Raw genomic sequence first — 72,089 nt, 5'->3', positions numbered from 1 at the left:
TCCTATTTGATGCCTTATGCTTTGTGCATACATTCCACACTCCTATTTGATGCCTTATGTTTGATGCATACATTCCATGTGCCAATTTGATGCCTTATGCTTGGTGCATATATTCCATGCTATTTGATGCTTGGTGCATATATTCCACAATCCTATTTAATGCTTCATGCTTGGTGCTTATATCCCATACTCCTATTTGATGCATATATTCCATGTTCCTATTTGATGCATTATGCTTTGTGCATACATTCTACACTCCTTTCTTATGCATCATACTTGGAGCATACATTCCATGCTATTTGATGCCTCATATATGGTACATATATTCCACACTTTTTTTTTAATACCTCATGCTTAATGCATGCATTCCATACTCCTATCTGATGCCTTATACTTCATACACCTATTTGACATTTCATGAACAGTAAGCAAAAGCTTGATACATGTTACCAAGCCATACTCATTCCCAAGTGATGGTTGGCTGTACTTAAATTAACCCAAATTAAAATTTAAATAAAATTGTAACATTCAGTCCTAGAAAACAGTATAACTTACTACTTCTGCTTTCAGCTCAGTCTAACGAACTCTCCCAGGGCTCAGCACAAAACACACATTATAATATGTTCCAAGGATAAAGATTTCATTAGTGTTTTCCTTCGTGCTAAGAGAACATGCTAAAACCTGTCTTGAATTAGAATTTGTTAAATTATAATTTCATGGAATAAGATTAACGTATCATCACTATCAATGGTGAACGTGCCATAACGGTCACAACCATCAGTGCAGTTATCACTATTAACACTGGCACAAATACAATGCCCCAGGATTGCGAAATCAATCTACAAACAGAAATAGCCTATTACACTTTTTACAGGATTGTTATGCTGCTAGTTTTGTCTTTACAATTTGGGTTACTTGCTAATTTAAAATTTTAATTTCTAAAGGAAAGAATCATATAGAATATCATGTTTAATTAATAATTAAGTAAATTAGAACTGACCTGCAGATAATCTTTATACAGGATGCAGGCATAGTTATGTGGTAAGAAGTTTACTTCCAAACCACATGATTCATGGTTCAGTCCCTCCGTGCTGCAATTTGGGAGAGGATTTGGCAGACAGAAACTGAAAGCCCTTCATATAGGTATATGTATGTATATATGTATGTGTGTGTGTATATATATATATATATATGTGTGTGTGTATGTATGTATATATATGTACATATGTATATATGTATAGTTAATCCAAACAAGAAAGCACAAAAAAACACAACAACACGAGGTCGTGGAACAAATATAGTATTATTAGACGCTCAGGAAAGAAGGAGGGTTTAACGTTTCGAGCAGAACTCTTTGTCGGAAACATAGGAGAAGGGAAGACAGAGGAAAAAAATTCGCCAACGGTACACACGCGGTCACATTTTGAATGTATATATGTATCATTATCATTGTCGTATAACGTCTGCTTTTTATACTGGCATGGGTTGGACGCTTTGACTGAGGGCCGGCAAGCCAGAAGGCTGTACCAAGCTCCAATCTGATCTAACAATGTTTCTACAGCTTGATGCCCTTTGTAACGCCAACCACTCCAAGAGTACAGTGCGTACTTTTTACGTGTCACCAGCACAGGAGCCAGTCCAGCGGTACTGGCATCGATGATGTTTGAATGGTGCTTTTTACATGCCACTGGCACAGGACCAGTCAGGCAGGACTGGCATCAACCACGCTCGAGTGGTGCTTTTTACATGCCACTGGCATGGGTGCCAATCAGGCAGTACTGTTATCAGCCATGACAATGACTTCACTTGCCCACAAAAGGTCTTCGCAAGCGCAGTTTATTGCCCAATGATTGACAGGTATTCTTAAATGGGCTGGTTATGCTGCACTGGCATAGCCCATGGTTACAGTCCCACTTGGCTTGCCAGATCTTCTCAAGCACAGCATATCTCCAAAGGTCATAGCACGGCTATGATTTGAACTCAGAACACAGAGAGCTTGAAAGACGACCACAAGGCATTTTATCCAACACTTAATGTCTCTGCCAATTCACCACCTTAAAAGTTGAGCCTTGTAGGATTTGAACCTAGATTGTAAAAATATGTAATTAAATACAGCAAAGTATTTTGTCCATTATTTTGCCAGTCCACCACCTTAAATCACACAACCCTGTCTTAAGAAGAAAAAATTAAAGAGAACACATGAAATAATATAGTCTATGGGTTAATGAGGACTGACCTGTGGTTATACAACACCACCAACAACAATAACAAAAACATAGTTACTATTATCATTATAAACACGTTCACCACTGCAATCGTCATCATCATCATCATCATCGTAGTGAGAATCTGAGATGCTACAGTATTAATACAAAGACGAAATTGAGCATGTTTATGCTTGTTATGCATTTCTTAAGCATACATACACAATGTTCCTTCAATTGCTTTAGACTTTATAATTATAAATCACTGACTATTTTCTGTGTGAGTGTGTGTGTATGTGTGTGTATTCAAACATAACTTGACTGCTCCTAATTATATTCCGCAAGAGATAAGCCATGTAGATTATAATATATTTGAGTGTGAAGAGAGCTGTGTGCATGTGTCTGTGTGTGCACTTCCATGAACAGAAACACACACAAATATATGCATATATAGGTATACATATAAACGGATATGTGGGTGGTTTTTCTATCTGTTTATCTAAGCGTAGAAATGCACACACACACACACACACATACATACATAGATACATTCATTCATTCTTGGCTTGGCAAGTTTTATTAGATTCTTTTATTATTTTTGTTTTTCTTTACTAACCGAAGAAAAGTTTCACCAAGCTATGATATATGCTCAAGCACATTTCTATACAAGGATTAGCTCACCAGAGAATTTTAACAAAAATGAAATAAAATAATTTCAGGTCAAATTTAACCTTAACTGCTACATTGTGTGTGTTTGTGTATGTGTAGGTGTGTGTGTGTGTGTGTGTGTGTACGTGTAGGCCAAGTGAAATCATAGTCATGCCCAGTGCCAATGACACATAACAGATACACGTGCCAGTGATATGTAAGAGACACCCAGTACATTCTTGGAGTGGTTGGCATTAGGACAAGCATCCAGCTATAGAAACTGGAACAGCTCTCCGGCTTACCAGTTACAGTCAGACCATCTAACCCATGCCAGCATGAAAAATGAATGCTAAATGATGATGATATATATACTGAAGTAAACACATAAATGTGAAACAAGGTAGGAAAAAGAGTACTCAAATACCAGTGGTAGAGTAATATGCTTTATTTAAAGCAGCAGAAAATTCAACAAAACCTGTTACTCTGAGTTTCACGTTCCCGTTCGTCGGACAGTTTTTGCTAGAAAAAACTGTCTGACGAAGGGAACGTGAAACCATCAGAGTAACAGGTTTTGTTGAATTTTCTGCTGCTGCTTAAAAAAGTATATATATATTTATATATATATATATATATATATATGTAAATGTAATAGTGACAATTATTCGGAAGCCATGATAAAACTCCGAGTTTCGGATGTCGGGGTGGAAATCCACACTGCCATCTCTTCAGTTATCTGGCCATCAGAAAAATGGCTGGATAACTGAAGAGATGGCGGTGTGGATTTCCACCCCAACATCCAAAACTCGGATTTTATCATGGCTTCTGAATAATTGTCGCATATTACATTTACAGATAAATTCCACTATTTACATAATATCGAGGTCTCTTTCATTCTTTTATTGTCTTACCGTTTCTATCAATAAATATATATATGAATATATATGTATATATATGACCCTTTGGTCATGACTGACCATGGGATTGCACCTAGAAAGTCTGGGCAAGGTTGTTTTTTTTATGGAAGACCAGCAGTCGCCCATGCACACCGACCTCCCCTCTTCACGCCACCAGTATTATCCAAGGGAAGACAAAAGCCAATACAGCTTGGCACCTGTGACGTCGCAACTCATTTCTACAGCTGAGTGAACTGGAGCAACGTGAAATAAAGTGTCTTGCTCAAGAACACAACATGCAGCCCGGTCCGGGATTTGAACTCACAACCTCACGATCATAAGCTTGATGCTCAAACCACTGAGCCATGCACCTTCACATATATATATGGGTGTGTGTGTGTGTGTATGTGTATGATTTATATATATATATATATATATATATCTATATATATATTATATATATGTAATATAATATAATATATTATAATATAGGTGGCCATTAGCAATTAAAACCTAAAAGCAAATTAATAGAGAGTTAGTTTAGATGAGATGCAGTTTGGGTTTGTGCCAGGGAAAAGTACTACTGATGCTATATTCCTGGTAAGGCAGCTGCAGGAGAAATACCTAGCCAAAGATAAGCTCCTGTACATGGCTTTTGTTGACATGGAGAAAGCTTTGACAGGGTCCCCCGATCCCTTATCTGGTGGGCAATGAGGAAACTAGGGATAGATGAATGGTTAGTGAGAGCTGTGCGGGCCATGTATAGGGACGCTGCTAGTAGGGTGAGGGTTGGAAATGAGTACAGTGAAGAATTCCGGGTAGAGGTAGCGGTCCACCAAGGCTCAGTACTCAGCCCCCTCCTTTTATCATAGTCCTCCAGGCAATAACGGAGGAATTCAAGACGGATGCCCTGGAGCTCCTCTATGCTGATGACCTTGCTCTAATTGCTGAGTCGCTATCAGAACTGGAGGAGAAGTTTCAGGTGTGGAAACAAGGATTAGAATCGAAGGGCCTCAGAGTCAATCTAGCTAAAACCAAAGTCGTAATCAGTAGGAAGGTAGACAAATCACAAACGCCTTCAGGTAGATGGCCCTGCTCGATCTGTAGAAAAGGTGTAGGTAGAACTCTATAGATGCACCAAGTGTAAGCTATGGACACATAAGAGATGCAGCAATGTCAAAGAAGGCTAACTAGGAAGATGGTTTTTGTATGTGGCAGATGCTCAGGAACAATAAACACTGAAAATGCTCTGAGACCAACTTCCGTCACTTTCCAGGGAGAAAAACTAGAATAGTTGATAGTTTCCGTTACCTAGGTGACCAAGTCAGCAGCGGGGGGCGGGTGTGCTGAAAGTGTAACTGCTAGAGTAAGAATAGCTTGGCAAAGTTCAGAGAGACTCTACCTCTGCTGGTGACAAAAGGCCTCTCGCACAGAGTGAAAGGCAGACTGTATGATGCGTGTGTACGAACAGCCATGCTACATGCATGGCAGTGAAACATGGGCCGTGACTGCTGAGGATATGCGTAAGCTCGCAAGAATGAAGCCATAGCTGCTCCGATGGATGTGTAATGTCGGTATTCACACTCGGCAGAGTGTAAGTACCTTGAGAGAAAAGCTGGACCTAAGAAGCATCAGTTGTGGTGTGCAAGAGAGACGTTTGCGCTGGTATGGTCATGTGGCAAAATGGATGAAGATAGTTGTGTGAAAAAGTGCCACACCCTAGCGGTTGAGGGAACCTGTGGAAGAGGCAGACCCAGGAAAACCTGGGACGAGGTGGTGAAGCACGACCTTCGAACTTTAGGTCTCACTGAGGAAATGACTAGAGACCGAGACCTCTGGAAGTGTGCTGTGCGCGAGAAGACCCGGCAGGACAAGTGAGTCCATAACCCGTGGCCTTCTACATGGGATGGAGCCAGCCTACATATGCATACCTTCCCTTCTTGGGACACAAAACTCTACTTGTGAAGACGTGTTGAGGCAAGTGAGGATCAGAATCGAAATCGATCAATGGAAATTGAGGTGTGTTACCAGTGCCGGTGGCATGTCGAAACTCTACTTGTGAAGACCCGTTGAGGCAAGTGAGGATCAGAATCGAAATCGATCAATGGAAATCGATCAATGGAAATTGCAGATGTGTTACCAGTGCCGGTGGCATGTAAGAGAACCTTCCGTTTCGCGACCGTTGCCAGCACCGCCCCGTTTCGTGTCCGTTGCCAGCCTCGCCTGGCCCTCGTGTCGGTGGCACATAAAAAGCACCATCCGTTCGTGGCCGTTTGCCAGCTCTGTCTGGCACCAGTGCAGGTGGCACGTAAAAAGCACCCACTACACTCACGGAGTGGTTGGCGTTAGGAAGGGCATCCAGCCGTAGAAACACTGCCAGATTTGACTGGGCCTGATGAAGCCTTCACAGACCCCAGTAGAACCGTCCAACCCATGCTAGCATGGAAAGCGGACGCTAAACGATGATGATGATGATGATGATGAAGGGTACAAAAATAGTACCAGCATTGCTAGAAATAAGAGTCAAAAGTGACTTGATAGCCACACAAAGCACTAACCTCATGAGATTGACAAAAAGCAAGGGAGCAAGCAAAAGCATCTTTCTATGGTGAGATATGGTGTGGCTATTGAATTACTTTTGACTATTATTTCTAGCAATGTTGTTACTATTTCTCTTTCTCTTTTCTCTTTTATACATATATTTATACATATATATTATTACATAAATATACTATTTATACATATATATATATATATATATATTCTGTTTGTTTTCCATGCTAATATAGGTTACACAAATATGGTTTTGAGATATTAGACTTTTACAGCCAGATGCCCTTCCTGTTGCTAACCCTTATCTCTTCCAGATAGATGGAAGAGCATTGTAGAAAATGAAGGAGAGTATATTTTAGATTTAAAAAGAACTTTGTTTATCTTAATAAAAGAAATATTAAAAAAACCCACATTATTTATGGGATGACCCAATATTATAACATTGATGTGGTACTTAATGTATACCTACTTTTGCACATACACCCCACCCCTGTATATATATATGTGTGTATGTATGTGTACCTTTTCTTTAGACACAAAACTCTGCTTGTGAAGACCTGTTGAGGCAAGTGAAATCAAAATTGAACCAAATTCGATGACTGGCACCCGTGCCAGTGGTGTGGTAACAGCGCCATCCAAGCGGGATCACTGCCCGAGCAGCCGACTGGCTTCCATGCCGGTGGCACGTAAAAAGCACCATTTGAGAGTGATTGTTACCTGCGTTGCCTTACTGGCACTTGTGCCGGTGGCATGTGAAAAAACATTCGAGCAAGGTCGTTGCCAGTGCCATTGGACTGGCTCCTGTGCAGGTGGCACATAAAAAGCACCATTTGAGCGTGGCTGTTGCCAGTACCGCCAGACTGGCCCTCATGCCGGTGGCACGTAAAAGCACCAACTACACTCTCGGAGTGGTTGGCGTTAGGAAGGGCATCCAGCTGTAGAAATTCTGCCAGATCAGATTGGAGCCTGGTGCAGCCATCTGGTTCGCCAGTCCTCAGTCAAATCGTCCAACCCATGCTGGCATGGAAAGCAGACGTATGATGATGATGATATATATATATATATATATATATATAAACCTTTGGCAATATGCTGTGCTTGAGAAGAAACCTATCAAGCCAAGTGAAATCATAGTCATGGCAGATGCTGGTATCATATAACTGGCATCCATGCTGGAGACACATAAAAAGCACCTTTTGAGCTGTCATCCTCCATGCGTATCACAGACTCGTTTCTGCAATCTTCTCCCTTGCACACAACATCTGATTCTTCTTCTATCCAGATTTTCTAACAAGCCATTTGTACAGATATTTATTGCCCATTGACATAGCACATCCACACTCACTTAATTCCTTTCTGGTCTTAGTAAATATGTGTGTACCTGTGTATGTGTGCATGCACATGTGTGTGTATATATAAATATATTTGAAACAATGAATAATGATGATGTTTCTGATAATTATTTTCCACCTTAATGATTAGATGTTTACGATTCATGCCATAATGATACAATTTGTAGACATCTGATCGTTAAATAATTATCAGAAAAGTAATTTTTATGCAAATGTATGCAACTATGCCACACCAAAGCTTTTCTATTTCTACTATATATATATATATATATATATATATATGGCAAGTGAAATCGAAACCAAACTCGGTGACTGGCATCCGTTGCTAGTGGAGCGCCAAGAGTACCATACGAGTGAGATTGTTGCCAGAGCAACAAGCTGGCCTTCATACCAATGGCACATTAAAAACACCATTCAAGTGTGATCGTTACCTACATCGCCTTACTAGCACTTGTCTTGGTGGCACATAAAAAAAGACATTCGAGCGAGGTCAATGCCAGTGCCGCTGGACTGACTCCTGTGCAGGTGGCACATAAAAAGCACCATTTGAGCGTGGCCGTTGCCAGTACCGCCAAACTGGCCCTCATGCCAGTGGCACATAAAAGCACCCACTACACTCTCGGAGTGGTTGGTGTTAGGAAGGTCATCCAGCAGTAGAAACTCTGCCAGATCAGATTGGAGCCTGGTGCAGTCATCTGGTTCGCCAGTCCTTAGTTAAATCATCCAACCCATGCTAGCATGGAAAGCAGACGTTAAATGATGATGATGATATATATACATATATATATATATATATATATATATCTTATTATAATATATATATAAACCTTTGGCAATATGCTGTGCTTGAGAAGAGACCTATCAAGCCAAGTGAAATCATAGTCATGGCAGATGCTGGTGTCATATAACTGGCATCCATGCTGGAGACACATAAAAAGCACCTTTTGAGCTGTCATCCTCCATGCACATCACAGACTCGTTTCTGCAATCTTCTCCCTTGCACACAACATCTGATTCTTCTTCTATCCAGATTTTCTAACAAGCCATTTGTACAGATATTTATTGCCCATTGACATAGCACATCCACACTCACTTAATTCCTTTCTGGTCTTAGTAAATATGTGTGTACATGTGTATGTGTGCATGCACATGTGTGTGTATATATAAATATATTTGAAAAAATGAATAATGATGATGTTTCTGATAATTATTTTCCAACTTAACCCTTTCGTTACCAACCTGGCTGAAATCAGCTCTGGCTCTGTAGTACAAATGTCTTGTTTTACTATTTTACTTGTTTCAGTCATTTGACTGCGGCCATGCTGAAGGACTGCCTTTTAGTCGAGCAAATCGACCCCAGAACTTATTTTTTGTAAGCCTAGTATTTATTCTATCGGTCTCTTTTGCCAAACCACTAAGTTACGGGTACGTAAACACACCAGCATCCGTTGTCAAGCGATGTTAGGGAGACAAACATAGACACACAAACACATATATATACATATATATATATACGACAGGCTTCTTTCAGTTTCCATCTACCAAATCCACTCACAAGGCTTTGGTCGACCTGAGGCTATAGTAGAAGACACTTTCCCAAGGTGCCATGCAGTGGGACTGAACCCGGAACCGTGTGGTGGGTAAGCAAGCTACTTACCACACAGCCCATAAGTTTTGAATTAAAATCTTCCACCAAATCTTAGTCACAATTTATGTTCCTAACACTGGCCGTATGATAACTAAGTTATTTTACTAAATTCTTTATTATATTTAAAGTAATTGAAAGAAACACAGAGCATCTCAAAATAAATACAGTAACAAAAGGGTTAATGATCAGATGTTTAAAATTCATGTCATAATGATACAATTTGTAGACATCTGATCATTAAATGATTATCAGAAAAGTAATTTTTATTCAAATGTATGCAACTCTGCCATACCAAGGATTTTCTATTTCTAGTATATATATATATATATATAGTTAATCCAAATAAGAAAACACAAAAAAACAAAGAAACACAACAACGCGAGGACATGGAACAAATAAAGTATTATTGGACGCACAGGAAAGAAGGGAATATATATATATATGTTAGAAGTATTGAGGGTGATGTACAGATTTAATACATATGAAAGAAAAAAGTGTTCAGAATGATTGATGGTTGTAAAAATATATATTTATTTACATATCGCATATTATTTCTTTATATTAGCGCTTTCAACTACTACTGATGAAACTACAGGAGTAGTTGAAAGCACTAATATGAAGAAATAATATGTGATATGTAAATAAATATATATTTTTACAACCATCCAGCATTCTGAACACCTTTTTTCTTTCATATATATATCTATATAGGAGAAATAAGGATAACAGATTGCTTTGTAATTATTATTCCAGCTCTCTATGCTCAGCATTCAAATCCTGTCGAGGTCAATTTAGCTTTTCATCCTTTCAGTGTCAATAAATAAGATAAAAATCTTTGCTTGGAACTGGTTTGTTTTCTTTCACTCACTCTTTCTGTCTGTCTGACTATCTTCTTTAAGAAATCAGCAGTGGTCAAACCTGGAGAGGAATGGTCTCTGCTCAGTCAGAAAAATGACCAATACATGTTTGTATGTCATATGACAGCACCCCTCCATCAAGGAGTCGAAGGTAGGGCAAACTATTGAGTGTGTGTGTGTGTGTGTGTGTGTGTGTGTGTATCAAAATTACTGTGGTCTACACACAACTGATGTATCCTTGTTTGTGTTTTTCCATATCCTATTCATTTGACACATTCCCCCTCTATTTTGATTGTGACACCCACAGACTTTTGGTTTACATTAATCTACATGTATTTTTATCTCTTTGCAAACACCTCTCTTTCTCCCTTCTTTGTCCCCATTTCTTTCTCTCACTCCATTATTTTGCCCCCTCCCCTCTCTCTCTCTCATTTTCTATTTCTTTCTCCCTGTTCTTCAACTTCATTCTCTCTCCCATCTCTGTCTAGCTTTCTTCTTTCTCAGAATACCATTCAAACTTAACATCATCTTCATTATTTACATTCGACGGATATTTGTCCCATCTTGTTTGTTGTTAACACATTTCGGCTGATATACCCTCCAGCCTTCTTCAGGTGTCTTGGGGAAATTTCAAACCTGGGTTCTCATTCCTAAGGTATTTTCTGATATTATTATCATTATTATTATTATTGTTGTTGTTGTTATTGTTCAGGTCACTGCTTGGAATCGAACTCGGAATCTTGGGGTTAGTAGCCAGCGCTCTTAACCACTACACCATATACCCATCAAAAGTAAATAATGTACATAATTCCTCATCTCTGAAATATAGAACTGTATTCACATCATCTTATCGCTCATGTATGCTCCTGTGCATTCTGATCTAAGCTCCATTATAAAGCCATTTCAGTTTTTGCTATCACTCTCCCCATTTCTCTTTATTGAAGGCCTAATAACTATTTCCTGTTTGTTTCCTCCAGTTATACCATGTCTTTTTGATATCTTTTATAACTTTGTTCAACTTTCTGCTTGTCACAACTTACTGTTTTCCATTTCATTAAGTCAACAGATCCTAAACTTTTGCTGAGCAGAATTTTTTGTACATCTTCGTATACACATCGTTATCTTGTTCTGTGATACTGTAACACTGTGCATGCATAGTCCAACATTGCATTGTCCCATTCCTTTGTTAGCATCCTGTTTTTCCTGCCCCTTTTCTTTACAGCATCTTTCTATAAAATCTACAACACACTGGAGCTAACAATACTGTTTCCAATGTACTGAAACTGTAGTGACTTCCGGACAAGAACTGATGAAGGGGAATCTATCCATATTTGTGCTTTGTCATCTCCCTTTCATTTGGCTTATTCTCAATGATTAATTTTCCTTAAACATGTGTGTGTGTGTGTGTGTGTGTATATAATCATATGTCTATGATATTAGCTCCATTTGTTCGACAATTATAAGTATTACTTACAGTTAGAAAATACCCACTTTTTTTTTGTTTCATTATATTGTATCGCTGTTAGAATACGTTTTCTGCAATGACTCTTGAAACTTGGTAATGACTTGCAGTTTTTATATCAAATATAACACATTTATGTGTTTTATTTTGCTTAGATGTATCTCATGGCTTCGTTCTTGTGTATTTTAGAATAATAAGCAAGACCTGGTTTGCTCTTGCATACCTTATCACATTCCATACATATGACAGACTCAACTCGCATACATTGATTATAGTGAAGTCCCATACTAAGCGACATGTACATCACAATTATATATCTATGTGTGTTTGTGTACACAAACACACACATATCTATATACATACATATATTCATTCATATATGTATGGTATTGATATCTAAAAAAATTTTTGCATGAGTTACAAGTCATTTAGGACAATAAACCAGAACATAGTTCAGTTTTCAATATTTCAAAACATCTCTAAAAGGAAATATGTTCTCTTTACATATGTGTGTAATTATATGCATTATATACACTCACACACAAACACCCACTCATACACACACACACACATACACATTTGTGTGCATACACAAATGCACACAAACTCATTTGTGTGCATACGCAAATGCACACAAACTCAAACACCCACCCACACACAAATACACACACACACAAACACATGCACACATAAACACCCACCCACACATACGTACACACATACAAACATACACAGGCACACACATATATGCGTGTATCATCATCATTGTTTTAATGCCCACTTTTTCATGCTTGCATGAGACAAATGGAATTTGTTGTGACAGACTTTCTATGGCCAGATGCCCTTCCTGTTATCACCAACCATCATCTATTTTCAAGGAAGATAATATTTCTCCATGGCCAAACACATTTTCATGAAAAATTGATAAATAGAAAAAAAAGGGCACCATTCGTATGGCAGTGACATTCTTTTACAATCATCGAGCAACGTCAAGACAAGAAAACATTGACATATATGTATGTATGTATTTAATGTATGTATACATATATATATATATGTATATATATCATCATCATCACCATTTAACATCCACTTTCCATGCTGGTATGGGTTGGACAAAGCTATAGTAGAAGACACTTGCCCAAGGTGCCACGCAGTAAGACTGAACCTGGAATCATGTGGTTGGGAAGCAAGCTTTTGCCACACAGCCACTCCTGTATGTAAATGCATATATATATATACTAGCACTATGACCCAGCAACGCCGGGTCATACTGCTAGTGCATGCATATACAGCTGCGTGCATGCGCACATACACACGAGTACTGTCCAAATCTCTGACCAATCACATACAGCCAGCTGGCATTCAATTGGTGTATCAAGTTTCGGGCATTTTGATTGGGGTTTGGATAGAAAATTCACAAAAAAGTCACTTCTATTGATTTTTAATGGCTTTGTGGAGTGACTGGGGAAATGTAAAGATGTGCACAACCACCCTCAGATGGTTTTGAATGACCATAGAAAGTGTGAGCCCTCTAACTGAAGAATTTTGGATTTGTATAAAGGACACACACACAGACATTTTGCCATTTATATATATACTAGCAGTATCGCCCGGCGTTGCTCGGGTTGTAAGGGAAATAACTATATAAGCATTTTTAGAGAGTTATAGCCAAAAAATAGCAAAAAAGTGCATTAAAAATTGAAAAAAAATTAAGGTAAATTTTTTTTTAAATCGTTGACACATCGTAGATATTTTTAGAGAGTTACTTCCCTTATATAAAAGCGAAAAAAATGCATTAAAATGGAAAAATATGATGGTAAATTTTTTTTTAAATCGTAGACTCATCGTAGACGCACGCTAATACCCAGAAGGGCTCGATATGAATCACGACTATAAGATACCCGCTTTTGGTTAAACTGCACCGCAAAATGTGGGAGTAGTTAGGAATCTAAATCGTAGGAGACAGACACCACAGAACTTCACTCTTATATAAAGATGCTTTTTTTTTTTTCAGTCATAGAGTTAGATTTATGAAGGTCTTCAGTAGAAAATCCTTCGAATTCTGACTCGCTGCTTGATATAATGAAATTCGTATCCATTTTTTGTCAGAATTACAAATTTTGAAAACACAATAGGAACAAATTTCGGAAAAAAATCTCCCATAATTCACGGAATTAAAATTACACTTCGATTTCTGTACAAAACTGTAGTTGAAGTGTTTACGAAGTATAATACATGTTTTCACGAATGTACTAAAGAGATTTGCTCTGATATTCTCATTTAAATATGAATAGGTAAATTCGGGCGGCTTGGTAACTATATATAAGTGTCGTCTGTTTATACATAAACACTGTTTCATACTGCAATTATATATACATATATCTATATATAATATTATATAATAAAATATATACAGAGTAAAATAAAAACCAATTTACCTTTTCTGTCCGTTCGTGTGTCTTTGCAAATGTGTTGGAATGATAAGTGAGTTGAGTTTTGGCGCCTTTTTTACTAATAACAAACACACACGTGTTTGTATGTAGTTGTATGTAGTTGTATATGTATGTGTATGCATGTGTGCGAGGAATGACACACACACACACACTCACGCACGCACACATGTACATCAATGCTTTCGGAGTGATATGTTAAAATATTGAGTTTTCTCGAATTTTGTCTTAATTGGTAGTAAAATTGAAAGAAATTTTTTATGGCATCACCCACTGAAGTACTCTGAAAAATCTTAGGTAAATTCTAATTGAAGAAATTGTGTGAGGACTAAATGGTTATGTATTTATTTGTTTCTGTTTGCTGTGTTTTTTTATTTTTTAAGTAGTTGTTTAAATACTTTCAGTTTAGTCTTCCTCAAATCACTCTGTCGCTATTTACTTTCATTTTATTCGTCGCACACTGTGTGTGTGCGTTTGCGTGTGGTGTAAACCAGACTAAGAAAAGCATTTGACACACACACCAGAATGTGAGTTTTCTGTAAATTTTGCTTAATTGGAGTTTAAATTTTAAAAACTGGACCTGGCATGACACGATGCATTGTACTCTTAAAAATGCTAGGTAAATTGTAATTGAAGAAATCCTATATTGTAGATTTGTATAACTCCCGATTTGTATAATCTGCCTTTTATAATAAGAGATATATATGAAATCGAAATCAAATTCGATGATCGGCATCTGTGCTAGTGGAGTGCTAAGAGCACCATCCGAGCATGACTGTTGCCAGAGCAGCTGACTGGCTTCCATGCCGGTGGCACATAAAAAGCACCATTTGAGCATGATCGTTACCAGCGTCACCTTACTGGCACTTGTGCCGGTGGCATGTGAACAAAACATTCAAGCGAGGTCGTTGCCAGTGCCAGTGGACTGGCTCCTGTGCAGGTGGTACATAAAAAACACCATTCGAGCGTGGCTGTTGTCAGTACCACCTGACTGGCCTTCGTGCCGGTGGCACGTAAAAGCACCCACTACACTCTCGGAGTGGTTGGTGTTAGGAAGGGCATCCAGCTGTAGAAACTCTACCAGACCAGACCAGATTGGAGTCTGGTGCAGCCATCTGGTTCGCCAGTCCTCAGTCAAATCGTCCAACCCATGCTAGCATGGAAAGCGGACGTTAAACGATGATGATGATATATTGAAGGCAATCTTTATATCCAACATAATGTGAATGTTTTGTTAGGATGCCAAATACTGTAGCACTCACCCTGAGAAAACCTCCCATATAGATGCATGGTGCATGAAAGCACACACACACATACATATATATATACATAATTAGCAAATGAAAATCCAATGTTATGGGTGCCAGAAATGACAGATCACATGATTTCAACATAACCTGTTTCTTCAGTGACAGGCACCTTGCTTGCCACAACCAGCCAAATCTTATTGCCAATGATATTTAGAATTCCAGTGACTTTTCAAGCACTGATGTCACAAATAGCCAACAGAGTTATTGAAAAATAATTGTTAGCAACAGAAGATGTATTAATACCAAAAGACAATCTTTAAATCTAACTTAAAGTGGATGTTTTTTTAGAACGAGAAATACTGTGGTATTTGCCTTGAGAGACCTCTGATATGGATGCATAGTGCATAAAAGCACACATATTTATATCATTGGCAGCTAAGAATCATCTGCTATGAGCATCAGAACTGTCAGATCACGTACTTTCAACATACTGCTTACTCACATGCATATGCATGCACTCACACGTGCGCATGTACACACACACACACACACACACACATACATATACATACACACACACACACACACACACACACACACACATACATATACATACACACACACACACACACACACACAAAACAGGTTTTTTTCAGTTTCTTATTTCTTTATTGCCCACAAGGGGCTAAACATAGAGGGGACAAACAAGGACAGACAAAGGGATTAAGTCGATTACTTCGACTCCAATGCGTAACTAGTACTTAATTTATCGACCCCGAAAGGATGAAAGGCAAAGTCGACCTCGGCAGAATTTGAACTCAGAATGCAATGGCAGACGAAATACTGCTAAGCATTTCGCCCAGCGTGCTAACGTTTCTGCCAACTCGCCACCTTTCTTTCAGTTTCTCTCTACCAAATCCACTCACAATGCTTTGTTATAGTAGAAGACATTTGCCCAAGGTGCCTTGCAGTGGGACTACACCTGGAAACATGTGATACTGAAGTAAACTTAACCCCTTTAGCATTTAAACCGGCCATATCTGGCCCAAATACTCTACCTGTTTTAGGTTCAAACTCCAGCATCTTACACCAACCCACCAATGTCCTCCTAAAATAAAACAGTCGCATCATTGAAATCTCAAAGCTACAAAATAATGAATGACTAATTCAAAACAATGTGAATAAATAAGCATTACATTTGACAGAGTAGACTGAATGCTAAAGGGTTTAAAAGAAAAAAAATACCAAATTAAATTCCACATTACTGCATGCTGTTGTATTTGATATAAATGAAAGCATTATCATTAACTAAGCACACTATTAGGTTTTACAAATTTTCTTGTTCTTTATTTTCTTACAGAAACTTCCAGATCTTCATAACATTGTTTCCTTAGGTTAAAAGTTTTGATTATGTTTCCAATTTCATTCCATAGTTAAAGCTGTTCAAAGCAAACCACTTGAACTTACGACAGTTTTTCCTATTACTCAATAGCCTTTTTTGAAATGCACGGTGATTTCCGTATTTACATGCATACATATTTGCCATTGTACTCTGTAGGCTGTTTTCAGACAAGTCATTGTTAAGTTAGTTACATAGACGCCAGTACTTGACTAGTACAGTATATACATTGCCCCTGAAGGGACGAAGGCAAAGCTGACGATGGCAGAATTTGAACTCAGAATGTGAGGAGACAGAAGAAATATCACGGACCATTTTATCCAATGTGCTAACGATTCTTCCAACTATGGTCAGCCCGAGGCTATAACAGAAGACACTTGCCCAAAGTGCCACACAGTGGGACTGAACCCAGAACAATGTGGTTGGGAAGTAAGCTTCTTCCCACACAGCCACACCTATATATATATATTTATTAGGTCATCCCACAAATAATACGGGTTTTTTCAAGTGCATGAACTAAAAGTCAGAGGGGGATAGGATAAACTGCCTGCATCAACTTACTATAAAAGCAGTTAATAATTTTACCTTGTCCTTATTCTTAGTGCAAGTTTTGAAGAGTGCAGTTCGATTTAACAGTTATTTTTTTCAAAGCTATAATAGAAGTGACAAAGAAGCATATTTGGCATATTTTGCTTTATGAATTCAATAAAAGCAACAATGCAATGGAAAGTGTGAGGAATGTTAATGTGGTATATGGGCATTGGACAATAAGTGTAAGCCAGTGACAATGGTGGTTTCAGAAATTTTGAGCAGGAAACTACAGCCTAGAAGACAAGCCTCATCCTGAAAGATCTGTAGAGCTCAAAAAGGACATTCTGCAAATTGTGGTGGGAAAAAATCCCATTGTAACTGTTGAGGAACTAGCAGAGAAGCTTGGATTTGGTCATTCAACCATTCATCGACACAAGCACTAGAAGAAAAATGACCATCCTTGGTTTTAAGATGAAAGGTGTTCTATCAAGATAATGCTCAGTCACATATAGTGAGGATGACATTCCAAAGGCTGGAGCAGTTTAAATGGGAAATTATACCCCACCCACCATATTCGCCAGACATTACTCTATCTGATTATCATTTATTCTACAGTCTTCAAGATCATTTGGATGGATAAAATATGAATTCTAAAGACAAAGTCAGAACAGTTCTGGAGGAGTATTTTTCATTATGGGTAACCCTACCAGATAGATGGAAGAGCATTGTAGAAAATGAAGGAAAGATTAAAAAAGAACTTTGTTTATCTTAATTTTGAAAAATAAAAGTATATAAAAAAAAAACACATTTCTAGGATGACCCTATATATATATATATATATATATATATATATATATATATATATGGTCATCCTACAAATAATGTGTTTTTTTTTTTATATACTTTTATACACACACACACACGTGTGTGTATGTGTGTCTATTTGTGCATGCATAAATACATAAATGTATATATAAATGCTTGTATACATGTACACATGCACACACACTCACACTTATCTATATATATTTACACACATACACACTCTTATATATAATTTATCTCAAAGGTTTGTATAATCTCCAAGTTGCCATAACAAAACTTTATCATGCAAGCAACACTACATTAGTCTGCCTGAATGAATAGCCATTCAGTTCTGTCTTTTCTCTGTCAATGCTATTAACACTTGTCTCTGCTATTTAATTAAGTCAAGGTAGGAAAAAATGTTCTTTTTTTATTATTTTCTGCTATGTATTGAATATATGCATTGGTGATATAACGAATATTACAAATGACACTTTAACAAAACCAGACAAAGGAGAACAGTAACAGTCACAATACTTACTTCTCAGGTGTGACAGTGTGCTAAGAAATTTGCTTCCCAACTACACAGTCTCAGGTTCGGTCCTACTGCATGGCTCTTGAGGCAAGTGCTTTTTATTATAGCCTTCCGTCGACCAAAAACTTATGAATGTATTTGGTAGATGAAAACTGAAAGAAGCCCAATACATATATGCATGTATGTCTGTGTGTATTCATGTATATCTATGTTTGTTCCCCACTACCACCTAACACCCAGTATTGGTTTGTTTATATCCATGTTACTTAGCAGCTCAGCAAAAGAGACCAATAGAATAAGTACTACAGTTAATTTTTTTGACTAAAAACCCTTCAAAGCATTGCCCCTGCATGGCCACAGTTAAAAGATTGAAACAAGTAAAAGAATAAAAGAGCATAGATATGCACAATTTAGGAAGGATGTGTTTATACTCTTTTACTTGTTTCAGTCATTTGACTGCGGCCATGCTGGAGCACCGCCTTTAGTCGAATCAAATTGACCCCAGGACTTATTCTTTGTAGACCTAGTACTTATTCTATCAGTCTCTTTTGCTGAACTGCTAAGTTATGGGGACGTAAACACACCAGCATCGGTTGTCAAGCGATGTTGGGGGGACAAACACAGATACATAATATATACACACACATACATACACACATATATATATATATATACATATATACGATGGGCTTCTTTCAGTTTCTGTCTACTAAATCTACTCACAAGACTTTGGTTGGCCCGAGGCTATAGTAGAAGATACTTGCCCAAGGTGTCACACAGTGGGACTGAACCCAGAACCATGTAGTTCAAAAGCAAGCTATTTGCTACACAGCCACTCCTGTGCCTATATTATAATTAATTTTACTAACTACAGTTTAAAATAGTTTTAAAAAAAACCAACTTAACCACATAACAACAACTGCAAAAATCATTGACTAACATTATTAATAATTGCTTTCAGTGAAGGAATAAGGCAAGAAATTTTCAGTGGAAGGAGTGAGTTGATTAAGTCAACCCTAATACCTGATTGCTATTACATTTCATCAGGAGATGAAAGATAAAATTGACCCCAGCAAGAATTGAACTCTCAATGTAAAGAGCAGGAATAAGTACCACAAGGTATTTTATTCCAATGTTCTAAATATTCTGCTAGCTTGTCACTTTCAGTAATAATAATAATAATAATAATAATCCTTTCTACTATTGGCACAAGGCCTGAAATTTTGGGGGAGGGAGGCCAGTCAACTGGTACTTGATTTATTGACCCCCCCCCCAATGGTATTTAATTTATCGACTCCCCAAAAGATGAAAGGCAAAAATCGACCTTCACAGAATTTGAGTTCAGAATGTAAGGACAGACAAAATACCATTAAGCATTTCACCTGGCATACTAATGATTCTGCCAGCTTTCCACTTTAATAATAATAATAATAATTCTTTTTACTGGAAGCACAAGGCCTCAAGCTTGGGGAAAAGGATTAAGTCAATTACATTGACGTGTAAATGATTCTGACAGTTCACCACATTAATTATCATAATTAGTGTTCCTTATTAAGAAACAATGTTAGTAGTTTTGAGTGAGTGGGAACTAGTCAATACTAATGACCCCAGCACATGTCTGGTACTTTACTTTTTTTATCTTTTCAAAGTCAATAAAATAAAGTTGGTCTTAGCTGGACTTGAACTCAAAATATTAAAAAACTTGAATAAATACTAAAAGGAAGTTCTACTGACCCTCTAACAATTGTACCAGCCTACAAAGCTTGATGATGATGATGATGATGATGAAATTTTTTCCTATTATACAAAATATGTAAATTTTACTATGGGTTACAAAGAAAAAAAGATAGATAGTATGGCGTGTGAAAAAAAACGACTACAAATATGAAGGGAAGGGTAAAAGATATTTTACAATATATGGAAGGACATACTAGGAAATCTTAAAAGCTACATACATGCACAAACACACGTATGCATATATATATAATCAAATGTACACATATAAACATATACGTACATATACACATGCATATCTGCATTGAAGAACTGGAAATGATTTTTAAAAATGTACAATAAAACATGAATGATTACTGGTTTGGCTGAGTTGGACGCTCTGCAAAACCATTCACTTAATCATTTTTCAAGCTGTGTTTGAGTGCCACCAAATGCACCAGTAAGCATTTTTTTTTAGATATTTGGTCTGAAAGATGCCCAATATCTCAAAGCTGTTCTCTTTTTTAAATTCAAATATAACATTTTAATTTGTACAAGCAATCTGTCTTTTGTGTGCAGTGTATATTCTGAACATATCTATTTATTTGTCATAACTTTTTAAAGTTCAAGGCATGGCAGATGTATAATTGTGACAATTTTTTGATTTTCAGGTAATGGTGAATCTGAATTTTACACCATCTTCTGCATTTTTCTTGTTTTCTTGGAAAGGAATTTCATTGCTATTTGGAAAAAAAATGCTCTACTTCACCTGCTTTTGTTGTTTCGTGTTATCATTTGTGTGTGTGTGTGTGTGGATTTTTACCTCTCTGTCTTTCATATGTTTATCTATATTTCTTTTTCTCCTCGCATGATGAAGATATACTAGTAATAAGTTGATACATTAGGTGAAGCGATTTTTTCCTCATTTATTTGTGATACTGAGCCTAAATATATTTCCTTTGTTGTACCCAGAGTTTTGGCTGATGGAGCTCTAAATAACAAGGGTTCATTGTTCTTTTTGTTGTAGCTCTTCATTTTTGTTGTTTCTTAATCTTCCCATTTTGAGGCATTCAGCTCTTAGGAACTCTTTGCCCTAACAAATATAAATAACAACTAGGTTTTCTAACCTGTACCATCAATTTCATGCAGCAATAATCTCCAGTGGCAAAGAAATTCTATTAGGAAATGCTATTCTATCTTAATTTTTTACTTGTAACTATGATCATCCTCATCATTGAATGACCATTTTCCTTGCTGGCACAGGTTGGACAGTTCAAAAGGAACTGAAAAAACCAGGGGACTCTGCCAAACTCCAATGTCCAGCTTTGGCATAGTTTCTACAGCTGGATACCCTTCACAATGCCAACCACTTTACAGATTATACTTGGTGCTTTTAAGTGACACCAGCATCACAGGAGCTTTTTTTATGTCATGCCAGCACAGGTAGTCTTTTACATGGCACCAACATAAGTGTTTTTTATGTGGCACCAGCACTGATAGGTCCAAAAATTCTGTTTGTTTATTCGGTTTTGAGAGAAGACTAATTTTCACACAGCTCATGTATGAAAATACAATAGTATTTATACTTATGAAAGAATTTCTGCTGCTTCTGTGCTGTTGTTATTGTTTCTGTCACTGTCTTCCAAATTACCTATTTGAGCATTTGGAACACTTTTCCCATTACATCTACAGTAAAGTGTTCATTTTCTTCTTTTTGTATGCTTAGTTGTGTTTTGATTTTGTGTTGTTTTTAGTCATTGTAATGCTTTGTTGTGTGACAAAATTATTTGGATGTGAAAATGTAATTTCTGTGAATAGCATTTTAAAACTTTGTGAAACAAACCTCACTTTTCTATGTTGTCAATGCCCCACGAATTGAAGGTGGTCCCTCTTTGAGCAATTGTAGTCCTTTTACAAATACTCCAAAGATGTATATAATGTGTGTAAACAAAATTCTAAAAGTTTATAAAACAAACCTTTTTGTTTTTGTTATGGTCTACCCACAGGTGTTGATGGCAGGTTCTCCTTAGGTAATTATAGTTTTTTCTTTTTTCAAGTACTCCAAAGAAAATTTCCTTTGTTGATGGTTGAATAAATTGTGTCTCAAAGGGAGAAGCAAAATAATGTCTCCACAAAACTGAGTGTGTGTATGCGCTTTTGTATCTGTGTCTTTCCTATGAAAGTCTCTCAGTATATAAGTTTTGTATGTGTGTGTATATGTATGCATGCATGCATATATATATGTATGCATATATATATATATATATATATATGTATGTACACATGTATGCATGTATGTATGTATGTATGTATATGCATATACATGTCTATATATGCATGCAAGTGTCAAAGACACAGATACACAAACTCAGTATCTAAGTGTGTATGTATGTATGCATATGTATTCATGTGTATGTGTGTGACTGTTACCTTTGTGTGTAAGTATTGCATACCTGTGTAGCTGTCTGTGTATGTGTAGCGCTAATACACTTCTTAAAATTTTATTTGTCATTTAGAAAATGTCGACAACATTTTCTAGCATCTTGGTATTAATAATTAGCAACATTCTTTGGTTTTGAGGTTTCTACAGGTTAGATTCCCTTGAAATATTTTCTGTTATGTGGCCTTTTGTCCAAGCTTAAAGGTCAAAACATTTTATGTTCACTATGCAGTGTTTAGGCTAAAATTAGTCAACACACACACACAAACAGATTTTGTATTTTAGAATTTTATTAGATACAAGCAAAACGCCCCCCGTCCAATGGATGGTGCTGAGTTGTCAAACATTTAAAGCAAATTTTAAACTGCATACAGTAATAGAGCCCTGAATCAAGAGTTCCAGGGTTTTGAGGAGTGTGAAACCACCTTTTAGCCAATATTTTCCCCAGGTCACATAAGAATAATAGCATCCAGAGTAGGAACCTATCAGGTTTCCAGCTATTTATTAATTAGCATGTCATGGAATTGTCTTTGTAAGTAGGTCACTCACAAACATCCCAATGGATACAGGGTAGATGAGGCTCTTCAGCTCACTAGCTGTTTATCTAAGAGAAGATAACCCCATACAAATCCTGCATCCTGGTAACCATTAGGTTCATACCAGTTGTTGCATCAGACCAATGCAAGTTTGAGGAACAGCAGAGTTGGATAGGTTCTGCACAAACCATGTGAACCCCTATAATAATAATATTCATCATTCAGGTTGTCTGGCAAACCAAGACACCACCATCATCATCACTCTTCTTCATAAATATGGGGACAATGGAGAAAGAGGTAACATGGATATGTAAGAGGGTGCTACTGGAAGTCTTCAGCTCTGACCCAGCACACAGGTGGCCATAGGAACTAAGAACATTGTGCAAGCTACGTCTTGCTGAGCAACCTCATTTGTCAAAGTGACTAGAGAATCCACCATACACACATGCACACACTCACATACATATATGTGTGTGTGTGTGTATACATGCACACACTCACATGTGTGTGTGTGTGTGTGTTACTTGACAACACAGGACTTAGCAGTTTCACAAAAGTGACTAATAAGATAAGTTATAGATTTCTAAAAAAAAAATAAGAACCATAAATCCTTGAGTATAATCCGCATTTTTTTCCCAAAATTTAAAGGTCAAAATCCCTAGTGCGTACTATATATGAGGTTAAAAATGAAAAACATTTTCTAAGCAATGACCGAGTCTCTATTTGCTGTCTGGCAATGTTTATTCAGACGCATTTTGTGATGTCGGGCACGAAAATACCTTAAGCTAAGCCTGAAAACAATGAAGCCATAAAAGAATCATCCATAACTTGCAGTAAGCAACACTTATTAAAAGTTATTACTGTTATTTCTTTATTTTCTGCAAACAAAATGCACAAAAAAGCTACACGTTTGCATTATGTTATATGTACAATTATAATAAAGGACATTACCGTATACATTTTTACAAACCAAGGACGTTATATAGACCTCCTTGACTCAAGTTAGAGAAGGGGTGTGTATTATACACAAGGTTTAGGTTTTTCAGAGGTACAGCCCACTAAAAATCCCCTGCGTATTATACTCAAGGGCGGACTATACTTGAGAATTTACAGTACTGGAGTTGGTGTGTTTGAATAAAACCCTTCAAGGTGGTGCTCCAGCATGGCCGCAGTCCAATGACTGAAATGAAAGATAAAAGAAAGTCTATACTACACAAGTTAAATCTTTATAAGCAGGTAAGATTCTATTCTCTCATTTTACTTAACATTCCAAGGAAACTACATTTACTTAGGGATATGTAAAGTTCAATAAGAGATTAACTTTGAAAAACATCAATTTTATGATATGAGCCCTGATAATCTCTTAACAAAATAGTTATTCATAAACAAAGAATGAGATTTCCAATAAAAAGAAAGCAAGGGATTATAGGATTAATGAAGTCTTTTATTATAAATACAAAGAAAACACCTGACTTCTTTTCTTTGCTAGAATGTATGTCTTGTTCTTTCAACTTCAATATGTTGTTGTTGTCATTCCCATAGTTGTTAGAATGGCATTCTTTTACTTGTTTCAGTCATTTGACTGTGGCCATGCTGGAGCACCGCCTTTATTCGAGCAAATCGACCCAGGACCTATTCTTTGTAAGCCTAGTACTTATTCTATCGGTCTCATTTGCAGAACCGCTAGGTTACGAGAATGTAAACACATCGGCATTGGTTGTCAAGCGATGTTGGGGGACAAATACAGACACTCCCACACACACATACGACGGGCTTCTTTCAGTTTTCCTCTACCAAATTCACTCACAAAGCTTTGGTCGACCCAAGGCTATAGTAGAAGACATTTTCCCAAGGTGCCACGCAGTGGGACTGAACCCGGAACCATGTGGTTCGTAAGCAAGCTACTTACCACACAGCTACTCTATCAACTGGTATTTTATAACGTGGTTTCTGTATATGTCACCTCAGTGTTTTGCACTAATGCAGTGTGATATATATATATTACCACGGAATGGAGTAGACACCGACTGTCTCCACTTGATGTATTCCCAAGTACTCTGCCAACAACTGTAACCAATCCAAAACAACTCTTGACAAACTATAACAACTTCTCAACAATTTCCTGTGCCTCCACGAAATCACAAACGACACCCTTTGACTTCCTGTGATTTATCATCTCTCACTCTCAGTCAAACACACTGTCACTTATATAAGTTTGGATAGTCCATTCTCACAAGGTGTGTCATGATTCTCATCATAATATCTCCCCCTTTTGAGATTTGACCTCTGTAGGAAGTGCAATTTGTTTATTTAATTTTATTCTTTTTCTTTTTTTTCATCATCACCGCTCCCTTTTTTGAGATTTTAATTTCCTCAGAAGTTTTGATACTTCTTTCGCTTAGAGACTACTTCTAGTTGTTCTGTTTGTTTACATTTTCTATTGCTGATCCACCTAGGTTCAACCTCTTTTGGCATTGGAACATTAAACAAGTCATAACAAATTTCCATCAGTATATCTTCAGTATGTCTAGTCTTCAACAAGTTCAAATGTCACTCTCCCATTTGACCTTTTATTATGTACACCATACTACCTATTCTTTTCGTCACTATACCGTCCTCCCAACCTTGCCTTCCATTCCTATATACTTTGAAATAAACTTTATCTCCCACATTAAAATACTTTGACGAGTTTCTTGGGTTTTCCCTATAAGTCTTTTTTGTAGATAACAATTGATCAAAAATGGATTTTATCTTCTGAGCAAACATTAGCTCTGTGGGTGACTTGCCTGAGTAGGTGTTTGGGTTAAATGTTACCCTGTAAACCCTTAAGAATTGAGTTAGTGCAGCATCATTGCCCAATTCATTTCCTGTTATTAGGGCTCACTTAAATGCATCAACAAACCTTTCTGCTTTCCCATTTGATCTTGGGTGGCACAGCAGAGTACAGATGTGATTGATTGCATACCCCTCGCAGAAATTTTTATACTCATACCCTGAAAACTGTATTCCATTATCTGATACTATAGTGTCTGGGACACCATATCACGCAAAAAGTTCATGAACGAACCTTACAGTTACCTTCGAGGTTTATTAGCTGCATTTACATATCCCTGGCCACTTGGTATAACTGTCTATTATGATCAGTTAATATGCGCCATTTACCAGTCCAGCAAAATCTATAAGTAGCCTGGACCATGGACAGTCTGTCTTAGGCCATGATTGGAATTTCACCTGTGGTGACTTTGCTGTGAGAGCACAACCTCTGCAGGATTTCACCAATTGTTCATTATCCTTTTCTACTCTAGGCACAAGGCCTTAAACTTTTGGGGAGGGAGCTAGTCAATTTGATCAACCCCAGCATGCAATCACCGTCATCGTTTAACATCCACTTTCCAAGCTAGCATGGGTTGGTACTTAATTTATTGACCCCGAAAGGATGAAAGGCAAAGTTGACCTCGGTGGAATTTGAACTAAGTATGTAAAGACAGACGAAATACTGCTAAGCATTTCACCCATTTGTGCTAACGTTTCTTATTTCTTTATTGCCCACAAGGGGCTAACATAAATTCTTTTCTACTTTAGGCACAAGGCCTGAAATTTTGGGGGGAGGGGGCCAGTCAATTAGATCGATCTCAGTACGCATCTGGTACTTAATTTATTGACCCTGAAAGGATGTAAGGCAAAGTCGACCTCGGCGGAATTTGAACTCAGAACATAACGGCAAATGAAATACCTATTTCTTTACTACCCACAAGGGGCTAAACACAGAGAGGACAAACAAGGACAGACAAACGGATTAAGTCAATTATATCAACCCCAGTGCATAACTGGTACTTATTTAATCGACCCCGAAAGGATGAAAGGCAAAGTCGACCTCAGCAGAATTTGAACTCAGAACGTAGAGACAGAAGAAATACCGTTAAGCATTTCGCCCGGCATGCTAACGTTTCTTCCAGCTCATCACCTTCCAATTATTCAATATCACGGTCCATAGTAGGCCAATGCACATAACTCCTCATTACTGATTTCATTCTTGAAATCCTTGGGTATCCCATATGAAATTCACTTAATACTGCTTTTGTAGTGTGACTGGCTCTACAACTCTTTGTGCATACATCAACACATTATCACGCAGAGAAAAATGGTTTGCATTTGTGTTACGTATATTTTTATTTTCTTTTACCTTCAATATTTCTTACATCTTCTCAATGAATTTGTCATTCTCCAATTTTACTTTTATATCTTGAACAGTTACCGGCAGCTCCTGAATGACATTACACAAAATGCTTTTTAATTCATTTTCTGCTCACAAAATGGCAATCACGGTATCTTCAAATAGTTCTGTATTTTTTTCAATTATCTTGATAAACAATCCACATGGCCTAACCTCTTGGATGGTATAGACTCCATCTTAAAGTCATATTTCAACAATATCGTACCCCAGCATCGTAACCTACTTGCAGTATGAGTAAGAATTCCTTTCTTCCATCCAAAAATTGATAATAATAGTCAGTGATCCATTTGTAGCCGGAAACTTCTACTGTGCAAAAATGTGTTAAATTTCTTCATGGCAAAAATGTTTGCTAGAGCTTCTTTCTCTATTTGACTATAGATTTTCTCTGCGACTATCAGAGAATGTGAGGCATGAACCACTGCCTTCATATTCCCGTCTTTATATGTGTGTAGCATTACTGCTCCTATGTCGTATTCAGAAGCATCAGAAGCTACAACAATCTCCACTCCAGGATCGAAATGAGCCAGCAACAAATCCCATATTAATATTTTTTTTAATATCGTCAAACGCCTTTTGAAAATTATTTGACCAATTCCACTTCACATCCTTTTTTCATCAAATTATTTAGTGGAGCTCTCAATTCATGTATATTTGGTATACAATTTTGATAATAATTCACTAGACCTAGAAAAGCTTGTAAGGTCATAATATTAGTTGAAGGAGGTATATTTTTGAGTGAGCCTGCCATTGACAGATCTGGTCATCGTCCATTCCTGTCAATAATTTATCCTAAATACTTAATTTTAGTTAAGAAAAATTCACATTTCTCCTCACTCAGTGTAAAACCATAATCTCTTATTTTACCAAAAACACATTTTACATGCTTGACATGCTGATCACAAGATTCACTTTTAATTAATTTATCATCCAGGTATGGAATTACAAATTCACAGTCCGCTAACATTGCATCCATAACCTGTAGAAAAATTGCAGGTGCAACATTTAGACCAAGTGGTAATCTGTTATATTTATATAATCCTTCATACATATTCACTGTTACATATATTGAGCATTCCTCATCTACTCTAATTTGTAGGTATGCATTGAAGAGATCCAGTTTCGAAAATATCTTGACCCTGTTTAACTTCATAAAAATATCCTCCGGAGTAGGTAGTGACAGGTTTTCAGACATTTATTCAAGCCAGTGGAAAAATCAGCGCACACACTAATCTTGTTATTCTTGTTATCATTGGAGCTGCCCATTTTGCATATTCCACTTTTTGGATGACTCCACTGTTCTCTAATCTGTCTAATTCTCCATCAATATGCTTTATCACAGCAAAAGGTACTGTTCTTTTTGGTTTGAACACTGGTATTGCATTTTCCTTTATTTGGAAACATGCCTCAGTTTTAGTACACAAACCTAATTCATCCAACAACACTTCAGCAAAAGCATTTAAAATTTTTTTCTTAATTCATCTGACACCTCATTCTTACTGGAGGAACAATCATTTATGTTTTTACAGAACAGATTCATGGAGAGGTCCCATAAATCAAACAACTCCATCCAGTCAGTATCGAACAGGTTTGTTGCATTTTTTAACACAAACACTTTTGCTTCACAGGATTTACCACAAAATGCAATGTTACTTACCATTTCACCTAAGAAGTGTAATCTTTCACCTGTGATGCTTCATGCACTTTTTGATGTTTTCTTTAATGTAGGCTTCCCAATTGTCTTCCACATGTCAGTATCAATAATTGTGATGGCACTACTAGTTTCATGTTCACAACAATTATTTTTTACATATACAAACTTTCTTTTTTTGAGTGTCATCTCAACTTCATTGAGCAAACCTTTTTAGAATTTTTTCCAACCTTTTTTGCTTTGCTCTGCAATGTGAGCTTTTACATCCTATTTTTTAAACAACTGAAACATTTCTGTGGTTTAAATCGACAGTCTTTCTTATAATGCAGACCTCCACATCCATGGCATGGATTCGATCATAACATTCTTTATTTCCAGTCGACATGTCTGTACTTGAGAAAACTTTTTTCCTTTAATTTTCTTTACATCCTGTCGCAAGTTGATAATTCTTTGACATTCCTCTGCTACTGCATGCAGGCTTAAATTCTGATCCTCCTGTTCTAGTTTTGTAAGAATCTGTGCATGTATTTCTGCATCTTTGTTTGCCATCAAACCTTGCACAAAAATGAGGCATTTAAATATGTCAGGAGATAATTCCTTCAGTTTAAATTTTCCGCACATTTTATTTACAATTCTGATATAAATAACAAAATCTTCATCCTCCTCTTTTACTAAGTTCAAACACTCCCAGTGAGTGTTAAACAAGGAACTCTTATCACTGAACATTTTGGATAGCAATTCAATTGTTTCCTCAAAACAAATTTCACTTGTTTTTTTAGACAAGATAAAATTGCAGTATTTTCCATGTTCTGAAGCATCTAGTTCCTGTAACAGTAGTTTCACTTTTTCATCATCTGTCCAACACTTGCATTCGTCCTTGAAGGTTTCTTCATATCTTCTGAAGTACGCCAAAAAAGTTATACCCTCTTCTGGGTTACAACTAAATTCTGTTATAGCATTCACCATGACATCTAGAAATAACAAACTTGCAGTGTTTTGCTGACTTCTTTAACCATGACTCCATCAACTATTTGTGATGTAGTTGTTGCTGTTGTTGCTGCTGCAACTCCTGTTGCTTCTTCTTCTCCACTTTTTCTTCCAATCAGGACTCACGCCATTAGCCACAAAGAATAATCTCTAATTCGAGCCTACTATAAGCTACTAAGAATGCGTGTGGCAACTTGAAGATCCACCCACCACACGCAACAGACTGGCGGTTGCATGGGCGTGAAAGCTGCGTTGTTATCCTCATTCCATAAACGGTGGCTTTTAATGGGTGGAGAGCTGAACCATCCTAGGGTAGAGAGGATTCGCAATCTAGACTAGGGTCTGAAAGCTTACCACACCATAGTGGGTTACACCATGGTTCCTCGGCTTTGTGGCAGAAGTAGGAAGAAAGAGTGAGAGAAAGTTGAGGTGAAAGAATACAGTGGGGTTCACCCCCGCCCCCCGCCGGATCCACGGGGAACTTAGGTGTTTTTGCTCAGTAAACACTCACAATGCCCGGTCTGCGAATTGAAACCACATTCTTACGACCACAAGTCTGCTGCCCTAACCACTGGGCCATTGCACCTCCACTGCTGCTGTTGCTGTTGCTTTTGCAACTGTAATATGCCAGCTAATAGGTCTCTTATAATTAACAAACTTCTTGTATCATAAAAAATTGTTAATGACAAACGTAAGCTTCGAATCACTCATCACCTCTTTTATAATATGATTTCTGTACATATCACCTTAGTGTCATGCACTAATACAGTGTGATATATATAGTGCTAGGGAATGGAGTAGACACCAACTGTCTCCACTTGATGTATTCCCAAATACTCTGCTAACAACTGTAACCAGTTCAAAACAACTCTCAATGCACTGTAACACCTTCTCAACAATTTCCTGTGACTCCATGAACTCACAAACAACACTTTTCGACCTCCTGTGATTTCTCATCTCCTTCCATCAGTCAAACAAGCTGCCACTTATACAAGTTCAGCTAGTCCATTCTTGCCATAACATGGTAGAAAAAAATATGTTGCAGTGTTTAGCAACATTATGTCCTAGGTTCAAATTACATTGGAGCTGACTTTATCTTTAATGTTTCCAGATCTAAATAAAGTCAAGTCCCAATTAACTACCGGCATCAATATAATCACACAAATATAAGGTGGTGAGCTGGAAGAATCATTAGCACAGTGCTAAGTGGAATTTGGTCCATCTGTACATTCTGAGTCCAACTACTATCAAAGTCAACTTCGCTTTCTATCCTTATGGGTTGATAAAATAAGTACCAGTTGAGAACTGGGGGTCAAGGTAAGTGACTCAGCCCCCTCCCTTGAAATTACTGGCCTTGTGCCAAAATTTGAAAGCAATATAATCACAGAAATTTCTAGTATTTTGCTTATCTATGAGATCATCATCATCTTTTAGTGTCCACTTATCCAAGACTGCGTGGGTCAGACAGAATTTGTTGGGGCAGATTTCCTACAGCCTGATGCCCTTCGTGTAGCCAATCTTTACCTGCTTTCTAACGAGGTAATATTTCTTCATGGCCAGACATGTTTTCATGGAAGACTGGAAATGAACAACTTTGTTTGTATGACAGTGATGCTCATTTACAATCATCGCTTGATATCTATCTAGACAACAGTACACACAAAATTACACACACACATACACACACTCGCATACACGATGGACTTCTTTTCAGTTTCCCTCTACTAGATCCACTCACAATGCTTTGTTGTTGGCCCAGGTTTGTAGTAGAAAATATTTGCCCAATGTGTCACACATTGAAACTGAACTTAAAACCACATGGTTGGGAAACAAGCTTCTTAACCACATACTCTTTTACTCTTTTATTTGTTTCAGTCATTTGACTGCAGCCATGCTGGGGCACCTCCTTTAGTTGAACAAATCGACCCCAGGACATTCTTTGTAAGCGATTTAATTAATTAACCTTTACCTTCAAATTATTGGCTTTGTGCCTCAGCTACAAACTAATGGTATCCAGCTGGAAGAATTTTTAGCACACCACACAAAAATCTTAGGGACATTTCTTTTTGTTCTGAGCTCAAATCTCACTGAGATCAACTTTGCCTTACATCCATGCAAGGTTGTTAAAATAAAATACCAATCAAGTACCAGGGTCAATGTAACTGATTTGTCCCATCCCTTAAAACTGCTGACTTTATGCCAAGATTAGAAAGAATTTAAGGCAGTGAGCTGGCAAAAACATTCCTACACCAGGCAAAATGCATCTTTACATTCTGAGTTCAAATTCCATTGTGATCAACTTTGGTTTTCGTCCTTTCATGATCAATAAAATAAGTACCAGTTGAACACAGGGGTCAATGTAATCAACTATCCCCCTCCCACAAAATTTCTGGCCTTGTGCCTATAGTAGAAAGGATTAACATTATTATTATTATTCAGTAGTCTTATTTTTATCATGTGCTTTCACTGCACTACAGAGCGCAGCTCTGTGTGCCTTGGGTATGTGCTGTGGTTTGTTGTGATGCTCTTATGGTTATTGTATCGAAAGTGTTTTACGTAGGAAGTATATGGTGTCTAGTAGTGGTATTTTCTGTATGTTATAGATACTTGTTAGTCCTGGTATTTTTGTTATGTATTTATCTGAATATTTTTTTATCATACCTAACACACCTACTATGATAGGAATTATTTCTGTTTTTAGACTCTACATTCAAGTTACCTCTATTTCCAGGTCGTATTTTGATGGGTTATCCATTTCTTTTCGAGAAACGTTGTCATCTCTTGCTATTGATACATCGATTAGAAAGCATATTTTTTCTTGATCTCTGACAACTATATCTGGCCTATTGTCCTTCATTTCTCTATCTGTGTGTATTGGCATATCCCAAAGTATGGTTGCTTTCTCATTTTCTGTGACTTTTTCTGGTGTGTGCCTATACCATCTTTTTTCTGTTGTTATTCCATAGTGTTGGCTTAGCTTCCAGTGTATATAGATCTCAACTCTATCATGTCTGTAAATATATTCCTTCTTAGCCAGGATTGGGAAGCCAGAGACAATATTATCATTATTATTATTATCATTATTATTTTGGTTTGGTTCAGGTTTGGTCTTATTCCCAGTAGGAATTATGTGGATAGCAGATCACTACTAGTAATCTTAAGTATCCACAAGTTTTCAGCAGTCTTGAAGTGCTTAGAGCCCTCCTGATAATCCTTGCCGTCCTTAAGAAACAAACTTTTTGTAGGAGCTCCACCGAGTATTCTATTTCAATCTCCTTCAGCCATTTGTCTATATCTTGGCTTACTATTCCCAGTGCACCAATTACTACTGACACGACCTTTACTGTTTGCATGCTCCAAATTCTTATTTCAAATTTTATGGGTTTGATTATTTTTTTTTTGTTTTTCTTCCTCTTTCTTTACAATCCTGGAATCAAGTAGGCATCCTAGAATCAACTAAGCAACTTCACTTTTCTTTATCTATAATCATTATGTCTGGTCTATTATTTTCTAATTTCTTGTCTGTTTGAATAGGAAAGTCCCACAAAATCTTACACTTCTCCAACTCCAGTACCCTTTTGGCTCGATGATTATACCATGTGTTTCCAGCTTCAAATCCCCATTTCTGAAACAGTTTCCAGTGTATAACTTTTATGATCTGGTCATGCCTCCATTTCTTATATTCTTTTTGTGCCAACTTTGGGCATTCTTCCACGATGTGTGCCATTGTCATGTTCTAGGTTCCACTATTTACTATTATTATTACCATTATTATTACCATTATTATTATTATTATCATCAGTCTGTTACATGCAAATTCAATTAGCAGGGGTGTTATCCTGAAGTTTGGCAGCAAGTCTCCTCCAATCTCAAGAATATTTCTTAGAATTTTTGAAGAATGCAGGATGGCACTTTTGTGCTGTTTTGATGGCACATACCTCAATTCAATATCCTTCAGCCTCGCAGACAGCAGTTTATATGCTGTGCTGAGTGTTGTTATTGTTGTTGTATCGTATCTTTTAGTTTTTGTATGTATTTTCTTTTTTTCATATAATTACTGGAATGTCATAGCCAATCTTATGTGCAGGATCTGACTCCATACACGCTAACAGTAAATAACTATGTAATTATCCATGTCCAGTAAAAACCAGGTAATTATGCTAATTCATAAAAGCTTATCATTTATTTTATTTAGACTATTGGTCATTTTCATCATCACCATTTAATAACCGAATTTTATGCTCACAGGATTTGGACAGTTTGACAGAAATGGATGTCTGAAGACTGTATCAAGCCCTGCTGTCTAAATTGGCATGATTTCTATGGCTGCATTTCCTTTCTGATGCCAACCAATTTACAGAGTGCACTGGGTGCTTTTTACATGGCACCAGTAATTTTCAGGACAAAACCCCTCGACTGAGCATGGTGGGGAGTAGTAATGAGGTACAAAAAAAAAGGAAAAATATGGCAACCTCAGATGGAGAGAGAGAGAGAAAGAGAGAAGATGATAAAGATGTGATGAGTAGAAGATAGTTATTTTATTTTTCTCCAATGGAATTTTCTTAATGCAAATATTCCTCAGATCTATGTACTTGTTGCCGGTCAGTCTTTAATATTTTGTGTTGTTGTTCTAAATTGTCAGGGGTCACCACTTTTTAGTAGAGTGTAAATAAGATGTTACCACTAACTTTTGCGTGAAGAATGCAATAAGGAAATGAGACATCATTTAACATTAAACTATTTTTTATTGTTGTGAGCGAAAGCAATGAGCTGAAGTGTCTCAGTCAAAATATATACAATACTCACATAGAGAGTTCATAGAAATTACTGGAGTTAACACAGCTAAAGCAAAACATTTTGTAAATAATGAGTATACTTTGTTGAACATGTGGTCAGAGAAAAATAGCAACAGGCGGAACATTTCAGTGAAACTCTTGCATGCTGTTCTGGCATAGGTAAACCAAAAGAGAGATCCATGTTCTTTGGTGTCCAAGCAGTGAGAGAGAGAGGGAGATTGACAACCACTGGAATATATAGGTGTCAGCTGCAACACTACCAGCAAAGGGATATAATTCATCTAACTTTGCTAGTCTACTACAGTTCTCATAGGACAAACTTGTTAAATGGGTCTTGATTTCTTAGTTTATGGTGATTTTGTTGTTTATATTATACACTGCATTGATATTACAGGATTGTTCTTCATTAGGATTCTACTTAGGGCTATGATAATACTTTTCTAATTACAGCTATGGTAATTCTTATTTAAGGTTTCTAGTTTAGAAAAGTTTTGTTTCATTTTATATATATATATATATATATATAGCACACACACATACACACACAGGTGCAAGAGTGGGTGTGTGTTAAGTAGCTTGCTTTCCAACCACATGGTTCTGGGTTCAGTCTCACTGTGTGGTATTTATGTATTTAAGTATGTATGTATGTATATATATAAGTTTGTGCAACTGTGTTTGTCCCCCTAGCATCGCTTGACAACTGATGCTGGTTTGTTTATATCCCTGTAACTTAGTGGTTTGGTAAAAGAGACTGATAGAATAAGTGCTAGGCTTAAAAAGAACAAGTCCTGCAGGTCGATTTGCCCGACTAAAGGCAGTACTCCAGCATGGCCACAGTCAAATGACTGAAATAAATAATATATATATATACACACACACACACACACACACATATATACATACATACATACATATATATATATATATATAATACATACACACACACACACATACATACATATATATATATAATACATACACACACATACACACACACATATATATATATAATACATACACACACACACTCACATATCTATACAAAACCAATGCATTCTGGTATAATAGAAGTGAAAAATACCTTTTTAAGGAATTGCTTTATTTTCATGCAGTTGCAGCAGGTTACCCACTGAACACTATTTACACATAAAAATAACAATCTGTTGATACACACACACACACACACAATGTGTTAGTCATGTTTAATAATATTAGCAGCAAATGAAAACAAGTTTTTATCTGTCAACAGATGTTGATTTGATATTTTTATCTTGTTTTATTGTGAGAGAGAGTTTAGCACCAACAATATTCAGTTATCTACCTGGGTAGAAGATAACAGTTTTTCCTTCAGATGCTGGTAATAGTCATGTTTAGCATAGTTTACTATTTTAATATCACTATCAAGTATAAGGTGGAGAAATACTGGTAAGAATCAGTCGAGCATCGGATATAACAAAATGTCTTGCAGAATTTCATTATTTTCTTTTAGGTTCCAAGCTCAAATTTTAACATCTTTTTAGCTTTTGTCTTTAACGGGTGTCAGTCATTGGACTATGGCCATGCTCAGGTACCACCTTGAGGGCTTTTAGTCAAACAGACTGACCCCAGCTCTTATTTTAATGCCTGATACTTATTCTATAGGTCACTATTGCTGAACTGTTAAGTTATGTGGATGTAAATAAACCAATAGCAGTCATGAAGTAGTGGGAGAGACACAACTGGTACTTAATTTATTGACCCCAAAATGATGAAAAGCGAAGTTGACCACAGCGGAATTTGAACTCAGAATGTAAAGACAGATGAAAAACCTATTTCTTTACTACCCACAAGGGGCTAAACACAGAGAGGACAAACAAGGTCAGACAAACGGATTAAGTTGATTATATCGCCCCCAGTGCATAACTGGTACTTATTTAATCGACCCCGAAAGGATGAAAGACAAAGTCGACCTCGGTGGAATTTGAACTCAGAACATAGCAGCAGACGAAATACCGCTAAGCATTTCGCCCGGCGTGCTAACATTTCTGCCAGCTTGCCGCCTTAGTCATAGAGAAATATTATCTTGCTATGAAACAAGTAAAGGTTGGTGACAGGAAAGGTATCTAGTTGTAGAGTGTCTGTCTCAATGAGTTTACATATATATATATATATACTTGTGTGGTTGTGTGTGTGTGTGTGCGTGTGTGTGTGCGTGTGTGTGTGCGTGTGTGTGTGCGTGTGTGTGTGCGTGCGTGTGTGCGTGTGTGTGTGTGCGTGTGCGTGTGTGCGTGTGTGTGCACACGCTTCAGATTTAAGTAACATATAATTGGAAGTTCATCCATTACACAAACCCTCTCCAGTTAAAGGATTTCAAAAATTATTTTTCCCATATTTTAGTCTTTCAGCTTTTCTTCTGGCTTACTTTCTTTGTTAAATGTAGAATATTGGAAATAGAGTGTTTTTTATCTCTCCAATTTTACTTCAATCATCATCCTCATCATCATTTTAACATCCACTTTTCCATGCTTCTAAGGGTCAAACAGAACTCATTGAGACAGACACTCTACAACTAGATACCTTTCCTGTCACCAACCTTTACTTGTTTCCTAGCAAGATAATATTTCTCTATGACTAAGGCGGCAAGCAGGCAGAAACGTTAGCACGCCAGGCGAAATGCTTAGCGGTATTTCGTCTGCTGCTACATTCTGAGTTCAAATTCCACCGAGGTCGACTTTGCCTTTCATCCTTTCGGGGTCGATTAAATAAGTACCAGTTATGCACTGGGGTTGATATAATCGACTTAATGCGTTTGTCTGTCCTTGTTTGTCCTCTCTGTATTTAGCCCCTTGTGGGTAGTAAAGAAATAGGTATTTCATCTGTCTTTACATTCTGAGTTCAAATTCCGCTGTGGTCAACTTCACCTTTCATCATTTTGGGGTCAATAAATTAAGTACCAGTTGTGTACTGGAGTCGATCTAATCGACTGGCCCCTTCCCCAAAAATTTCGGGCATTGTGCCTAGTGTAGAAAAGTATACATCTCCATGACTCAACATGACTTCATGGAAAATTGAAAACAAAGGAGACCTCTTGCATGGTGGTGACACTTGTTTACAACTATTAAACAATGTCAAAACAAGGATGCATGCATGCATGTTTGCACATGTGATATAGGCTTCCACAATTTCTGTCTATAAAATCCACTCACAAGGGTTTGGTCAGCCAAGCTGTGTAGCAGATTATACTTGCCCAAGATTCTACACAGTGGGACTGAGCCCAAACTACATGCTTGTACCTACCCACACCTGTGCCTATTATATTTTCTAATTCCTCTCTTCTTTTGTCTTCTGTGTACTTTTAGGGGTTTTTTTTTTAAAAAACATTTTCTTTTGTTCTCATGCAAATCTTTTTTCCAGTTTAACTAATTCCCAATTTCTACTATATCAAAACACTAGATTGACAGAATTGGTAGAGAGTTGAACAAAATGTCTTGTGGCATTTAGGAATATCATTTTGTGTGTGTGTTCAAATCTCATGGAAGTAAACTTTGCTCTCCATTGATAAAACAAATACTAGGGTCACTTTGCGGTATGTGGGTATTTTGAAAATACCGCACAGAGTGACAACCAAGCCCTGCATAGTTATGGGCTGCCTTTTAACAAGGCATAGCAACCATTCAGCCACCCTGCCAGGGATACGGCATAGTCATGAGACTGCAACATGGCAGATTGTGAAGTAGTAGTGGAAGAGCTCAATAGAGCCAACAGTGTTTCTTACATTGATGCTAAGCAGAGTAATCCTAGAAGATCAACTGTCAGGATCACCAACCTCTATCACCACATCCAAAGGGATGGCGACCATGGTTGTGTAAGCAGCTAATGAAAGATTCACTATGGCTCAAGCTTCCTATTCAAATTCATAATAATGGAACTGAATGTCTAAAGAGAGTCATGGAAATCTATAAAAGCAGTATAAAAAAAAAGAGTTACTAAATATTTGGACTACCCTGTTCTCTCAGATGTACAGTTTTATGATCATTATTGTTAGAAGCATCACAACAATCAAACTGGCAGAATCATTAGTGTACTGGACAAAATGTTCGGCAGCATTTTTCTTCTGGCTCTTTATATTCTGAGTTCAAATTCTACCCAAGTCAATTTTGCCTTTTATTCTTTTAGGGTCAATAGAATATTACCAGTCTAGCAGTGGTGTTGATGCCATCAACTTGTCCCTTCCTGTCAAAGTTGCTGGCTTTGTACTAAAGTTTTAAACCATTATTATCAGCAGCATCAGTCATGTACTAAGGTCAGTGTAATAAACTATGCCCTTTTCTGCTAAAATTTCCAGCCTTGTGCTAAAATTTGAAACAATGTCAGAAGCAGCTTTGGATTAACCATTAAGCAAAATAAGCAAGTGCTTAGGGCATCGAAGGAAGCGGGGCAGCACAGAAATGGTAAATGGCTTATTGCACAAAAGAAATCACTTTAAACTTGCCAAAATAATATTCACAGTGGTTTATCACCCTCGTTGTTGTCATCATCATCATTTAACATCCACCCTTCCATGTTGGCATGGGTTTGACAGGAGCTGGCCAGGTAGAAGACTACCCCAGGCTACTGGGTCTGTTTTGGCATGGTTTTTATGGCTGGATGCCAACTACCCTATAGAGCGGACTGAGCACTTTTTATGTCCCATAAGCACAGGCAAGGTCAGTTTTACCATGGTTTTTACAGCTAGATGCCTCTCCAAATGCCAACCACTTCACAGTGTGGACTGGATGTTTTTTATGTGACATCAGCACTGGCAGGATCACCAAGTAACAAGAGGTGAGTGATCTTGTATCAGATGATGAAAAGTTAGAGTATATATGATCAGAAATATAACTTGGAAATGTTCATGATGTCATAGTGAGGATCTGAATCAAGTGATCTTGATTGGAGGCAGTGATCTTGTATCAGATGATGAAAAGTTAGAGTATATATGATCAGAAATATAACTTGGAAGTGTTCATGATGTCATAGTGAGGATCTGAATCAAAGTAGGAGAAACTTTTCAAATATAAATAAAGTAGAAGCATACAAAAATAAACATTATTTTCCATTTTACTGTTAGTTTTGTTTCATTTTAGAATAAACAAATTTATTTTATAGTATATCATTATTTATACTTTGGATTACATATATATGAAGCCATCAATATCTCTCAAGTGCTTAGGGCCTCTATAGGTCTTAATCCACTCCTGATCAGAAGCTTCAATTTCTTTCCCTGCATGATATTCCTTTTATCTCTTACTTTACTCTTATATTTCAGGGAATAGTCAATGATAAAACAGGTCAGAGACAGAAAGAAATACATCTCAAGCAAAATGTCCCGTATCTACCTACCAAAAATTTCTAAAGTGAGTACTCCGGTGTTCCATCGATCTTGCACAAATTATTCAAAAATTTTCGGGCCCTATCCACCAAAAGAACTTACAAAAGTACCGAGTGACAAGATCAAAATACCCCCACGAATAAATCCTTTGAAACCTTTGACACCAAAGAAACGAATTAATATGCACTGGGAAACTTATGACCAGCATTGGCAGAATGAACACCGAAGTCTGCGTATGAGACAGAAAGAGCACACTCGATATCATAATGCTTGGGAGAAACCATTTTATGGCCAGCCAGCTGAGAAAGAAGCTTACAGGTTTGTATGGCCTTAAACAGACTAACCTAGAATGAAAGAAAAGGGAGAGAGTGAAGAAGAGAAAGAGAGACAATAAGAGAGAGGGGATATAATCTAATGAAACAAAGAAAGAATAGAATAGAAATACAATAAGGTAATAGGAGGAGTAGAGAGATAAATGACGAAAAAACAACCTTACAGTGTGTATACATACACACTTATAATGCTCAGGCATGGCTATGTAGTCAAGAAGTTTGTTTCCCATCATGTGATTTGGAGTTCAATCCTGCTGCATGGCAAGTGTCTTCTAGCAAAGCCATGAGCTGACTTAAAAATCATGTAAATGGATTTATTAGACAGAAATAGAAAGAGGTCCATTTTGTGTGTGTTTGTGTGTCCTTGTCTTGACATTGTATGATACTTGTAAAAGGGGATCACTATAATATAAGCAAAGTCATTCATTTCTGGTCTTTTGTGAAGACATTTCATGTCATGAGGAAATATTACCTCTACTTAGAAACAAGTGAGGGTAACTGACAAGAAGAGTGTCTAACCATAGAAAATCTACCTCAACAAATCCCATTTGACTCGTGTAAGTACAGAAAAGAGGACATTAAATGATGATGATTATGCATACACACACACACACTACTGGTAATATGTAACCCAGTATAACCTGTTGCATGGTTGAGTCATTGGCAACTAAACTGGTAGCACCACCAACCTTGCTTAGAGAAGAGAGTGATTTCTGGACACCCTGTGAGATGAAAAACAAGACCTGTCAAAGAGTGAAGGAACTCAAAAGAGCCAATGGCCATCTAATATAGTCAAGGGAAGATGGTGCTCACCAGTCCTAGTGAAAACAATCCACTGAGGAGAAGGAAATCCCTGGAATAAAAGTCATTCACTAAGGACCTACAACCAGCTGATATTATTTTGCACAGAAAAAATTATGACATGAAGACAGGTTATAGGTCTGTCCATGGATGGCTTATATATGACAGACTTCTTCAAGTTTCTGTCTCCCATATCAACTCACAAGGCTTTTTTTTGGCCCAAGGTTTTTTGTGGAAGATATTAAGGCCAAAGTTTTTCACACTGGAACTAATATACCGAATGACTGCGAAACAAACTTCCTAACTACACAGAAATGTCTGCACCCATCAACCTATCTAAATGTCACCTAGGTAAATAGATTTAACTAATAGCTGTCAATGTTCACCAATGATAACATTCTTGTTTCAAGAGGAAAATGCAGTCTCTTGGATCGTGTCAAACCTATTCAAGAGATATTTCTTAATAAAATCAATAAGTTGTGTGTACAGTATGGAAGGCTTAAAGTTGTTATCTTGATTACTATCACTGGAGATATGTATATATATTTGTTTAAATAATGGTATATGTTTTAACCCCTATCACCTCTCTCAGCTAATAATGTAATTCTATCAGGTCAATCAGGTCTCTCAGCTATTTTACTCATCCTGTTTTCTTTCTTACAGATATATTGATTGACGTGCATTTATCTATATTTTTTCCTTGTGATTATATAAACTACCGACCTCTCTTACTTCCTCTCTCAATGTTACTCACTCTCTTTTTTACTCTCTTACTTTTTCTCTCTCTCTCTCTTACTCTCCACTTGGCCTTAATTTACAATAGTAGCTGTGGCCTAATTATAAATGTATGAATAAAAATGTAAACATATATACACACTCATACCATATCTTAAAATGTATAAGGAACCCTTTCTTGTTAAAAATTAGGTTAAAAAAATATGGGAGTTTCTTATACAGGGATAGTATTATAATTCCTTACTAAACCTTTATTCCAAATTTTAAGCCCCCAAAATTAGGGGTTTCCTTATACAAGTGGGGTCCTTATACACATTAAAGTATGGTATATATATAACAGAGAAAGCAGATTTCATATACGAGAGGTGCATGATCTACAAGGATAATAAGCCACTTTGACATCATGGGCAAAAGATTCCATCAAATTCCTGGATGGTTACTTAGACGCTTTAATCAGAAGCGGAGTGGGGTGGGGTGGGATTAAGTTCTGAAAGCATAGTAGACAGAGTAAAATGAGTTGGAAAAAGTTCAGGGGCCTATTATGTCTGCGAGCAACAAGGGGCTTTTCGTTCAGGATAAAGAACAGATTGTGTGATGCATGTATACGAAGTGTGATGCAGCATGATAGGGAGGCATAGGTTTTGATAGTGTGTCCTTGTGTTTACTACCTGTAACTTAGCAGTTTGGCAAATGGAAAACAAATGATTCGTTTATAGTGATCAAATGTTTGTGCTACACATTAGCTGAACAGGTGCACTGTGTACAACACATCAGGTGTCGAAGTGATCACAGAGCAATGTGAGATGAAGTGTTTTGCTCAAGAACACAATGCACAACCCAGTCTAGGAATTGAAATCACAATCACTAGATCATGAGTACAACATCCTAAAGACTAGGCCAAGAACCCTCACTATATATATATGTGTGTATGTATGTATATGTATTCTTTTACTTGTTTCAGTCATTTGACTGTAGCCATGCTGGAGCACCACCTTAAAGGGTTTTAGTCAAAGAAATTGATCCCAGGACTTATTCTTTGTCAGCCTAGTACTTATTCTATCGGTCACTTTTGACGAACATAAAGATACCAGCATCGGTTGTCAAGTGATGACAGGGTACAAATATAGACAGACAAACATATACATACATACACACACACACACACACATATATATATATATATGATGGGCTTCTTTCAGTTTCTGTCTACCAAATCTACTCACAAGGCTTTGGTTAGCTGGAGGCTATAGTAGAGGACACTTGCCCAAGGTGCCACACAGTGGGACTGAACCCGGAACCATGTGGTTGGGAAGCAAACTACTTACCACACACAGCCACAACTGTATATTTGCATATATGTATTCCCTTCAAGCTTGTATTACTTAGCAACAATCTTTTATTTTCCATTCCTTTTTTTACTGCAAAAGTGGTAGAAACACAAACTCTTTACATGGCAGCAAAATTATGCCATCTTAACTATAAGAACAGATAATCTTTTTTACTCTAGGTACAAGGCCCGAAATTTTGGGGGAGCAGCAGGGGCCAGTATGCAACTGGCACTTAATTTATTGATCCCGAAAAGATGAAAGGCAAAGTCAACCTCGGCAGAATTTGAACTCAGAGTGTAAAGACAGACAAAATACCACTAAGCATTTCACCCGGCATGCTAACATTTCTGCCAGCGGGCCGCTTTATTATAAGAACAAATAATGAGTTTTCAATAAGACACTACAGATTCATTTCTGTACACTAAACTAAATCAATAGAAGTCAGAAAAACTAAAATAACAGATGGCAGGATATATAGAAACACAAATTAAACACGAAATCAATTGAGTATGTTTATTTTACAGATAGCATGTTTGTCTTTATTCTTTTATTTATTTACTAGTTTCCATTCTTGTATTGTGGCTGTGCTGAGGGACTGTTTTAGAGGGTCTTAAGTTAGTTGTATTGAATCCAGTACTTGCTTCAGTTTGCTGTGTATTCTGTTAGCCTCTGTTGGACATAAAAATCACCAGGGTGTTTAGATCAGTGGAAACATAAATACATCCATATATACATACATATACATATGTACACACACACACACACACTTATATAATTATAACGAAAGAAAGTCCCCATTTTCTTTAGTTATAATTTCAGAAACTCTGGATATTTGTGGATTTTCCACCTTTGATTAAACAGAATTTTAATCGAGGCCATTCCAGCCATGATTATCCTGTCTTTTCGCAACAACCTAGAACCACATTAGCTAATGTGCAATATCTATTTTTAAGACAGTAAAATCTAATATGTAAGAGGTTTGGCTGCTATTTCTAGAACATCAATTGACTACATTGAGATATGCTCATTGGGTTGACTTCCCTGTTTTTATTTGTTTTTTTTTCCCCCCACATATATATGACATCTGTATTATTTAATTAATAAACAGTTTTGTCCTAATACTCAACTACTAATTTTCACCAATTTACATTCCTTAGAAATTATTCATTATGTTACGTAGTCATATGTTTTGATACCAATCAACCCACCCATCAGAAACCACTTCTGGTTCTAAAATACAAAACTACCATATTTAAATTAAAAACTCTATCATGGCTTTATATCTTTTACCTTTTACTTGGTTTAGTCATTGAACTGCAACCATGCTGGGGTACCCCTATGAAGGGTTTTAGTTGAACAAATCCACCCTGTACTTATTTTTAAGTTTGATACTTATTCTATCAATATCTTTTGCCAAAACATCAAGTTAGAAGGTTGTAAGTGAAGTAACACCAGTTATCAAGTAGCAGCAAAGCATACACACATGGACACACACACACACACACACATATATATCAAAAGGATGTGTTATAACACTATTCCACATATACAAACACAGCCATACCAACAATCCAACATACCTCCATCATCAGCTGCCCCACGGATATCATTATGGTTTCAACACCTGGGCAGTACCACTCAATCCAGCAGTGTAAACAGCACTAAAAGAAGTGTTGTTTGGGAACAAACATACAAAAAAAAAATACAACTTTCAAACATATTTATCCTATGTACAACAGTATTCAATCTAAATATAGGCAGGATTAAATACTAACTTTAAAATTAAACTATAACAAGAAACACATAAATCTATGTACATCTGTATCGGTATTAATAGTAAACCTACAATAACTAAATTATACACTAAATAGCGACCAATCTTTAAGTCCATACAAATGATAATTCCACAAGTCTTCCATAGTTACTACTATAATAAAATTAAGTGAAAGCTTTATTTCAATTCTCTCCAAAACAAAACACAATTGAATTTAATTGAATAATATAATTATGAGTGAAATATATTATTTCATATATATGCACATGTATGTATATATATATGTGCCATGTAGAAGGTGCTCATACAGGCACTGTGTAAAAAGCGCTAGTACTAGTACCATACAGAAAGTACCCATGCTGACACCACATATAAAGCACCCAGTACACTTCGTAAAGTGATTTGCTTTAGGAAGGGACATCTAGCCATAGAAACCATGCCAAAATAGACAACTGGAGCCTGGTGCAGCCCTCCTAGCCTTGCCAGCTCCTGTCAAACTGTCCAACTTGTGCAAACATGGAAAATGGGTGTCAAATGATGATCATCATGAGGATGATTATGTATAGGTTTCTGCACAGTTTCTGTCTACCAAATCCACTCACAAGTGTTTTGGTCAGTGGCTCTAGTAGAAAACACCTGCCCAAGATGCCACACAGTGGGACTGAACCCACAACCACTAGGTTGCAAGATGAGCTTCTTAATCACACAGATATATCTGTTCAGATATGTTCAGATATCTTCTAAATGTCAGTTAAGTAATGAAATATCTAATTTATACCTTAGTATTTGATATAATCTGATTCATATCAGGACTACTTTATAGGAATATTAAATCAACTACAATATTCCACGGACACTTTATTTAATGAACCCCAGGAGGATGAAATTAAAGTTGGCCTTCGTAGGAGTTCAGCTTAGAATATAAACAGCAGCAAAGTTAACACTTGAAGGCATTTTGACATATGACCATTCTCTCCATCTAGCTTTTTTTTTTCTAAATTCTTCCTAATTTCTTAGTATTAGCAAAATTAATAAAAACATGTAGGCCCAGGTATGGCTGTATGGTTAAAAAGCTTATTTTGCAGGTTCAGTCCTACTGCATGGCTTGTTGAACAAGTGTCTTCTTCTATAGCTCTGGGTCAGCCAATGCTTTGAGCAGATCTTGTTGACAGAATCTGTGTGGAAACTTGCCGTCTGTGTGTGCGTGCATAAATATATATATACAGTAATCCCTCGTCTATCGTGGGGGCTACATTCCAAAACCCCTCACGATAAGTGAAAATCCACAAAGTAGAAACAGTACTGTATATTTTTATTATTATTATTATGATTTGTATATATTTATTTTATTATAAATGCAAAGCAACACCATGGAAGAATCGATGTAAGCTTAAATAATAAACTGTGAAAGGTGAATCACGATATGGCAAGAGATTACTGTATGCTCATATATGTTCATGTGTCTTTGTTCTTCCCCTCTCCTCCCACATCCTGTTTGGTAACCAGTATTCCTTTGTTTGCATCCCTGTAACTTAGTAATTCAATAAGAGACTGACAGAGTAAGTACCTGCCATATTTATGAAATTAGAGCTGGGATCAATTCGTTGAACCAACCCCTTTGGGGCAGTCATTGAAACAAGTAAGAATCAAAAGTTATAGACTGATTCATCATCCTCATTGTTCAAGTGTGATAGAAGACAGCAATAATTCTCTTCAGATGTACTACAGGGTAGTACGTTTACAATCTTAGATTACGTCTATGATTGGATACTACAGGTATATACTCTTTACTCTTTTTTACTCTTTTACTTGTTTCAGTTATTTGACTGTGGCCATGCTGGAGCACCACCTTTAGTCGAGCAAATCGACTCCAGGACTTATTCTTTGTAAGCCTAGTACTTATTCTATCGGTGTCTTTTGCCAAACCGCTAAGTTACGGTGACGTAAACACACCAGCACCGGTTATCAATTGATGTTGGAGGGACAAGCACAAACACACACATATATATATATGTATACATATATACGACGGGCTTCTTTCAGTTTCCGTCGACCAAATCCACCCACAAGGCTTTGGTTGGCCCAAGGCTATAGTAGAAGACACTTGCCCAAGGTGCCACGCAGTGGGACTGAACCCAGAACCATGTGGTTGGTAAGCAAGCTACTTACCACACAGCCACTCCTACACCTACTTATATATGTAAAGAAATATCTAAAAATATCTCTCCATGGTCAGGAAAAGGGGTACCAATCCAACTAGTTTCATCCCAATTTGGAACCTTAATTGAAAACCACGCAGTCATCACTTATCTGCCCACAATGACATTGATTATAGAGTTATAGCAATTAAGGACTTTATTAAACCGGAAAACCTGATTTACATAGTTAATATATTACATGACGGACAATTACACACGTAGTGTCAGCAAAGGTGTGTAATAGACTCTTTCTCTAATTTCATGAGCAGCTTATCATAATGATGATGATCATTTAACGTCAGTTTTCCATGCTTGTAGGAGTCAGATGGAATTTGTTAAGACAGATTTTTCTATGGCTGACTGGAAATGAACGACTTTGCTTGCAAAATAATTTTGCCCATTTACAACCATTGTGGGACATCTAGACAAGGGTATACATACACACACATGCACATACACACACACATGTGCACATATACTTGCAAACACACAACAGGCTTCCTCCAAATCCATTTATAAGGCTTTAATCTGCCAGGGTCTATAGTGGAAGATACTTACCCAAGGTGCCATACGATGGGAGTGAACCCAAGACTGCATGGTCAATAAGCAAGCTTCTCAACCACATAGCAGCATCTACACCTCTGAGTTTTTAATTACACATTTTATTAACAGTTTGTTATAACTTACAATTATTGCTGGCAGGAAACATATTCGAGATGTCCTAAAAGCACAAATGGCAGACCGAGATCGAATACAGCGGAAGGTTTTTCAAGAAAGAAAATCAGAGAGTGACAGTGCCATAGAATATGACCAGAAGTGTTGGCAGGAGGATCTGGAGAAATCTCGTGAGAAAATCAGCTACCTTATTCAGTTTCGGGACCAAAACAAACAGGTAAGTAAACAAGAACAGATTTATGCTATCATCACTATCATTGTTTAACATCTACTTCTCTATGCTTGCATAAGTCAGACATAGCCATGTTCTATATTGAGCCAGATTTTTCTTCAGCCAGATTTCCAAGCAAGGTTAATATTTCCTGAAGTCTATTAAACAAGGAACAGCCTAAACATGATTTTCATGAATAACTGTAAACAACTAACAAAGTTCTGGATGAACATTAAGTTTCACTTATAATTTATGTGCACATATCAAGACAAGAAGATACATTTACTCATACCATATTACATATATTTATCTATCTATCTATTTATTTATTTATCTAGCTAGCTAGCTCTTTCTCTTTCTTTCTTTTTCGCTCTCTCTCCCTCTATATATATATATATATATATATATATATATTATATATATATATATATATATATCATTGCCATCATATATATATATATATATGTATATGTACGTATACATATATGAGTGGCTGTGTGGTAAGTAGTTTGCTTACCAACCACATGGCTCCAGGTTCAGTCCCACTGCATGGCACCTTGGGCAAGTGTCTTCTACTTATAGCCCTGGGCCAACCAAAGCTTTGTGAGTGGATTTGGTTGACGGAAACTGAAAGAAGCCTGTCATATATATGTGTGTGTGCATGCGTGCTTGTGTTTGTGTGTATGTTTACATTAAACTGAAGAATAACTCAATACTTATCACAGAATAAATATTTATTATTCTTTAATTAAAATAGTGTTGACAGTGACTTTGAAGTTTCAGCCTGTTTAGCTTTCAGTCCAGAGCTGCATTAGTACCCAGTATCAGCTTTGACATAGTTTCTACAGCTGGATGCCCTTCCCTAATGCCAACCACCTTATAGAGTGCACCGAGTGCTTTTTTGTAACACTGGCACTGGTGAGGTCACCAAGCAGCTTGCAAGACAAAGGAAAAAAAAAAAGAGAGGGAAAAGAAGAAGCCTCTCAACTGAGAAGGGGAGGTGGTGTTTTTGCCTGGTGTTGAAGACAAGTGGGCCAAACACAGGTGTCTTGCTATAGGGGAGATACATGACATACATGCATCTATAGATGCACGCACACACATATAAGTAAGAAATTGGGATGACAAAGGAAATAAACAATTGTGTTATGAACTTCATAATTGCTTATTTCCTTTGTCGGTCCATTTACTTATTGTTCTGTACTCGACTGCTGCTTCATACTGAAGCATGTGTATATTAAGTTCTAACACCAGGTTTTTAGCATTGCAACGCTTGAGCGAAATATTAAAACACACACACACACACACAGGTAATTAGTAAGGGATTCCTTCAAACATTTACTGGTTTGCTCACAGTTAGGTATTCAAAATAGGCTATTCATCGGTTAGTATTTAAACCCGGTAATAATTCTTATATAATTTCAAGAATTCAAAGATATATTCCATTGGATTATTCTAAATATATTACCTTTAACCATATAGGTTTCCTGGAGTAGTTGATATCAATAATAATAATAATCTTGAGAAGTACACAGAACAAATAGAAGTTGCAATAAGGGTGGAACACTTGAAGGAAACAGCACTGCTTGGAACTGCTCAAATACTCCGGGTGGTGCTCGAAAAATAAGGAGTGTTACCTTAGTTCACTGGTAGTGAACAGCTGACACCATAGTACATCTCCAGCATTAGAAGCTGTACAAAGACAATAATAATGATGATGATTATGATGAAGTAGCATTAGCATTACCTTTCATCATTTTTTTATATATAAATACAGCCTCAAATAGACCTACATATGTTTCGACTACATCTGTTAGTAACTATTGCATTTGGAAACTTTACTATAATACTGGTGGAGTTTCTTCCGGGTCAGAAATATCATTTCCAGTTTAACTGGTTAAAGTTTCATGTTGATTTTCTTTGCATTCAACAAAGTGGAGTTGTATGTTAATTTTCAATTCCAAGTATTGAATGGATAATCAATTGTTTATTTCTTATAGCCAGTTATAAACTTATAGTCAGATATAAATTTCGTTGTTTAAGTATTTTTAACTCATTTATATTGAGCAATGGTAAATTTTTTCATATACAAGCATCTTAAAGCTTGTTCTTGCCTAGAATTTATTATATTATCTTCTGTTGTAAAAATTTGGTAAAATTCTTCTATACACAAGTCACATTTATTAGTTCCTTGTCTGTACAGACCTTTTTAACAAAAACTTGATCTTCTATAATATTCACTACTGATTTTTCAAGCTGTTGAGGAATTCTCTACTGGCTGCTTGAGCTGCTACAATTGACAGCTGTATTTCCTTTAAAGATATTGAAAAATTCAATTCTAAAAACAAAATATCAGAAAATAAAGACCAGATGGTGTCACAGCTGGTCAATGCTGGTCAAATATATAGAAATCAATACCAAATGTGAAAAGACTTCTGTCAAAAAATGTTGTAAAAGCAGGGGATATTCCACAACAAAGGCCATATACCAGACATGTGAACTGACAGGTGATACAAAGCATAAATTAACCTAAGCATAGTCTCTATCACAATAAAATATGACATGGAATATCAGAAGTACAACTGTCGTCTCTCTATAAAACTTCTGATCACCAACAATGAAAGAAGTGCAATAAGTGCAAGACTGGAAAACAATTGGAGGCATGAGCATAGTCATGTGGTTAAGAAATCTGTTTTGTAACCACATGGTTTTGAGTTCAGTTCCACTTCATAGCACCTTGAGCAAATGTCTTCTACTGTAGTCTCAATCCGTCTAATACTTTGTGAGTGAATTTGGTATATATATGTGTGTGTCTGTGTGTTTATTCCCCAGCAACCAATGCTGGTTTGTTTACATCCATGTAACTTAGCAGTTTAGCAGAAGAGACCAGCTGAATAAATACTAGACCAAAGTGATGAGAAAGGATCTACAGATGTTGTAAATCACAGAAGAGATGATAGGGGACCAAGATTCCTGGTGGTTTGTTGTGTTTGAAAAGACACATCAAGCTAAATAAAAATGTGGTTGCCCTTGAATACAGGCCTGTCCCCTGCAACCCTCTCCAGCTGAGCATCCCTAAGCTCACGGGCTTGTAGGTGCTGGCGCCGTATAAAAAGCACCCAGTACACTCTGTGCTGTGGTTGGTGTTAGGCAGGGCATCCAGCCATAGAAACCGTGCCAAAACAGACAGGGAGCCTGAGCAGCTCTCCAGCAGGGTAGCTCCTGTCAAACCATCCAACCCATGCCAGTACAGAAAACAGATGTTAACTGATGATGATGATGATGAAAAATAAGTACTGAAGTCAATTTGCTTGACTAAAACTATTCAAGGTAGTGCCCCCAGCAAGGCTGCAATCCAGTAACTGAAACAAGTAAAAAAATCAAGATATCATGCATTGCATTCTCCTCTCTTTTACTTGTATCAGTCATTTGACTGTGGCCATGCTGGAGCACCACCTTTAGTCGAGCAAATCGGCCCCAGATCTTATTCTTTGTAAGCCTAGTACTTATTCTATCGGTCTCTTTTTTGCCGAACCGCTAAGTTACGGGGATGTAAACACACCAGCATTGATCGTCAAGCGATGTTGGGAGGACAAACACAGACACAAAAACATACACACACACACATATATATATATATATATATATATACGATGGGCTCCTTTCAGTTTCTGTCTACCAAATCCACTCACAAAGCTTTGGTCAGCCCAAGGCTATAGTAGAAGACGCCCAAGGTGCCACGCAGTGGGACTGAACCTGGAACCATGTGGTTCGTAAGCAAACTACTTACCACACAGTGAAAAGAAACTATGGCTTCAACATAGAACTCTTAAAATTTCATTTTACACCTCTAAGGAGGCAAATCAGCTTCAAACCAGATGGAGACATAATAAGAAAACACAAATTCATGCATGTTGAACATGAAGACCACAGGTAACACTTGAATATAATAAATGGAGCATGACAAACACTAGAAATGCAAGCATCCATGATAAAACAAATATCTGTAACATGAGAAACATTACTGTACTAAGCATATAAATGCTTCTACTAAACTCACCTGTCACCTATCCAGTTTATATACCATAATTATAACACCTTAATACAAGCCTAAACATCCTTATAAGGAAGTTTTTAAGCTTCGCTGCACTGATTAAATTGTGTTGATAATGTAACATGCTAATTATATACAAATAAATTCTGGCAACCTCTTTCTCTTCTTCACATTTCCTAGGACATAGTACACACAATAAAATGAGCATAGCGAAGGTGTGTGGTTCAGTTGTTAGAGCATCAGGCACACAATCATGAGGTAATGAGTTCAATTCTTGGACCAGGCTGTGTTGTGTTTTTGAGCAAGACACTTTATTTCACATTCCACCAGTTCACTCAACTGTAGAAATAAGTTGATGTCATTGATGCTAAGCTGTATTGGCCTTTGCCTTTCCCTTGGATAACATCAGTGGCACAGAGAGGGGAGGCTGGTATGCATGGGCGACTGCTGGTTTTCCATAAACAACTTTGCCCAGACTTGTGCCTAAGAGGGAAACTTTTTAGGTGCACTCCCATGGTCATTCATGACTGAAGGAGATCTTTTCCTACATCATATGAAATGTGGAGAATTTCAGAAAGTACCCCATAGTCTAAAACGATTTAACTTGGTCCCCGTGTCTCCAGTGCACATGCACAAAACGAAATTTACGTGGTTCCTGCACAATAAGGGTTAATGTGCTCTAAACATTTTAATACAAAAATAATACAAATGACATCAGAGGAGACACAAATGAATTCATTATATCTTTCTTTACTGCTAGCTATCACTCTGCACCCCTCCATGATATTTTTCATCACCATCTACCACTCTCATTTACCCTCATCCATCTCTATTGCTGGTCATCATTCTCTCCCTCCCTCTCTCTTACTATTATCATCATCATCATCATCATCATCTAGTATGCAGTAACCAACAACAGCCATTGACACCGATAGTCTGTGAGGCACCACTCCACAACAGACAGGACTCATTCTCAGCTGGGTGGGCTGAAAGATCACAAAATAGAATGCTTTGCTCAAGGATATAAAGCACTGCCAGTTCTAAGAATTGAACTCACAAACATATGACTGTGAATCCAACAGCCTGACCACCAGGCCATGTGCCCCCACTCTCTTATCCATCTGTAATGCTATCCCATCATGCAACACATGCATGTTTACAATAAGCTCATTTTCATTGACATAAAGTTGACAAGCTGGCACAATCAATAACACACCAGACAAGACGCATAGTGGAATTTCATCTGTCTCTACATTCTGAGTTCAAATTCCATAGAGATCAACTTCGACTTTCATCCTTTCAAGGTTGATGAAAATATATACCAGTTGTGTACTGGAGTTGGTGTAATCAAGTAGCCCCCTCCCCTAAAAAATTTCAGGCCTTGTGCCTATAGTAGAAAGGATTATTACATACATCATCATCATCATCGTTTAACGTCTGTTGTCCATGCTGGCATGGGTTGGATGGTTTGACTGGGATGGTACACTGGAAAGTTGCTCCAAACTCCAGTCTCATTTAGCATGGTTTTCTATGGCTGGATGCCCTTCCTAACACCAACCACTCCAAGTGTGTAATGGGTGCTTTTATGTGCCACTGGCACAGGTGCCATTTGCATGACACTGGGATGCGTTTATATGCCACCGGCACAGGTGTCAATTTGCATGACACTGGGATGCGTTTATATGCCACCAGCACAGGTGTCAATTTGCATGACACCGGTATCTGCCACAACAGCAATTTTGGTTGGCTTGATGGGTCTTCTTCTCAAGCATGGAATAATGCCAAAGGCCTCGGTCCTTGCCTCCACAGATATAAACAATTACAGATTTTATTAATTCTTTTATTCTTTTACTTGTTCCAGTCATTTGACTTTGGTCATGCTGGAGCACCGCCTTTAGTTGAACAAATTGACCCCAGAACTTATTCTTTGTAAGCCTAGTACTTATTCTATTGGTCTCTTTTGCTGAACTGCTAAGTTACTGGGGACGTGAACACACCAACATCAGTTGTCAAGCAATGGTGGCAGGACAAACACAGACACACACATACACACACACACACATATATATATGATGAGCTTCTTTCAGTTTCTATCTACCAAATCCACTCACAAGGCTTTGGTCAACCTGAAACTATAGTAGAAGACACTTACCCAAGATGCCACACAGTGGAACTGAACCCAGAACCATGTGGTTGGGAAGCAAGCTTCTTATTACACAGCCACTCCTGCGCCTATATACATATATCATGTATATGCAAGTGAATGTGAATGTATATGTCTACAAAGATGGTGCCTGTATTTTCTTTATATCTAAGAGTATGTATATTTATGTGTATGTATGTTTATGAGTACATCATAGCTCTCCATGTCTATATATAGTTTCATATACAGACAGTTATTTGTAAGCAGCCTACGTACACATTAAGTGTGGTGCCCCGCCATCTGTGCCCAGCCATCTGTATCTGAATTACTTCTTAATTTATTTAATTCTGACACTGAAAGAGACAACTTATTGCTTAATTTGTAACGTCTACATTAATCTCAGCAGAATTTGACAGGTTGTAAATCTTTCTACTGTCGTGAACATCTCTATTAGTATGTATATTTTTTTAATCATTAGGTGAGTCAGTGTATACATGTATTTGTATCAATATATATTTAAAATAATAAGGGTGGAAAATTGAATATTAATTTGATTAATATCAATTTGAAACCAGTGGTCTAGCATATAGAAAAATCTGAAGATTCAGAAAAATATTACATACATATAAGAGGGATGACCACTGAGTGGACATCCATTATGCTAGAAGTCTGGCGTTTGCTAAATTTTCTTGAGAACATTCCTTTCTTAGTGGTAAGACCATAGAGTGTCAAATTCTAGCATAATGGATGTCCACTTAGTGGTCATCCCTCTTATATGTATGTAATATAATTTTTCTGAATCTTCAGATTTTTCTATATGCTAGACCACTGGTTTCAAATTGATATCAATCAAATTAATATTAAATTTTTCACCCTTATTATTTTAAATTTAAATAATTATGTTCTCTAACCGGCAAAATTCACTGCAGAGAATTATTTTCTGCAGAATTATTTCCGGTATTTTGGCGCGCCAAAATGAAGACTTTTGAAATATAACCCCAAATATAATTGGTAGAACTATATACATGTTCAATCTCATGCGGACGACTCGTGTATGGTTCTGCAAATTATATTTTGCTATGACGATCACACTAACGAGCTGCAGACATCTACGTAAGTAATTACGTAAGTGGTAACAACGAAACCGAGTTTGTGATTAATCTGTATATTTTGTATCTTTTCATTTGTCTTGCTCACTTACGTTCTGGCGTTTGCTAAATTTTCTTGAGAACATTCCTTTCTTAGTGGTAAGACCATAGGGGGGTTGACTTCTAGCATAATAGATGTCCACTTAGTGGTCATCCATCTTATATGTATAGATCGCTAGCCTCTACACATTCTTTATTTTCTCTCCTTGTTTCTTTCTGCAGAAGAGCATAGGCTCGAAATGTTAAAGACTTTTTCACTTCCCGAGCGTTATACTAATACATCTGTTTGTTGTCTACACCACCTGTCTTCATCTTTTGTGAATTCTCCCTATATATATATATATTCTGTTGTGTCTGGGAAGAGTCATTCTCTGTTAATGCCTTATAATTTAACACACTCACCGGTAAAACTTCCACTTATTTCTTTTTTTATTTTTCTATAATAGGTACAGTTGTGGCTGTGTGGTTAAAATGGCTTGCTTCCAAACCACTTGGTTTTCAGTTCAGTCCCACTTCTAAGCACAACTGGATTTGTTAAGTGGAAACTGAAAGAAGCTTGTGTGTGTGTGTGTGTGTGTCTATCCATTTCTCCGGTCGTCCTTGTTTTGACATTGCGAAATAGTTGTAAACGAGGGTCACTGTCAGACATGCAGTGTCATTCATTTCCAATATATTGCAAAAGCATTTTTGGCCATAGAGGAAATATAACTTTGCTTGGAAACAGGTGAAAATTGGCAGCAAGAAAGGTATCTAGGCAGTGACACATATTCAGAGTGTGCTAGGTGTGAGCTGCACACCCATCCAAAATGGCAAATCCATTATAAATATTAGCCTTACTCATTAATTTAATCAGAAATCTGTATGGAAAACTTTTGTTATATCCGTACTTGAAAGCTGGTGACATTAGGTGTGACAGTACACCCAATATAACACCCACCAAATGCCACTGTATCTATGCATAAAAAATCTGCCTTGATAAACTCTTTCTCACCCATACAAGCATAAGAAAGTAGACATTAAAACAGTGGTTCGCAACCTTTTCACTTCCAAAGACCCCTTTTATTTAGACGAGATTTCCCATGGACCCCAGGATATTGAAAGGTCTTAACATGTTCATGGACCTCTAGTACTACCTTTAGGGACCATGAAGGGGTCCCTGCACCATAAGTTGGGAACCACTGCATTATGATGATGATGATGCATATCTATTTGTATAAATGATTTTGTATACACAACCTGAAATGTAGCTCAGGTCAACATTCTGAAACTTAAGTTCAAAATGCAACCAAGCTTTGGTTTGCATTATATTTGAAGATTATATCTTGTCAAATGCATTGTGTGTACCATTACTAGTTAAGAAATATGTATGTGTGTGTGTGTGTATGTGTGTGTTATATATATATATATATATATATATATATATATATTATATATATATATATATATATATATGTATAGACACACACACACATATATATATGTATATATATATGTATGTCTATATATATATATATATATAACATATATATTATATATATATATATATATACATGTTTGTGTGTGTACATATATAAATATGTGTGTGTGTAAGTATATATATATATATATATATATATATGTATGTATAGACACACACATATATATATACATATATATATATATGCATGCATACATACATACATACATACAGACACACACACACACACATACATATACTGCCTGACTTCTATCTTTCAGAAAGTCATGTAACCACTCTCCAAGTCTCCCAGCTATGCCAAGATCACATAGTTTGTGGTATATCATACCATGATCCACTTTCTCAAAAGCTTTCGCAAAATCAAGGTATATTACGTCCGCATTTGAGTTGTTGAGTAACTGCCTCAACACCCAGCTCAACACCCAGTAATAATGTTGTAAGAGCTGAGTCAGGCAGCTCCTACCTGGTCAAAAGCCATGCTGGGTATCACTCAGCAAGTTATTTTTTTTAAGGAATGGAATTAGTTTCCCCCTGACTATCCATTCCATGACTTTGCTGATGCGTTAAGTCAGAGAGATAGGCCTATAGTTTTTGACATCTGCTCTGCTTCCCTCTTTATGGACTGGACATACTATTCCCTCCTTCAGCTTGCTTGGCAGTCTGCCATTTGCAAGAAAGCTCAGGAAGAGAATCTGGAGAAGCTTTGCCAGGGCACGCTTACACGATTTGAGGAGGATTGCTGGGAAACTATCAGGACCCCTAGTTGAGTTTGCGTCTACCTCATCTATGGCTAGTAATATATCTTCTTCACTAATGTTGATGTATTCCATCGTAACTGCCTCGCTGGTTATAGGTGAAGTGGCAAAGAAGTTCACTGGTTCATTCACTTGTCTGTGTTCCAACAGGGTGGTAAAGAAACTTTTGAACTCGTCATTCAGTACCTCACTGATTCTGGTTGGACTGTCTGTGAGGGAGCCATCCTTTTGGAAGAGGGATCCTATCTTGCAGTGTACTGAGGCTGTTTCTTTCGTTTAATGAAAGAAGGCCTTTGGGTTTGACTTAATGTTTTTATAACCCAGGCTTCTTTGCTCTCTCCCTCACATAGGATTGTAGCAGCCTTTTTTCAATCTCCATCAGTGTTGTTTTTAGGTGGGACATTTCGCTACTTTTGGGATGTTGGTTGAGGCAACTTGCAACCTTTGTCCATCGTCTTATGAGGATCTTCCTCTCCCTTGGAATCTTGTTCCTATTTGTTTTGGCCTAGTGCTCTGGGATATATTTCTGGCATATGGCTTGCACAACAGACATGAAACATTCTAGTTTCATGTCGATGTCTGGTGTGGAGAGACATTTCAGCCAGTCCAGTCTGAGGATCTCTTTTTGGATCAATTTCCAGTCTGCTTTGTGGAAGTTCAGATTGGAGAGATTTCGAGTGCTTCCTTTAGGCTGTATATGTCTGGCTACTTTCAGCCCAAACATAGACAGCTCTATTCTGTTGTTATCCAAGACTAATGTCGGTGTCACTTTCACATCATGAATGATGTCCATATTGTTCATGAAGCAGAGATCCAAAATGTTATTCGCCCTAGTTGGTCTGAGTACAGCTTGCTCCATGGATAGGGCATTGGTGAGGTTGAACAGGGACACCACCTGTGCTTGCTTGCATCTAAATATTGAAACACTTCCCTCAATAAAGAAATACTTTGTGATAAGACTATTGAAGCCATTGGGTATCACACTAGCACTGAACTCTGAGTGTACAGGTCCTTATAGCCCAAACAGCTGTAAGCTAATGAATGTGATTATATCACTTCAGTTCCTTTGTCATTCATTTATTAACATTATACTCTGTACTTATCTGGTCCAGAGTTAAAAATGCTGCAGTTTATTAAAACTGTATATTTTGTTCTAGCAACTGGTTAGTGTTCTACTTCCCCTCCACCATACACCTCTCACTTTCCCCGTTCACTTTGCTTACTTTTCCCCCTACACACACTTGCAACTTACCCAATGATATGCCATCTCTTCCTCTCATCCTTCCCTTGTTTATTGCATCATTATTATTATGACTGTGCAGCAAGATGGCAGAAACATTAGCACACCAGGTGAAATGCTTAGCAGTATTTTGTCTGTTTTTACGTTCTGAGTTCAAATTCTGCCAAGATTAACTTTGCCTTTCATCTTTTTGGGGTCGATAAATTAAGTACCAGTTGCATACTGGGTTTGATCTAATTGACTGTCACCCCCAACCCCCTAAAATTTTTAGCCCTTTTGCCTAGAGTAGAAAAGATTATTATGATTGTGCTGCTCTTCATTCCCCCATCTCTTTATGTGACCAGTATCTTCCCTCTTATCTCCCCCACCAACTCAGCTGTGTCACCAGTCACTCCCTAGCCACCATTCACTACATCTACTCATCAGATTTACCCATTTTTCTACAACTGTCACCTACTTTCCCCTATATTCCCTTTTCATCCCTCAACACTAGCTCTTCATTATTTTCTTTCCATCACCCATTTCCCATCTCAAACTATTTCGCTCTCACACTCTTGTAACCTCTACACACTCACAATTCATTCTCCTGACTCCATCCCTACACACCTTGTATTTTGAGCTTCCACCCTGACACCTCACCACTATTATTATTATACTGAAACACTTCCCCCAATAAAGAAATACTTTGTGTTAAGACTATTGAAGCCATTGGGTATCACACTAACACTGAACTCTGAGTGTACAGGTCTTTATAGCCAAAACAGCTGTAAGCTAATGAATGTGATTATATCACTTCAGTTCTTTTGTCATTCATTTATTAATATTGCACCCTGTACTTATCTGGTCCAGAGTGGCTGGAGTGGCCACTCCGACCACTCCCATACTCTCTTCTATAATGTGTGCATCCATATAGCTCCTTCCTCTACAGCAAAAATCTTCTTCTGTTCTTGTCCTTCCTCTCAGACTTTTAATTCTCCTTCCCCCACTACTGTAGCCCCTCTCATCATCATCATTTCATTCATCATTATCATTTAACATCCATTGTCCCTGCTTGCATGGGTTGGACAGTTTGACCAGAGCTGGCAAGCTGGAGGGCTACACCAGACTCCAGTCTGATTTGACATGGTTTCTACAGCCTGATGCACTTCCTAACACCAACCACTTTACAGAGTGTGCAGGGTGCATTTACGTGGCCCCACACATGTGCTTCTACATGGCACTGCACTGGTGCTTTTACGTGGCACTGTCACAAGTGTTGCTGTGATGATTCTAAAATACAACACATAAAAAAACCTAAGGGTATATCTTTTCCTACCCCTCTGAAGAGATTTTGTCCCCAAAAATGATTTTAATAATATTTATTTAATCCTTATTGGGCTTAATTGAAACAGCTGTAAGAGACTATGTTTGATTTTTACAGATAATAAATTTTTATTAAATGTTATATCTCCATTTTCTTATTTTTCAGTTGAATGATTGTAAACCGTGGTTTATATACAAACCTATTATTTTACAAATATTATAATTCCCAATAAATATTAGGTATTAAACCAGTAATTCCTTGGATGATACCATCCCTTAACAAGCTAATTCAACCTCCAATTGATTTTAATTCAAAATCATCATCATCATCATTTAACATCTGCTTTCCATGCTAGCATGAGTTGGACAATTTGACTGAGGACTGGTGAACCAGATGGCTGCATGAGACTCCAATCTGATCTGGCAGAGTTTCTACAGCTGGATGCCCTTCTTAACGCCAACCACTCCAAGAGTGTAGTGGGTGCTTTTACGTGCCACCGGCACGACGGCCAGTCAGGTGGTACTGGCAACAGCCATGCTCAAATGGTGTTTTTTACATTGCCACCTGCACAGGAGCCAGTCCAGCGGTACTGGCAACGACCTCGCTGAAATGTTTTTTCACGTGCAAGTAAGGCGACACTGGTAACAATCATGCTCAAATTGTGTTTTTTACATGTCACCTGCACAGGAGCCAGTCCAGCGGTACTGGCAACGACCTCACTCAAATGTTTTTTCACGTGACAGTAAGGCGACACTGGTAACAATCACGCTCAAATGGTGCTTTTTATGTGCCACTGGCACAAAAACTAAACCATAAAATAAATTTTTATTTTTCAAAATGAAACAAAACCAACAGTCAGATGAAAAATAATGTTTATCTTTGTATACTTTCTCTTTATATTTGAAAAGATTTCTCCTACATTTTTAACTGCAAAATACATCTGCTTCTATACTCAGTAGAGATAAGGTACCCCAAATATTATTTTAGTAATTTTAAAGTGATTTCTTTCGTGCTGTAAACCATTTACCATTTCTGTGGTATCCCATCCTTTTCTTGATGTCCTAAGCACATACTTTATTTTGCTTAATGGTTAATCCAGTGCTGCATTGACTGGTGGCATACATAACTGATCTCAGGAGGGATGAAAGACGAAATCAAACTTAGAGGGATGTGAACCCAAAACGTAAAAAATTGTAACTATATACCATAAGGAATTTTGTCGGAAGCACCACCTATTCTGCCAGTCTAATGCTATAATGATAAAGATGCTCTCTTTTATTTGCTACAGAGGTGTTTGACGAGGGGGTGGATATTACAAGGACAGTTTACAGTTTGTGTGTGGTTTACAAAGAAAGGTGAGGAAAGGTGGGGAGTGAAGGGGGGGCTCGAGATAAAAGAAATACACACAGATGCAGGCATGATTGTGTGGTAAGAAGTTTGCTTCCTAACTGCATGTTTGTGGTTTCAGTCCCACAGTGTGGCACCTTGGCCAAGTGTGTTCTACTATAGCATTGGGGTGACCAAAACTTTGTGAGTGGATTTGGTAGACAGAAACTGAAAGAAGTCCATCATATACATATATATATATATATATATATATATATATAGAGAGAGAGAGAGAGAGAGAGAGAGAGAGAGGGGGGTATGAGAGGTACTGGTATCTAGAAGACCCAAAGAGTGACAGGTAATGCTAAGTAAGTGCTAGGGACAGACCACAGTTAAACTCTTGGTTCGATGCAAGTGTGGAGTGGGTTTTGTATTAGCATGCATATAATATATTGGACAAAATGAGATAACAAAGCCAAGGCTGTGAGGAGTTTTCAAGACATTTATAAGGAAAAAGATATAGATATAGTCTTACAGCTGTTTCTGGGATATTGGCACGTAAAATGGACCAATCCGACCATGGCTGATGCCAGCCTCGCCTAGCACCTGTGCAGGTGGCATGTAAAAAGCACCCACTACACTCACGGAGTGGTTGGCGTTAGGAAGGGCATCCAGCTGTAGAAACATTGCCAGATCAGACTGGAGCCTGGTGCAGCCTTCTGGCTTCCCAGATCCCTGGTCGAACTGTCCATGGAGAACGGACGTTAAACGATGATGATGATGATGATCCCTTCATCAGAGACGATGTGAGATGGTTAAATAGAGGTAATTTGAGTATATTTATATATATGTATATTTATAATAATAATAATAATAATAATTGTGTACAGTGCTCAGGTGCACTACAACTCATCTAAAGTGTATATATAATCAGGTGTAGTTTCGGCGGATTTCGGAAAGCATGAGGGCCTTAAAGGATGCAGTGTCATGGCAGTCAACAACTGACGCAGGCAGTTTATTCCATGCTTCAGCAACTCTGAGCGTGAAAAAATGTTTCCGAAAGTCATGGGAGCTGTGTTGTTTTCTGACTTTGTAGGCATGTCCACGTGTGTTAGACACATGGAGATCAAAAAGGTGTTCAGTGTTGTTGTTGGTGAGGTGGTTGATAACTTTGTGGGTGTTTACCAAGTCCGTCGCCAGACGCCAGAGCTTCAGTGAATCCATGCCCAGGGAACAAGACGCTCAGAATATGGTAGGTGTCTGATGGAGGGTATGTGTTTGGTTGCACGTCTCTGGACAGATTCCAGGAGGTCAATGTTCTGAGCAAGATAGGGGTTCCAAACTGATGATGCGAATTCCAAGTGTGGTCGTACCATAGCTGTATACAGTTTTAAATAGTGGCTGGAGAGCGCTAACAAAAGTCTTGCTGAGTGATGCCAAGACACCCTCGGCCTTCTTGACAATTTTAGAGATATGCTTTGTCCAACGCAAATCACTGCTGACAGTGATGCCTAGGTCACACTCGCAAGAGGATTTCTTGATATCAGTGTTGTGGAGGGAGTATGTGGATGCAGGGTTTTTTCTCCCAAAATGCATGGTGGTACACTTGTCCACAGCCAGTTTCAGTTGCCAGTCTGTATCTATATATGTATCTAATTGTGTGTGTCTTTGAGTCGGTGTTTGTCCTCCACCACCACTTGTCAACTGGTGTTGGTGTGTTTATGTCCCTTTAACTAAGTGGGTTGGCGAAAGACCCGATAAAATAAGTCTCAGGCTTAAAAGGAAAAAGTGCTGAGATCAATTCATTTCAACTAAAAAAGGCAGTGCTCCAGCATGGCCACAGTCTAATGACTGAAACAAGTAAAAGATAAAAGATAAAAGACAGGATACAAACTATGTGAACACATGGATGAAGCTGTCCACTTGATAGAGGAGAGACTCCAACTAAGGCCATCCAAGGAAATCTTCAGATTGGGGATCAACTGGCGTTCTCCAATCACCCATCCTTTGACAAATTCACTGGAGAGTAACATAGTGTTATAGATGCTGATGATGATGATGGTGATGTTGATGATTTTTTTTACTCTTTATATAATGAGTGCAGCAAAGCTGATGAAGGCAATGATGATGTTGATGGTGGTGATCTTAGTGGTGATGATGGTGGTGATTATGATGACGACAATGGCTATGATGATGGTACTGAAACACACACTATCCAGCTTCTGACGTCTAGAGGCATAGTTGACTCAGTTCCATTATGAATACCTCTCCCCTCTCCACCTACCTCCACCATTCTGTAACACCACCACCACCATCAACAACAACAACAACACCATCACTGCCGCCACCATTATCACTATTTAAACATAAATCCACCTTGCCATGTTGTAAGTTAATCACCATAGTTTACCCTCGCCTTTCACACACACACACACACACACACACACACACACACACACACACACAAATTGTGTTAAACTTTCTTCTATTTTGTTTCTCTTCAACAGTCGGCTCCACCCAAGATATCTTATTATTAGACTTGCCAAGATGTAAATATATAGCTTTGAAGAGATTGAATATAGTCTTAGAGAGAGAGAGAGAGAGAGTAAGAGAGAGGAAGGAGAAAGTGGAAAAGAGAGAGGAAAAGTATGAGAGAGAGAGTAAGAGAGAGAAAAGAGAAAGTGGAAAAGAGAGAGGAAAAGTATGAGAGAGAGAGTAAGAGAGAGGAAAGAGAAAGTGGAAAAGAGAGAGGAAAAGTATGAGAGAGAGAGAGAGTAAAAGTCAAGATGTGAATATACTTTTGAAGAGAATGAACATGGTCTTTGAGAGACAGGCAGACAAATAACACACCGGTATACAGGAATACAGCAGCAGGGAGGGAGACAAGAGGCAAATAGAGAGGAATACAGTAAAAAAGGGAAGAGAGAGAGGTAGAGAGAGGGGTAGGAGGAAAAGACAGATAGCAGACAAGCAGAGAGGCATTTATTAGGAGAAAGAGGGAGAGATGGCAGGAAGGAGGGAGAGATGGATGGATGGATGGAAAGACAACTTACAAGTAGAGAGGCATAGAATAGAGAGAGAGACACACACAGGCAGGCAGACAGCTAGATAGAGAGCTGACAAGTTACTCTTTTACTTGTTTCAGTCATTTGACTGCGGCCATGCTGGAGCACCGCCTTTAGTCAAGCAAATCAACCCCAGGACTTATTCTTTGTAAGCCGGGTACTTATTCTATCGGTCTCTTTTGCCAAACCACTAAGTTACTGGGACGCAAACACACCAGCATCGGTTGTCAAGCGATGTTGGGAGGAGAAACACTGACACACAAACACACACATAAATATATATATAACAGGCTTCTTTCAGTTTCCGTCCACCAAATCCACTCACAAGGCTTTGGCCGGTCCGAGGCTATACTAGAAGACACTTGCCCAAGGTGCCACGCAGTGGGACTGAACTCAGAACCATGTGGTTGGTAAGCATGCTACTTACCACACAACCACTCCTACACCTGTAAGAATGAGAGAGCAAGAATATATGAGAGAAAGTGTGAAAGTGAGTGGAAGAGAGAAAGAAGATGAATAAGAGAGAGAGAGAGGGAGAGAGAGAGTGTGTGTGTGTTTGTGGGCATGTAGAGAAGAGAGAAAGAGAGCAAGAATAAGCAAGAGAGAAAGTGTGAAAGTTAGAGAAAAAGTTGAATATTAAAAAGTACCTTAAGAACCCTTGCAAGCCCTACAAAAGCCGTCCCCCACCAAATTTATTATTATCATTATTATTATTATTATTATTGATAATCTTCAAGATTGTGCTCCAGCATGGCCACAGTCTAATGACTGAAACAAGCGAAAGATAAAAAGTTGCAAACTGAAAGTCTTCAGCCACGACCTTATGTCAACCAAGGTATTGCGAGCGGGTACCTTGATGATGATGGTGAGGAGGAAGAGGAGGAGGATAGTAAGAGTGATGATGATGATGATTATGATGAAGGGATGACAAGTGTAATGATGATGGTGATAATGACTGATGATGATAAAGAGGAAGAGAAGGGTGATGATGTGATGGTGAGTGTAGGTAGCGAGCTGGCAGAATCGTTAGCACACCAGGTGAAATGCCTAGCGGTATTTCGCCCTTGTCTATGTTCTGAGTTCAAATTCTGCCGAGGTAGACTTTGCCTTTCATCCGTTTGAGGTCAATTAAATAAGTCCCAGTTATGCACTGGAATCGATCTAATCAACTAGGACCCTCCCCCAAAATTTCAAGCCTTGTGCCTGTAGTAGAAAGGACGTGATGGTGATTGTAATGGTGGCTATGATAATGACTGTGATGATGATGAGGAGGAGGACGACGACAACAAGGATGAGAAGGAGGAGGGTGATGATGATGATATGATGATGGTGGTGGTGGTGGTGTCAATAATTTAGAAAAATTTCTTTTCTAAAGTTTCTAACCAAAATTATTTCATTTTGCAGCTGATGGAACAGAAATGGAGAAGAGCACGGGACCAGCAAAATTCTGAAAAGCAACACGAAAGAGACCTTTTGCGTTATAACCCCATTAACTGGAGTGGGACGCTTAGCTAAAAAAACAAAAAACAAACAAAAACATTTTTTTTTACCAACCAGCAGCTCATTAATTTACACATTTTAATTAGCAGTTTAGTCCTTTAATTAATTCAGACCAATATTCTTCTTGGCATACAGCAGCACAGAAACATAATTAGTGATAAATTACTCCTATTTTAAACATACATGTAAAAATATATATATGTAAATACATGTATGTATGTGTGCATGCATATGTCTGTATGTGTTTGTGTGTGCATGTGTATGCATGCAACCATGTGTGTGTGTACATGTGTGCATGTGTGTGCACGTGTGTGTACATGTGTGCATGCACATGTGTGTGTATGCATGATTGGAGCCTGGTGCAGCCATCTAGTTTGCCAGTCCTCAGTCAAATTGTCCAACCCATGCTAGCATGGAAAGCGGATGTTAAACGATGATGATGATGAGTATGAATGTTTCTATATATTTTTGCATATATATGCTCATGTATGTATATCTGTATAGGTGTGTATATATATATGTTTATAGGTGTATGTGTATATATATATATATGTATATATGTGCGTATGTAAACACACACCTCACAGAGGCATCCCTTGCATTACAGCTACCTCAGGTTATGAAATTTTGCGCTTACAGAAATTGTGAAGTATGACCACTAATTTTGAGGTTTGGTCTATAATTTTGCCTTTAAAAGAAACTCAGATATTAACAATTTAAAAGCTACATATATATATATCTTAGCCAAAAAGCAACTTCTCAATGTTTTAGCTAAGATGATAGTATTGCTCATGATACATATCTTCAAATGTCTCTGTGTGGTTTGTGTATATGCAAGTGTTTCTGTACACCTCACAATAAGTACTTACAGAGTTTGAGTAATTTTCACTGTGAATATTTATGCATATGCTTATGTATATTTTGAGTCACAATGAGGGTCTAATTTTCCAATCTGTCTGTCTCCATGTATATATACACATACTATCTATCGATCTATCTATCTATATATATATATATACATATATATATATAGTCCCACCCATACTAGCATGGAAGATGGATGTTAAACGATGATGATGATATATAAATCAACCTTCGCTTCCATCACCTATCAACACTTAACCACTCCCATTACTAACCCACCAACTCTTTAATGATGAACAACAGCAGCAATACTAAGAACAAGATAAGCAAGTCCATCTAAAATAAATACAGTCTTATGAGATAATGTGATTGTCTCTTATTTTAGGCAGCATATTTTAATGGTTGAATGAACTGCTTTTGGTTTTAGGTCAATGGAGATTGGCTTGAAACTAAACAACAACAATACAATTAATAAAAATGTGAACACCACCACCAAAACATCAAGCAAACCACTTAATTTGATTAACTAACTAGTAACAACAATAAGAGTTTCAGCATGATAAGGACTGTAGCTACATATGTTGTATGCCAACACAACAGTGATTGAGTCTAAATAGGATGTTGAGACTTTTGCCTTAAGTTAGAAATGCGAAGACAATGTGGACATGAACTTGGTAACCCACCAACTAAGTTTAATCATACAGCATTTCCTGCCACCTCACCTTTCACCCGTTTCTTCTTCTGATGTCCATCCTTACATCCATAAGAATACAACAATTTTTTTCACTCACAAAGCAGTTCTTTCTTGTGTTATTTTACTACATATTGTGGATAATAGTTGATTGCTGTCACTGTTGAATTTACCTACATTACAAAATATCTAGAAAGAAGCTATCAAGTGGGACTGAATGCAGTAGGGTGAAAAGGAATCATAAAAGGGTTACTCAGGATACTAAAGTTGATGTTTTAAAAAGGCTTGATACAAGAGTAAAAATCATCAACATTAAAGCTTGCACATTTTTTACAGTGGGAACTAATGGGTGACAATAGAGAGAAAATTAAGTGAAGTGCTGAAGAAGTTATTTTGTTGACCATCCAAACTTTATTTTTTCATAAATCTGATGTGGTGCTTAAAATGAAACAGTTCTTAAAGGTATGGATTGAGGACTGAACTCAACATAATGTGCCAATAATCATGAGGCTGTTGAAGATTACACTTGCAAATGTACCATGAGGTGAGATCAAACTCGCAATGATGTGGTTGCAAATCAAAATTATAGTAAATTTTTGAAAAAAAAGGGCCAAAAGTTTGTATGACAATATACATAAAAAGGGGCAGGTGAAACTTCTTATAAATAGTTTTTTTCTGGCTAGTGAAGTTCGTTTGAAAAGTTTAAGAAGTGCTTGAATTTGCACAGCTTAAAAATAACTCGTGAAGCTGTTAATGCTGATACAGAAGTTGCTACTAAATATCTTGAGCAACTGAAAAAAATAACTGCTAAATTGAGCTACACACCAGAGCAAGTATAAAATGCTGATGATTTTCATTTCATGATAAGAAAATCAACACCAAGATTTAAAGCTTCTAAACATTGTTTGATATGTCTTCTTGGAGGAAATGTTGTTGGTAGGATGAAATTAAAACCTCTACTTGTTTATCATACCAAAAATCCAGATGCTTTCAAGGGTTAAACAAAGTTTAATTTACCCATAATTTGGCATTTCAATTAGAAGGAATAGCTGACTAAGAGCTTTTTCAAAGAGTGGCTAACAAACATTTTTTATCCAGCTGCAGAAACATACAGTCCCAGAGATAATAAATATACATACATACATACAAACAGACAGATTGATTCAGATGAATATGATACTTAAGTTGAGGCACCAGAATTTAGTACGGTATTATCCATACAATTTCAAAATAAGGTGATTAAAATCAAAATAAGCAACAAGGATATCCAAAGGTAATGCAGTACAATCGTTTCATGCAACTCCATTTAATTGAACAATGCAATCATTACATCAATTTAAATGCAGAACAATCCTCAGCTGCATAAAGACATAGAATTTAAATTAAAACAGATGGACACATTAGTATAATTTTACCTAAAATCTTCAAGAAGGTAAGGAGATAGACAGAGAACATGCTGTCTTCATTTCAGCTTAGAAGCTACTAAGGTATCAGGAAGAAAGACTTGTTACAGATTTTGCTTGTCACTATTTTATGGGGTGAGTTTTAATGTAACAAGTCTTTCTTCCCGATACCTTAGTAGCTTCTAGGCTGAAGTGAAGACAGCATGTTCTCTGTCTATCTCCTTACCTTCTTGGAGATTTTAGGTAAAATTATACTAATGTGCCCATCTGTTTTAATTTAATTAAATTCTATGTCTTTATGCAACTGTGGATTGCTCAGCATTTAAATTGATGTAATGATTGCATTGTTCAATTAAATGGAATTGCTTGAAACGATCATACTGCATTACCTCTAGATATCCTTGTTGCTTATTTTGATATATATATATATATATATAACCTTGGCTACTCCACTAGGTTGCGTGATTGCTGGCAAGGCTACAAATGATATATATATATTTGAAAAAATGAATAGAAGTGGAAAAATTATCAGAAAAGCCATTTCTATTCATTTTTTCAAATACAGAATACTGTACCAAGGACTTTTTATTCTACTATATGTATATATTATCCAAAATATATAGTATTATATATCCATCACGCCTGATCTTAATCAGTTTCACGCAAAGAATACAATGGAGTGTTAGGTAACAATCCGATTATATAATCTTATGCTCATCAGAGTAGCCAATATGGAAGGAAACATGCTGATTCCTCTCAATTGTCGGACAATAGAGAGCAGTCGTCATATTCCCTTCCATATTGGCTAACTTTGATGAGCAAAGGTTATATAAAGGGATTGTTACCTAAGACTCCAATGTATTCCTTGTGCAAAACTTATTGGTAATATCAGCCGTGATGGATATATAATACTATATATTTTGGATAATAAACCCACTCTATTAACAGATATACAAGTGCATCTTTTCCCTGATTTATGGTCTTTTAGATGACTCACATGTGTGTGTGTGTATATATATATATATATATAACAATTTAGGAGTGACCCTAACAGGTCATTCGTCCACCAGAAGAGCAGCCATAACTCACAGCCGATAGTAGTAATGAAATTAGGTGAAAATTTAAAACTTTACCCCAATTCATCTTTTAGGACGTTCAACTGTTCTGTGTCATTATGATTAAATTAGCTTAATTAAATTAAATTAAGCCAATCTACCATAGGTTACACTTCATCAGTACAACCTGGGGAGACAAATATACACGAGGCGTCTGTATCGATGCCTACGGAATATAGTCTTAAAGTTCAAGACTGACGTATTCGCGCCAAACTTTCAGCAGTAAATATAACTGCCGATTCAATCTCAGAATTATTCAGAAAATTATCAATTAGTCATTTAGGGTAGCAAAAAAAAAAAAAAAAAAAAAAAAATTTGCTACCCTAAATTGACTAATATATATATATATATATATATATATATCACATGACCGACCAGTCCATCAGATGTAGTTACACATCGCTGGTCACAATGCTTTCACATTGTTTTAGCCTTCGAATGACGCCACCCCGCTGGCTAAGCGAGCAGGCCAACAGAAGAAAGAGTGGTGAAAGAGTACAGCGGGGATCACCACCCCCTGCCGGAGCCTCGTGGAGCTTTTAGGTGTTTTCGCTCAATAAACACTCACAATGCCTGGTCTGGGAATCGAAACCGCGATTCTACGACCGTGAGTCCGCTGCCCTAACCACTTGGCCTCCATATATATATATATAATGAGTATATTATAAATGGTGGCCAGGTGAAATACAACTCATCAGAAAAGGTTAAAAGAGAAGGCAGAAAGCAGCCATAACTTAAGTAAAGAAAGACAGCAATGAAAGCACAGTAAAAGAATAAAACACAAAAAGGACCAAAAAGTGAACAGTAAAAATGCCATAAAGAGGAAAAGGTATGTGGATATGAACTAGTTTTGGTGAATTGACAGCTAACAACCGACATGGACTGTGTGTGTGTGTATTCATGCATTTGTAGGTGCAGGCATGGTGTCGGCAAAGGCATGCCTGTGTGGTTAGCAACATGGCTTTGGGTTCAGTTCCAATGTGTGGCACCTTGGGAAAGTGTCTTCTGCTGTAGCCTCTGGCTGACCGAAACCTTGTGATCGAATTTGGTAGGCAGAAGTTACCATCATGTGTGCACCTGTGCATGCAAGTGCTTGTGCTTCTTAAAAATATATATCATCATCATCGTTTAACGTCCGTTTTCCGTGCTAGCACGGGTTGGACGGTTCGACCGGGGTCTGGGAAGCCAGGAGGCTGCACCAGGCTCCAGTCTGATCTGGCAGTGTTTCTACAGCTGGATGCCCTTCCTAACACCAACCACTCCATGAGTGTAGTGGGTGCTTTTTACGTGCCACCGGCACAGATATATATGTATATATATATACATAAATTAAATAGAGTGAGACCATTGACAATCTAATAATTTATTTATAGTATGACATAATATTATATAACATAAACAACCATTCCAAAAAACCACAAAAGGCCAACAAATTGTTTTGGCCTATATACATTTTGTGATACACATACACAACAACAGCTCCCTTATAAATAAGGATCATGGTTTAAAGATAGATAGGATTTCATCAATCTTTAAACTACGACCCTGAAGTGTATATATATCAAATAAGTGAATGAACAAATATTGTAACTAGTGCTCAACATGTAGATGGAGTTGTATCAATTGAGTAACAGGTTCACTTAGCTCCTCCAACATGT

General features: G+C 37.4%; 2 protein-coding genes across 7 annotated transcripts; one reads left to right on the top strand and one right to left on the bottom strand.

The window, feature by feature from the left end:
* Positions 1–18,297: 18,297 nt before the first annotated feature.
* LOC115216764 lies at positions 18,298–66,465 on the top strand. 6 transcript variants are annotated; one of them, XM_029786326.2, is made up of 8 exons: positions 18,299–18,463; positions 22,309–22,332; positions 29,039–29,097; positions 34,219–34,298; positions 39,099–39,225; positions 40,231–40,611; positions 48,164–48,353; positions 66,263–66,465. In XM_029786326.2, the coding sequence occupies exons 6-8, from the start codon at positions 40,241–40,243 to the stop codon at positions 66,371–66,373; spliced, it is 672 nt and encodes a 223-aa protein (XP_029642186.1). In that variant the 5' UTR covers positions 18,299–18,463; positions 22,309–22,332; positions 29,039–29,097; positions 34,219–34,298; positions 39,099–39,225; positions 40,231–40,240; the 3' UTR covers positions 66,374–66,465. The 6 variants fall into 6 exon arrangements, with proteins under 6 accessions (XP_029642191.1, XP_029642192.1, XP_029642186.1 ...); XM_029786331.2 differs by lacking the exon at positions 39,099–39,225 and having other exon boundaries at positions 18,298–18,463; XM_029786328.2 differs by lacking the exon at positions 29,039–29,097.
* LOC115216253 lies at positions 29,479–30,126 on the bottom strand. Its single transcript, XM_029785452.1, has one exon. It carries the CDS (start codon positions 30,124–30,126, stop codon positions 29,479–29,481), a length of 648 nt encoding a protein of 215 aa, XP_029641312.1.
* Positions 66,466–72,089: the final 5,624 nt, after the last annotated feature.

This window comes from Octopus sinensis, linkage group LG10 (genome assembly GCF_006345805.1).
Source record: "Octopus sinensis linkage group LG10, ASM634580v1, whole genome shotgun sequence".
In the NCBI taxonomy this organism is placed as follows: Eukaryota; Metazoa; Mollusca; class Cephalopoda; order Octopoda; family Octopodidae; genus Octopus; species Octopus sinensis.
The sequence above is the reverse complement of the archived record's forward strand: the minus strand, read 5'-3'. Positions and strand labels throughout refer to the sequence as shown.

Excerpts from the sequence above, each read along its gene's own strand:
- LOC115216764 (XM_029786332.2), top strand. The coding sequence starts at position 40,241 with ATGATAAAACAGGTCAGAGACAGAAAGAAATACATCTCAAGCAAAATG. Across the intron at positions 40,612-48,163 it reads GCTGAGAAAGAAGCTTACAG|GAAACATATTCGAGATGTCC; the intron begins GTTTGTATGGCC and ends TATTGCTGGCAG. Across the intron at positions 48,354-66,262 it reads TTCGGGACCAAAACAAACAG|CTGATGGAACAGAAATGGAG; the intron begins GTAAGTAAACAA and ends TTCATTTTGCAG.
- LOC115216253 (XM_029785452.1), bottom strand. The coding sequence starts at position 30,126 with ATGGTGAATGCTATAACAGAATTTAGTTGTAACCCAGAAGAGGGTATA.